Here is a 72,089-nt window from a genome sequence, read left to right on the forward strand (position 1 = left end):
TCACGACGCTCGGATAGGTTGAGCAGGGAGATATACATGGGAATCTACCGGTCACATTAAATAACCCGTATCTAGAATTGTGGATTCACTTTTCCTCGATGTGCGGATTTTGTCCTTAATTCCGGTTGGATGGGGCGATTGGTAAATTCCGATGAATTAGGTCTGTAGAAAATTATTTTCTTTCTCTCTGTCTTTCAGTCATATGTTGCCTCCTCTGCGTGATCGGGAGATCCGACCTGGACTGTAACATATGCAACTCTATTTCTCTGCAAATAATACCTATGAAATTCTTCTTATTTGTTAGCCATATGCTGTCTCCTTTGCGTGACTTCTAATCCGACCTGGTACACAACATATGCAACCTTCTACTTCTCAATTCCTCTAAAACTATAAGTAATAACAATTTGAATCTATCCTCTCTCCTAATGATTGTCTGCTCACCCGATGTAAGGAGTACTCTGGAAGTTCTTGATGGCTGGAGCATATCAGGAAGCGGGAAACACGTTCTAGTACATTTAAAATTGAACACATACAAGTTGTCTGTACTCGATTTAGGTGGACAACAATATCCATGGTTGTAGTCAGTTAAATGGTCAAAAGCAAAATCTATTTAAGAATTAGGGCCAATCATGAAAATAAAGTTATAATTAGATATATGTATGTATCATGTCATTGGTAAATTGTCCAAATTTTGTCACAAATGTTTCGTGTTTAAGTGGACCACAATATTGGCGATCGATTAAACGAAGATATGAAGATAAGGGTACCGACAAGTGGAATAAGGTTGTCCAACAACTTTGATCTCAGCGTCACAAATTCAGTTCATTGGTTAAATTCTTGAAATTATGTTTTTAGTTTATCTCGTTCTATTTTCATTTTTGTTCTTTTATTTTTGTTTTTATTTTTATTTTCATTTAATTTTATTTCAATTTTTAGTTGTTAAAATTAATAAGTTTTATTTTTATTTAATTTTATTTTTATTAATTTTTATTTTATTTTTATTATTTTTTTTCGAACATAATTAAATTTTTTATTTTTATTTTATTTTAATTTTTTTTACCTTAGTGAAAATCCTCAAAAAGAATTGGTTTTAAAAGTTTTGACTGTGTAGGACTTTGCTCAATACTGTGTAGTTATCAGGTAAATGGTAAAAAGTGTATAAAAAGGAGTTTACTGTCGGAATCTCCTTCATTCTCAAGATTCCGGCCGCAAACCTCTCAAATACTCTCTCTATCTCCTAAAAAAATCGTCAAATCTTGCAAATCTAAGTTGTAGATCATAAATATGCATTTTGTTGTCAGATTCACCGTGTCATTTAAACATAAATCAAGGAAAATAGATGCGACGGAGTTTACGGCCGCAAGCTTGGGCCGTAAACATCTGTATGACCGCAAATTGCTTGCGACCGCAAACCATGATTGTTTACTGTGATGATTTGCAACCATACACTCTTTAATTAAATGCATTTTTCATGTTTTGATTGAAATTTGTGTTCATCGGCAGTAAAGACAGTTCTACGACCGCAAACCCTGTTCTTGGGTTGTAAACTTGTGTTTGCTGTTGACCGAGAACTTGCGTTTGCGGTTGACCGTGAACTTGTGTTTGCGGTTGATCGTGAACTTATGTTAACTGCCAAATTCAGATTTAATTTAAATGAATATTTTTTATTTTTGACCCAAGTTTTTAAATAAAATTAATATTATTTTTTTGGATCAAAATTAAAATTAAATATTTTGGTTGCTCGTTTGGCATGTTTTCGTGTCTTACTTAGTATGGTTGAGTGCAGGAAAATGGCAAACCTGAAATTTGCGGATATGCACAATCTTGCTATTGTCCTTGCGGATCCTCCAGTTGTTCATTCTGATCTTCTATCAATGATTCATAGACTTCGGGAGTGCTGTTTGGCGTCTGCTATTACAGCAAATCCTGTTGTCTATCAGAACTTAATTAGAGAATTATGGGCGACTGTAAGCATGAATATGAGTGATGCCGGTCATTTTACTGTTAAAGCTACTGTTCAAGGTCGTGAAATTGTGGTTAATGAAAGCTTTATCAGAGAGACATTGTTGATCGATGATCAACCTAATTACCCCACAGAGATTGGAATTGAAGACACTCAAAGAATTCCGAGGAGAATGAGTTATGAAGGCACTTCACCTCCAACGTTAAAGAAACTTTTGCATCCGTATTGGAGATTGTTAGCACACGTATTTGTGAGCTGCATTTCAGGGAGGAGATCGGGAGCAGATGAGATTTCTCAAAGGAATACGTTGCCATTGTTTCTCTCGCCGCAGGAATAAAGTTCAATTTTTCGAAATTCATTTTGGATGAGTTTGTTGTCAACATTCGAGCTTCGACTCGAGATTCTTTCTTGTTGTATCCTAGATTCATTCAACTGTTCATCGAGGCTCAATTTCCGAATGTGAGAAAGGAAGGTGATGTCCTGGATATCAAATCATTGGGTCCCCATACTATAGGACTCATTAAACATAATAGAAGAGGAAAGTTTATATTTAAAGGAAAATACCCGCTTGAAAAGTTTGGAAAGTTCACCTAATTAAATGAGCCTACAGAATCCTTTGGTTCATCTGACCAGGCCTTTTCTGAGCCTGCATCTTCTGAGAAGTCATCTCCAAACAACATTGTTATCGATGTATCTGAGGATGAAAGTACTGAGAAGGTAGATACTCCTACCCCTGACGCTCATGTGGCTGAGGAACATGGCGATATGTCTAATCTTGCTCAAGGCGATGATTCAGGAATGCATGTGGAGTTTCCAGAAAATGTTGAAGGCGACAATAATGATTCCTTTGATGATCTTGATCTCACTGGTTTTGATCATGATGACATTACAACTTCTCTAGCTAGCAGTGCTAAATTAATGTCAAATGAGAATCTTGACACTATCTTTAACAATGTCGATAATGGTGTCCTTCCAACAACTGAGACAAGGAAGTCAAAAGAAGTTTTTGAAACTACAACCCCTACTTTAGATCAAATGGCAAGTATTTCCATTCCAATGGAGACGGTTATGGGATGTTCCCCTCCTATTTTTGTTCCTCCTACCTCAGAGCCATTTGTGAGTGATTTTGCAACGACACAGTCTGTTCAACCCCCATTGAAAAGACAAAGAAGGGATCAGAGGCAAAGTGATGTAATTTCAAGTCTCGTTAGCGGCCTCCCAGTACCACCTACTACTACTACTACCAGTCTCACCACAACCAAACTGTTTTCTATGGGTCTAGACACTACCTTTGAGGTTGGTGGTTCCTCTATTCCACCAGGGTTTACCCCTCCTCGGTCTGATCATGATGAAGCATCTGTGAGATTAGCCATGCATTTGGCTGAGGAGCAATTTTTGATGCCTTCTCCTCGCGGTAAAGGTGTTTCTATAGGAGATGGTGGTTATGGAGGAGACAACTTAACTATCTCAGGGCTACAGAAGGAGATATCGATGCTGAGCCAGAAAAATATTGAGCTTGATATTCAAGTGTCAGAACTTAGAGCTGAAAATCCAAAGCTTACTATTCAAGTGTCTGAGCTTCAGTCTCAAAATTCGAAGCTTGGTGTGCAAGTTGCTGATCTTGCTAAAGACAAAGATTTAAAGTCAAAACAGATCTCCGATCTTCAAGACCACTTCAATCTCTTGACTTCAAGCTATTTTAAGTTAAAGAAGAAGCTTGAGGAAGACTTTGGTGATAAATACCAGACATCTACTGATGAATACAAGATCAATCTTCATGTTCAAGCCTTTCTAGTCACTTTGCCAACTGGTCAAACTTCAGGAGAGGTTAATCGTGTTAAAGATGAGCCTCCTCAAGCCCCCCATATTTCAGCATCCATTCGTGACGCCCAAGAGGAAGCAGCTAAGAAAGGGCAACTGTTGTTCAAAAGAAACCCTACTCAGAATATTTCTTGGGATGAACCTGCGATTACAGTGACTGGTCTTGAGGTCGTTTGTTTCAGAGATACTTTTGGTGATAGGTTAGGAATTTCTTCGTGGGGATTTCATGATCCTCTCAAGGTGTGGATAGTGTTAAGGAAAAGTGGCAATTCTGAACTTTATAGAGATAGTCATGACTTCAGTTCGTGGACTAGAGTCGATTTGACTGAATTGTCTCGAGCTCCATTCTCCAATTTAACAAACAATCCTCACGCGACTCAGTTTAAGCACTTCCTTGAAGATCAAGTCAAGAAAGGGTTTCCAGCCATGAATACTGTTGAGTCTGTTATAGAAGAGCACTCTGATATCCTTGATCCTAAAACTGATAAGCCTTTGCAAGTCGTGATGTGGCCTACAACCAAGCAGGTCAAACAACTCCATGTTCTTCAACATTATCAAGATGGATCTCTAAGTTCTATGGAGTGTTGGGTCTTTGATGAAGTTACTTCTGCTGCGGTCATCAAGCTCAAGAATAGGTGCATTCGACTCTACGGTCGAAGAGATTTGTTACAGTTTCGAAAATGGGATATTCATCACCTAAGCAACTTCCAGATTTTGGTTGCAGAAGATACTTTTGAAGATGCTGCGAAGGTATATACAACTATGGTTGCTGAGATTATCAACAAATGGATGTGGAATGGGGCAATGGGGCAAGCGGATGTCATGGTAGTTACTAAGGGTTAACTTCGAGCTAGTCCAAACCAAGGGGGAGATTGAAGGGCCCGATTTAGTGGTTTGGTCTAGGCTTTACAATGTAATGGTAGGAAGTGTATTAGTAATGAGTTTTGGATTGGTTTACAGTTGTAATGAGTTTACGGCCGTAAACACCTTACGGCTGTAAACTCCTTTCGGTCGTAGTCCCTATAAATAAAGGGTTGGTTAGACGTTTAGTTGTTGTTGATGCTTTTTAGTTCACGGTCTTTCATCGAGTTGTACCAGATGTTTATTGATATAAAACGTGTGCAAGCTTGGTTTATTCTCTATTCGTCTCTATTTTTGCTTTATGTGATTGTGTTTGCTGTTGATCTCTGGTAAAATCTTTTATTTGGACTTTACATATCTTTTTTATGTTTTCTTAGTCTCATATTAATAGTTTATGTCTTTCTATTATATGTTTGACTAAGCTCGTATTGATATTTGATTAATCCTTCGATGATATGTGGTTGTCATCGCAACGGATTAATTAATGTATAGGAAATTAATAAAAATTATGATCTTAATCATCTGGACGGGGTCTGATGTTTTATCTTTTGTAATTATTAAAGCCAAACAAAAACTTATTAAAAAACACAATTACAACTATTTTTTACTAAATACATCTACAATAAATAAAAATTAAAGTTTTTATATGCTATCGTTGAATTGTTTGTGTTCATTTGTTTTTCATTTAAAGATAAAAAATTAGATATGAACAAACCTCCATTAATATTCGTTAGTTTTGTATACAATCATATTGATAACGTTAATGTTAATAAAACAAAAAGAAATTTTTAAAATTGAGATATTATACACAAAATAAAATTGATCATATATATATATATATATATATATATATATATATATATATATATATATATATATATATATATATATATATATATATATATATATATATATATATATATATATATATATATATATATATATATTGGAAGTGTTCGAAAAAAATTGAAAGAAGTTAGTACCTGATATAACTAATTTTTCCAACTTTTATAAAGAGAGGTTCGGTCTAACAATGATGATGCAACAAAAATATTTTGTATTTTGTCTTAATTTGATCGTAAATATAATAATATTTTAATTTTATTATAAAGACGCTTATATATAATATTAGGATGTATTTCTTTGTTTTAACAAAAACTTGAATTTTTTTTAGTAAGTTATTTTTTGTATACATACTTAAAGCTTACTGGTTTTGTCTAATATAGTTATGTAGTTACGAAAAACACGATACTATGTTTGTTTATACTCAAAACATGATATATATATATATATATATATATATATATATATATATATATATATATATATATATATATATATATATATATATATATATATATATATATATATATATATATATTATGGAAAACAAAAAACCATAAAATTCATAAAAATGCGTAAAAAAATACTTAGATATCACAAAAAAAATTTTGATTTATAAATGAAAAAATCGCAACTTTCTGTTCAAATTCGTTGAAATTATTTTTGGAAAAACCAAAAAAGAAATTGATTTTTTATTCTTTTCAGAGATTTTTATAAAAAACCTGCGATTTTTTCATATGTAAACTCAATTTTTTTTTTTTTTGTGATTTCTAAGTATTTTTATGATTTTTAGGGTTTTTTTTGTTTTCTATATTAACACATCCCTATATATATATATATATATATATATATATATATATATATATATATATATATATATATATATATATATATATATATATATATATAGTTTAAATAAAAACAGTAAATAATATGAGAATGCAAAAATACTATATTATTATTCTTCAAATGAATTTTATATCCACAAATTTATATCAGAAATAAATGAATAGTTACAACTTAAAACAAAAATTAAAATTTACTAAAAAATACATTTAAATATAGTTATAATAGAAAAATTGAACTAACAAGGATTGAAACTAATATTCTAAAATACTAAAGGATATAAATTGAAAATAAACTTTAACTACAAGGAGTAAAGTTGTAAAAACTATTTAATGTTTTATAAAGTGATCGCCATTCAAATAACAATATTGTAAATAATAATTTAATAATATAATAATATGACATGTAATTATTATCTCAAGTCCAATCACGGTTATTTAACTGAAGTCCAAAAGAAGTTTTGACATTTAAAAGTGGTTTTTGACATATAAATTTGGTGCCAATACTATTATAAGGTTTACCCTCCTAAGCCCAAGCTAAAATGTTTGGTTTTAAAGGGGCCCAATTCCTAAACTAAATGAATACTTTATAGATCATAATTCATAAGTCCTTGTATGTAGTTTATCTTTCCATGGACAATCTTTTAAGGATTTTTTACATAGATTTTTTAAAAAGTTAATCTCATAAAAATCCATAAGTTTTTTCAGGAATTTACGGTTTTTACCTTTTTATAGGTTCAGCCGGTCACCTGAATAGGTGCCAAGCCATATGGGCGTTGAGTGGAGCAAATTTGCTGATGTGACAGCTACATATATGCTTACGGATTATTTCCTTTTTTTTATTATAAAAAAGTAGTATTTAAACGAACTCCTAAGCTAAATGCGTGTTTTTTTTATTATACAAAAACTAGCATTATCTGGTGGAAATCAATTGAAATACTAATAAAATATGGTTCCTCTCTTGATGCAGGAAGGGAATTTCGTGGCAATATAAGGTATAACATAAAAATTCCAATCAAACGTGTTATATTGTAATTATAAATCGTGTTTTTCCAATAATCACTTAAAGATTAGTCAATTCTTTAGAGTCATGATTATAAAGGTCCCACTAAGTTTATATATATATATATATATATATATATATATATATATATATATATATATATATATATATATATATATATATATATATATATATATATATATATATATATATATATATATATATATATATCTTTACTACTTATAAAAGAAATCTAACTATTTCTATAAATAGATTGAATATAATAATATTATTTTTTAAGACAATATATAGAGGATCTTTTTTCTCACATTGGTAACAAGCCATCTCATAATATTTATCTTCGTAATCCCTTCAAAGTAAGAAATATACGCACACTCTCTCGAAGAACCCTAACCAGTAACCAAGACAGTATAACCACCACCACCACAGTCGCTCTGCCTCCTTCCGCCTTCAACCAACCACTATCACGACTACCGCCATTTCTCTCACCCACGGCATGAACTTTCTTTTGGAACATAACATTTTTATTTAAAAAAATATCGTTGAAAGAAGCTATTTGTCCCCGCTGTTGTGCGCGGGTAACGGCTAGTATATATATATATATATATATATATATATATATATATATATATATATATATATATATATATATATATATTATAAGGTTTATCCTCCCATGCCCAACCTAAAATGTTTGCTTTTAAAGGAGCCCAACTCCTAAGCTAAATGCCAGTTTTAATAGATCATAATTCATAAGGACGTGTGTATTGTAATTTATCTTTTTCATGGATAATTTTTAAGGACTTTTTTTTATATATTTTTTAAAGGGATAATGTCATAAATTTTTTTAAGTTTTTTAGAAATTTACGGATTTTTCTTTTTAAAGGTTTAGCCGGTCACTTAAATAGGTTGGAAGCCATGTAGATGTTGAGTGAGGTGGATTTGTGGACGTGTTAGCCACATATACGCTAACGGATCATTTCCTCTTTTTTATTATTATAAAAAACTAGCATTTAGATGAAAGTGGCGTAGGCAGAAGTTGAATCTGTGACCCCCCACCCCCCACCCCCAAAACAACAACAATATCACTAAGGTGCTGTTTGTTTTTTCTGAGGTAAAATGTCTGCAGTCTGCGGACCACATCTGTAGACCTCTGCAGTAGAAGAGGTGGATCAAACGTCTGCAGTCTGAAAAAAGAAGACTGTTTGTTTTTTTAACATCTGCAGACTATTAAAATAAACTGAAATCTAAATAAACTGATTTTTTAAAACTTCAAAGCGAATTTTTTATATATTTTTACGACTTTATTATAAATATATAACGAATCTAGATCAACTTTTATGTATTATTATATAAAAAATAAAAATAAAAATGGTATTAATTCATATACATATTTGATAAAAACCAACAACTTTGATTGCAAAGTTATAACTAAACATTATAATTAGTGATTAAAGAATTTGTATATAAATAGATGGAAATAAACTTCGATTTTTTCAAATAAATCTATTAAAAACGTACGATAAATATTTTCTCGAGAAATGGATTATACTCTATTAAATAAAGTTTTACAAAATTTTGGCAAAAAAATATAAGAATATATTTTGATTTTTTTTTCATATTTATATAAACAATTTCAACGATTATTATTATAATAAATTTTTATTTATAAATTTGTTAAAAATATCATGTTTGTATCGTCAAATCTTTTTTTTTTTTAAGTTTTGTAATTTTTTTTTCATACTGTTTATTATTAATAAAGTTGGAAAAAATATAAATTAAAAAAAAAACTTAAAAAAAATAAAGATATATATGTTTTTTTAAGCTAGAAGATATCTGAAGATGTTAGAAGACTCTGGTCCACATCTGCGCCAAGAAGAGGGCGCGCAGACATTTTTAGGTCTGCAGTCTTCAAAAAAACAAACAGTCTGCGAAGACTAATGTCTGCGCGGCGCAGACAGAAGACGTCTCGCAGATCTGCAGACAAAAAACAAATACTACCTAAGCTACAACGCTTCTTTAAAGTCGTTTTCTAAACATCTAATATATAATATGTAATAATTAATCAATTTAAGTGCGATTATTATTATTATTGTTATTATTATTATTATTATTATTATTATTATTATTATTATTATTATTAAAGTTATGAAAGATTTTAACAGTAACTGTATCATTTTTTTTCAATTTTGCTCCTTCATTGAATTAACGTTACTCCTTCACCTTTATGCTTTTGTTCATAAACAACCCTTTTATTTTCGTTTGAATTTTTCATAACCCTCGTCTTTTATTACATATAATTAGTATTTACTCATATTAATATTTTTTTTGGCAGAAATGATCCCTCAACCATATTTGGATCATTTTAAAGTTGCTTCATTTTTGTATTTTTTTGTCCCTCTACTTCGGTTAGTTATTTGTGACATTTTAGGTTCTTATATTTTCGTTTAATTGTTGTTGTTGTTGTTGTTGTTGTTGTTAGACAAAATTACACGATTGATCCCTGTAGTTTACCAGATTTAACACATCGAGGACATAGATGGAAAACGAAATCACTCTTTTACTTCTAATCCGATTTTTTTATTAATTTATATTTCTTTTTTTGGTTTTAAATTAATGTTTTATTTATTAGAAAATATCCACTCAATACCATAAAGCCACCCACCATTTGCCATCACCACCACCACCATCGCCAAAATTACATATGGTTTACCTGTGGTCACAAATTCAGTCCCTACTACCTGAAAATACTAAATTACCCTCACATTAACGGACAAAAACCAACGGTCTATATTTTCCAGATTGGTTTTCCGGTCGCTGACATACATGACAATAAAGTTCAATTTGTGAGACCAATTATTTATTTTCCTCATTTATTGCAAGAAATAATGATTTAGATTTCTTTACTTATGTAATTAGATGACATTTTTTTATCTTCCTTTACTAGATTATCTCAATCAATTCAACATGTTACTTTACGTTACAAAGCAATACCTTCCGACCCCGGCAACACCGAGGAATCCTTTCTAGTTATTATTATTATTATTATTATTATTATTATTATTATTATTATTATTATTGTTATTATTAGTGTATACATACATTTTAAATTACTTTTTTTAAATGTAATTTAAAATGTATGTATACACTAATAATAAACCAAATATTTCAAAAAATATACGTTTTTAAGTCTATAAATACGATTTTGATGTAAAACTACATTTTTAAAGGTCTAAATATGCTTTCAAAGATATAACAACCTTTAAAAATGGTTTTTAAAGGTGTTTACATTTTTTAAAGTGCATTTAGACCTTCAAAACGGCTTTTAATGTTTTAAAAAATATAAAGACCTTTAAATATGGTTTTTAATCTTTACAAATGTATTTTATATCTTTATAAATATAATTATACCCTTAAAAATATAATTAAAAATATATGTATACACTTACAAAAAAAAAAAAAATAATAATAATAATAGTAATAATATATATATATATATATATATATATATATATATATATATATATATATATATATATATATATATATATATATATATATATATAATAAAGAAATGAAAGTTAAGAACAATTTAGTGGCTGATGGGTTGGCAAAATGGGTCCATAAGTTTCAATATTTTTAAAAGTGGTCATTTGTTTATGTCAGCGTCTTCATTTTCGTCTATTTTTTTTGTTTGTGTTTGCAGTGGTCATTTTATGTCAATATGTATATTTTTAGTGTCCGCGTGCTATTTCATTCAATTACTGCTTTGTTGCCCAATAATATTCGGATTAGTGTTCTTCTTCACCGTTTTTGTTACCATACAGTACCATAAACCCAACGCCTTTGTGAGTATTTCTCTGGAAGCGATTGAAGACCGCCATTACCACTGTCTTTATGAAAGCACCACCACCAGGCTTTTTTTTTTTCTTTATGTTGGTTTAACATGACCAGGTAATACGTGGTAAGCTCATCCTCTTCCACCGCTTCCATATCTCTTAGTCGATCGACTTATTTTTGTTATTTAACATTGACTTCTCTCAGTTAGCGTCATCGTGACCACCAGACTCAGCCACCGCGACGACGGATTCCTTTGTGATTTTGCTTCACCGATTCTGCTTTATCACATACAACCATCGATCTGAAGCAATCCAGGTTTGATTCCATTGCCGGCTCCATTTCTTCTCTTCCTTTTTCACTCTGTTCAACCTTCGAATTTCCTAGCCCCTGGGTATTTTAGAGCATCTTTTTCTCGTATTTTTACCATTACGGAAGTAGGAAGACGCAATATCACCGCTTATACTTTCCATCGATGGTTTAAATTGAAGTCCATTTTGTTGCGATGGTTAATCGATTCAAGGTTAGTGCTTAACTAGTTCTACCCTAGAAAGTGAGTTTAAGAATTGCCAGCACCTACAAGCCCTAAAAGCACCCCACCGATCGATTTTGCTCCTTCTACTACTATGTTCTTCAATTTCATGTCCATCTTCCTCCTATATCTTCTATTTCAGATGCGTACTCGATTCCCAAGTTTGACAACAAATGGTTTTCTACCGTAACTATGTCAGCTTCAAGGTATGCTCTCTGTACTCTACTTTGTCTCTTCAGATCTTTCTCATATATGTTGTCCTGAAGTACAAATCATCTGATAAAATCGATCAACTGAGGGTAAACGAGTACTCACATTTGGCAGATACAATCTCAAAGATATGTCTCCATTACTGTAGATTTCGGTTGTTTTTGTTTCTTCAAACTGTTAACTACCGAGAATTTTAACTCTAGGGTTTACATTTTAGTTGATCATATTATCTTTGCTTTAAATTTTGAAAATTTTAGAATTTCTCATCATTTATCTTCCTATTTTTTGTTATTATATTGCTAACGTATTTATGTTTTGACCTTTCAGTTTGTATGTTTGACCGAAAGAATTTGCTTTATGATGGAGTTGGATCTCCTGTTCATAAATTTGAAGAACACAAACCTCATGTTCTTTTTATGTTCAGGTAGTATTCACTATTCAATTGTTTCTTGGTGTTGTGTAAATTTAGTTTTTCCTTTTCTTTTTAAATTATAACTTTGGTGTGTTGTATTTACATGTCTTTGTATGTTGTAGTGGTGTCCAAACAGACCTTCTATGTTTGGAAGTTCAAAAGAGGATGGTTGTCTTAATATTTGGGATTATGAACATGTAAAAAAAGTGAAAGAACGTTGCTTTTTCTTTCATGAAACCCTTTTTTTGTTTAGTTTTAGTTTATGTTGACTTTATACATATTTTGCATTATATTATGATTCTTGAAGGTTGGTAAAAAGATAGAACGTGGGACAAGATCGCAAACTATGCTCCAGGTTTGTTTTTAAACACTGTGGATAGATGTTTCTATTTTTCATGTTCTTTTGGTAAAATTATAAAAATATAATTAATATGTTAACATAATATGATTACAAAAACTAATTATTATATGTAATTCAGGGGCAAAGTGGTGGACTTTCATGGGAATGCTTATGAAGTTATGATCCATGGATTGTTGTGAGTGTTATTATCCTAATACTTTTTTTTAATCAGTTTGATTTGTTAGCTATGTGTACGACCTCTTAACAAGTAATACTTATAAATTCATGCTATATTTGTTTATTTATTGGTTATCATTTATGGAGCACAATAAAATTAGTCAATGATCACAACAAGTTGAATTTAGCCTCAATAAATGCCATAAGTTGATTATTCGGTCATGTTTGTGATGATTTCTTATAAGTAAACAATTTTGTGGTAACAACAATACCCTAACAATAATTGTGAGATTGTTATAGTTCTTTGGTATAGTTAACGATTTTGACATGTTTACTCTTCAAATATGCATTTTGATGTATTTAGTCTTTCCTACCTGAACATGTTGATTTCAGTGGTACAGGTAACTCGATTAGTAGTCAACTTAATGAAATTGTTGCCCGAGTTTGTATTGTTGCTCACCAGCTTTAATAAGATTTTTCAGAATTGTGTATATAGGTTGGTTTTGGTTGAAATTCTTCGGGAGGAGTCCATGAGTTGATCTTTTGAAAATTAAACGCTAGCAAAATCTTACGTTTTGGATCAATGTTTATAGCATTTTTATGGCAAATTACACAAAATAGCAACATACTTTAATGTTGATACCAACTTATGCAATGTACTTCATTATTTTTTTCACAAAACGACACGTTCCGCCCCGCGTAACGCGCGGAAAACCCCTCTAGTTGTTATTATATTTTAGATTGTTTGAGAAATATAAAATATATATATTAATCTTTCAAGTAATTGAACACAGAAAGTCATTCATCATAGTTGTGTGTCCCTTTCTTTTTGATTTGGAGGAGGTGGGTTCGAACCCCTCTTTCCTATTTTCCTTAAAATCCTTTAAATTTTATAATAAACGAATAAAGCAACAGTCGACACACATGCGGTGGACATATGAGCAAGCTAGTCCCACATGGCTTGCCATCTATACAGTTGGCCGGCTGGCTGAACCTGTAAAAAAGACAAAACCGATTTATTTTTTACAAGTTTATGACATAAATGAACCAGAATTTTGTAGGGTAAAATTGTAAATTCTTGAAAAACTTAAGTTTTATGACATTATCTCTTCTTTAAATATTGTTGGGAAAATGTGTTTACCCATTTTAGGAAAATAGTTGGTTCAACTAATATTAGGAAAATGGGATTTTGCATGCCCATTTAGAGCACAAAACATGTGTTTTATTCAAATTCAAAATGGAAAGATAGTTGACACACATGTTCTCCTCGGTTATACCTTTCATTTTGTATATAAATGTCCAAAATGGAAATCATATAAAGGATAAAGTTGGTGGTTGAAAGGTAGTTTGAGAAGTCGAATGACTAGTTGATCTGAATTATTTTTATTTTTATTTTTCGTAACAACAGTTAATGCAAATTTGTTTTTTTAGGTGTACTTGTTTCTACTATCATATAAACTAGGTAAATGTCCGCGTGTTGCGCAGAAATAACTATATAATTGAAGTCTTTATAAATATATGTTTTTTTTTAAAATATAAAAATAACGTTGTTGTTAAATTTGATATAATAATTTATATACTAAATTGATATAATATATTGATTAGTTTGAATATATGATAATATATACATCTATTATAACTTCATAATCTCAATCGTTTGAATGATTTTTACTTGCGAGTTACACATGAATAAAATTAAATATAATATATAGTTTAATGTTATTTATAGTTGTTGTTAATGTTAATTAATTTTTAAAAATTTATTTGCTTAATATTTTAATTTCTGTCATTATAATTATTTAGAAAAATCAAACATTATTTTTGATTTTAAAGGTAACAATATAATCATTTATATAGAGTTATTTTTAACTATGGTTATTGTAAGTTATTTTAAGCTACTTATTTGAAAACTTTTAATGATTATAAAAATATCTTTAGGAAATATTTTAGTTAACTTAAGATTACTATTTAGTTTTTTTATTTATCACTACAATTTATTATTTTTAAATATTTACAAAATATTCTTTAGTTTTTTAAGTGGAACTAAAATTTATATTTATGTCGACATTATAATGTTAAATTTAAGTTAACTTTAAGTATTTTGTCTAAATTGTTCAAAAGTTGTAACTTTAAAATGATAATAGTTTACATATACCAACATATTAAATCTAATAAATTAAGTATAATATGTTAAACGTTAAAGGCATAACTTTATACGTAGAAATAAATATATTATTTTAAAATTAAAATTTAGTTTATTTATGATGACACTTTAGGTTTGATATTTATTTAACATTATTAACTAACTTATAATCATTATTAGAAAAACACTACAACTTATCACTTTTAACTATTTACAAAATATTCCTTGGGTTGTTTAAGTTAAACTAAAATTTGTATTTAAGTTTATACTGTAATGTTATATATTTAAATTAATAATTTAAGTATTTTATACAAATTGTTCAAAAATTGTATTTTTAAAATGATAATGGTTTACATCCGACAATATATTAAACTAATAAATTAAATATTATATGTTAAAAGTTAAAAAAACATAACTTTATAAGTAGAAGTAAAGATATGATTTTAATATTGAAATTTAGTTCATGTCTGATTATACTTTAGACAATTAACTAAATTATAATCATTATTAGAAGGAAATTGAAAAGTGGAGTTTTAAATGAATGTGATGAAAGGAAAAATCTATGGTAACAAATTTCTGGAATTATGTGACATATTTGTTTTAGGGGGACTACATTCCTACAAATAGCACATGAATGACATTTTTTAGTTTGTTCAAAAGTTTATTACTCTTTTGGCTTTATGACAAAAAAAGAAACTCTAATTACTTAATTCTTTTGTTAAAACTACAAGAAGAAATCAAAACATATAATTCACGGTTAAAATAATATGCGTTGGACGTTAATTCTTCTACTAGATTTATTTGTTCAAATCCGGTCATTAATCATAAAGTGATGTATGTAGGAGCGGAGCTAAGGTTTTAGAATAATGGAGCATTAATTATAATAAGATGTTAAAGTGTATTTTTATATCAAGAAGATGTAAAATGTATTTTATATTTCAATAACTTAATAGAGACAATGAATTTGACAAGGAAAAATCGTCTAAGGAGCATTTTCAAGCAGAAGATCATTAATATTCTTGCTATAAAAAACAATTAAATTTATCAATTTAAGAAAATTTTCTTTGTTTTCTTGAGTTAAGCCGCTAATCATTATCTTTTACTGCACATGCTTGAAAAATGAGCCATTTAATAGCTTCAACATAAGCTTTATGTTGAAATAATTAATAAGAATTTATCTCTCTTAAAAGCGTTTTTTTTTTCAAATTCAACATTAACTGGTTATTCAATATTACTATTTATTTCATGTTGTGGTGTGTATTATGAGCATCTTCCATATTACTCCATTATTACTAATAAGTAGTTATGAGATTCATGTATTATATGAGTTACTTTAAAATAAAGTTAAATATGAATGTTTAAATATTTAAGAACTTTGAATTTATAAGAAAATAAGAAAAATAATAACTTATTATAATTAACATGTTTTTTTTTATTCTTTTAAATTTAATCAAAATTTTTAAATAAATAAACAAAAGAAACTAATGGATTTTAATTTGGAAAGTTTGAAATTAGAATGTGAGCTTATTAATTAAATTGATATCCATTTGTTACTACATTTATTGCAATTATTATATTAAAATATTATATGAAATTTAATAAAATAGGAAAACATATAAAATAACATGTAAAACAAATTAATTCAAAATAACCACAAATAATATTTTGCAAAATGAATGAGAATGTAACATGTGATAAAAAAAACTTTATTTATTAGGGTAGATATACAAATTTTGGTCATAAATATCTTATTTTCATTTGACAAAATGAATTAATGATTATTTTTTGTTCATGTTTTATATACTTTATGATTTTATTATTTACCTTAAGATTATAAGAAACTAATCATAATACATCATTTACAAATTATACTTCTAAAGAAAATAACTAACTTAAGTGTGCAATAATTAATAAGAATTTAATTGACTTGTTATTGAAATTGATGTTTGTAAAGTAGAGGATAAAAGTGTTCCCGTTTGTGTGTGCCGATAAATATTATAAAAAATATTATGTTTATGTGATTGCCGAATTTCTTGAAGCATTAGACAAATTGAACAATTGGACCATGGGGTGGCAGGTGGGCTAAATGATGAAAAATCCATCGGTTTAAGTGATAGAAATTCAATGCTACGAAAAAAAAAAAACAATTTTTTTGGCTAATCAAAATAAAAAGGTTGGGGGAGACAAAGCACCTCCTAGCCTGCCCACTGCCTCCGCCCTTGGATGTACCATTTTCATTTCATGGTGTACAAATTACGATGTTTTGATAATTGTTGTAATTACCTTAAAACATGGTCGGGTTTGCCTTTAGATGATCCAATATTGAACATGTCATTGCTGACGCACATTGCAACTAACAAACAAGATCTTCATGTAACTTCTGATTTACTCCCAACACAATCTTATTAATTATGAAGATATGGCACATGATACATCCCAACATCGAGAGATTATACTTAACGTCTTAACCATTAACATTAAAATGATCACGAATTCATCCTCCAATAAGAATTGCAATTTGGCGGTGGAAATGATAAAGAGGATTTGAGTGATGGTCTAATCGAGATAAGGCGTGATGATTTATTTGGTTCGTAGTGAAATGAGTTTGGAATGAAATATTTTAATCATGTTTAATAAATAGGAGCAGAAAAATCCCACGTGAATGGATTCAATGAATTATACAAAATCAGCAACCTATTTTCATGCCTACGCAATATTCAAGTCATTCAAGCAAAGTTTAACTGTATGTGGCACCTTCTAGCTATATCCTGCAATGGTGATAGCGATCTTCAATCCTTGTCCTCTAAAACATGATTCATTCCACTCATCGTGGACTCCTTTGCTTCTGCTACCTTTTCCTTGGACAAAGTTTGTTCCTACTTTTTTTATTTTTTACTTGTTATTTATTTATTTCAGATTTCTTGTATGGATACATGCGATCATAAGGTTTTAATGAGAAGAATTATATTCTTCTGTTTGTAGCTCATGGTATTGTAGAGAGCTCAAAGTTCTACCTGAAGATCGGATTGATAAATCTATAATTGCTCAATCCCAGAAACAATAGACTCAAACTTTCCATTGATGCTTATTTAACAACCTTTTAATTAATGTTTATTTGATGTAATTTGGTTGTTAAGAAAAATGACAATTGTATATATCTTCTATCGACTCGAAGTCCATGGTTTAGTTATCAAACATATTCAATAGTGTTAGCAATGATCATGTGACTTTGGTTATCTTCTGTCTTGACCATTTTATGTAAATTATCACATTCTTCTTTCCTTTGGATAAGGTTGATCATGATACGGTCATCTGATCGTATATTACTTTTTTTAGTGGGTCTTGTCTGTCCTCAGTTTTCTCCTTCAATTTAGTAGGTCCATGTAGAGTGAGAAGGATTCATTAATGATGATACTTTTACTTTTTTTAGGAAGTTTTGTTTCTTTCTTAATTAACTGTTTAAAGTATTGCATATTTCCTATCTACATGCTGGCTAAATTACTAAACTGAAGCAGCCACATGCACCCATGTCCCTATCTCTAGACACATCAACTTATATTTATATATTGAAGATATTGATTTCATTTTAGAGAGATAAGGACAGAAAAAAGGACAAAGAAGTGTTGTGAATGGTAATATGTTCATCAGAATAATTATTATTGTCTCACTAGGGAAAATGGATTAAACTATCAGTCATATTAATTACCTATAATGACAGAAAACTAATCATCGAAGCATGTCAATTAAGCCAATGAAAGATAGCAAAACTTTTGAAAACAAATCAACACACAGTGAACGGCGCCTGGCCTGTCTTTTTTTTTTTTTTTTTTCTCCATCCATGCATGATCTCTATCTGCTGAAAGTGTATCTGGGTCAACAGTGAGATTATGGGGGCGAAATTCACTTGTTTGGATCATGCTATAATTCGTTTTCATTTTCATGGATTTCTTTGTAAAATTCAAGACTTACGTACTTATGATAGTTAAATTGGTATAGAACATGTGGAGTAATATTTTATCTCCAAAAAAGCTTAAGGGGAGAAGGTAGATTCCAATGTGGGACACTAACAATTTCATAATTAGGATAGGAAGCACAATTATTGTTTGCCTTCCCCATCCCCAGAATCACACACTCGGTTTTTGAAGCAATTGTTGGGCAAGGTTTGACAAATGTGATGGACCCTAGGCTCATGTAACACAAACCCGACATGTAGTAGAGAGTATAAGACAAGATATGCCCATATCAATTAAGTTGTCAATCTTGTTCCCACATAATTGCATTCATTTAGAATGATATTGAAGCTATTCAACACTTACCATATTAAATTACTGTTTGCTATTTATATATATATTTGATCTTTACACACGCTGACCGGTCTTGGGTCAACAAAAAGTTATTGACAAGTACTTTGGCACTAAGGAACATTGAATGAGATGATGGCTCCCATGGTTGTATATCAACACTTACCGTTTACGGATGGAGACTTGAATGGCATGATTCATTGGTGGCTTTTGTATAATAGAAGTTGAACTTGTGCACTTCATTTAAGTGATCATGAAGAAAAAATGATTTCTCTTCGATAAGCAGATTTGGGCACAGGATCATTCGTGTTTTAATAATAATAATAATAATAATAATAAGGGTTAAGAAGGATTAACGTTATAAAAGAACACCTCGTTTTCACTACTAGAAAAAAGGTGTTTTCCTACGGATAATAGCTACGGAAAAATTCCATAGCTAATTAGCTACGGAATGGCTACGGATTAGCTACAGAAATGGACGCCCTAATTTAGTAACGGAATAGCTACGGAATAGCTACGGCATAACTACGGATTCAATTCCGTAGGTATTCCGTAGCTAATTAGCTACGGGATAGCTACGACATCACTACGGATTCCACTCCGTAGCCATTCTGTAGCTAATTAGCTTCGGAATAGCTACGAAATAGTTACGGATGTTAACCTGTAGCTATTCCGTAGCTACTTAGCTACAAAATGGCTACGGAATAGCTACGCATATAATATTAAACCATTAAATGAATAAAGGATCTCGAAGGTGCAAACGACTGTATCAACACTATTAATGACTATAAGTTGTTGAAACCAAAGATAATCGTGTATAATAGAGGTGGGAAAAAAACGAAGAGAAAAAAACGATGTTTAATGCCCGGAAAATCAAAAATAATAAAATCCGTAGCAACTCCGTAGCTAATTAGCTACGGATTAGCTACGGATTTTTTTTATTTTCTATTTTTTGGGCACCAAACGTTGTTTTTTTCGCTTCGTTTTTTTTACACTTCTACTATACATCATTATCTATACTTTCACCAACTTATAGATATTAATAACATTCATAAAGTCGTGTGGGCCTTCGTGATCAAGTATTCGTTTCATAGTTTTAACAATGTAATTATACTTTTCACCAAATTGTGATGAATTTATTTTTGTATATGTATATTTACATACATGAAAGAGTTGTGGTATATGTGTACGTGTATGTGTATACGTGTTTGTGCATATTTATATGTGAACGTAGATCATAAGCGTGTTAAACCATTAAACGAGTAATGGATCTCATATGTGCACACAACTTTATGAATGATATTAATAGCTATAAATTGGTGAAAATAGAGATAATCATGTATAATAGAGGTGTGAAAAAAACGAAGCGGAAAAAACGACGTTTGGTGCCCGAAAAACTGAAAATAAGAATTATCCGTAGCTAATCCGTAGCGAATTAGCTACGGACTAGCTACCTACGGATTAGCTACGGAATGTGCTTTCCGTTAGAAATCCGTAGCTAGTCCGTAGCTAATTCGCTACGGATTAGCTACGGATAATTCTTATTTTCAGTTTTTCGGGCACCAAACGTCGTTTTTTCCGCTTCGTTTTTTTCACACCTCTATTATACATGATTATATCTAGTTTCACCAACTTTTAGCTATTAATATCATTCATAAAGTCTTGCGCACCTTCGGGATCAAGTACTCGTTTAATAAGTACTCGTTTAATGATTTAACAATATAATGACTATATTTTTCACCAACTTGTGATGGATTTATGTTTGTAGACATGAATGAGTTGTGGTATATATGTATGTGTATATGTGTATGTATACGTTTTTGTGAGTATTTATATGTGAACGTAGATGATAAGCATTAGAGTTTAAAACCATTAAACGTGTAATGGATCCCGTATGGGCACACGACTTTATGAATGACATTAATAGCTAAAAGTTTTAGAAAATATAGATAATCATGTATAATAGAGGTGTGAAAAAAACGAAGCGGAAAAAACGACTTTTGGTGCCCGAAATGTCGAAAATAAGAATTATCCGTAGCTAATCCGTAGCTAATTAGCTACGGACTAGCTACGGAATTCTAACGGAAATAATAATAATAATAATAGAAATAATAATAATAATAATAATAATAATAATAGAAATAATAATAATAATAATAATAATAATAATAAGAAGAAGAAGAAGAAGATGTTTAAATAGAATAGTCAAGCATGTTAGTATGGATCTGGCATGCCCGGTCGGTTGGTAAGTTCGTGGTATTGTACGTAGGTAACCCGAGTTCGAATCCCACCCGCGTTTTTTTTTTGCAGGCTGTAGCTAATCGGTAGCTAAACTGTCGCTAAACGTGTCCGTAGCTAAGCCGTAGCAGATTCCGAACCTGTGCCGTAGCAAATCGGTAGCTTTTTTTTAATTAAAATCCATTTTATTTCCTTGTTATATTCATCACACGACAATAATAATAATAATAATAATAATAATAATAATAATAATAATAATAATAATAATAATAATAATAATAAAAATAAAAATAATAATAATGATAATAATAATAATAATAAAAATAATAATAATAATAATAATAATAATAATAATAATAATAAGATGTTTAAATAAAATAGGCAAGCATATTAGTATGGATGTGGCATGCCCGGCCGGTTGGTAAGTTTGTGGTATTGTACGTTGGAAACCCGAGTTCGAATCCCACCCACGTTTTTTTTGCAGGCCGTAGCTAATCGGTAGCTAAACCGTCGCGAAAACGGTCCGTAGCTAATCCGTAGCAACTTCCGAAGCTGGTCCGTAGCAAATCGGTAGCTATTGTTTTTAATTAAAATCCATTCTATTTCCTTATATCCCACGAATTCCCCCCACCCCTTCACCCCTTCTGTTCAGCGAACAGATCCAGAAAAGAAAGAACCAAACTTCTCCCCCCCCCCCCCCCCCCCCTCTCGTTCCAACAATCGCCGGCGATTCCTCCGATCTCACCGTTGCCGTCGCCGTCGCCGAGCTGTGCTGCCGTCGCCGGCTTTCTTCTCCGGCGCAGTTCCTTCTCTCTCTCGGCCTTTTGCTCGATTCTTCCCTAAAAGGTAAAACCCTAGTGTTTTTTTTTTTTTTTTTTTTTTTTTTTTTTTTTGAAATTACTTGATGTATACAATTTAGATGCTTTATTCATTGATAATGCTAATAAGTTTTGTTGAATGTGATGTCGAATTTAAAGATTTAGATTTAATTTGGTTGAATATTTGGTTAATTTCATAGCTTGGTTGAATATATGGTTAATTTCAATTTGTTAAAAATGTTAATTTTGTTGAAATGTGATATATAAAAAATGTTGTGAACTTTAATTTGTTAAAAATTTTAATTTTGTTGAAATGTGATATATAAAAAATGTTGTGAAATTTAATTTGTTAAAAATGTTAATTTTGTTGAAATGTGATATATAAAAAATGTTGTGAACTTTAATTTGTTAAAAATGTTAATTTTGTTGAAATGTGATATATAAAAAATGTTGTAAACTTTAATTTGTTAAAAATGTTAATTTTGTTGAAATGTTAGGCTAATTTTATAAATTTGTTAAAAATGTTTGATTAAATGGGATGTTATATATGTATCATTAGTTATATATGTGTATTATGTATGTGTATTATGTTAATAATTTTTATGGGCTTTTTATGTATCATTAGTTATATATATTAGATTAAATGAGATGTTACACTATTACTTTTTGTTTAGTTTAAAGTTTTAACATTTTTTATATCTAAATGTAGTTTTAGATCGAAATGTTGTCTAATAGAGAATGGATGTACACAAAGAGACTCGATAATCGTCGTTTGTTTAATCCACAATGGCCACATTATGTTAATTTGTTTTTGGATTTTGCTTATGTGAACGCAACAAACATCCAACATATCATTAGGGAAGGGGTGGAAGTTTTTGAAATTAGATGTCCGTGTGCGAAATGAAAAAATATTTATTACCTTCCGAGAGAATTAGTTTTTAGCCATCTTGTTAACCGAGGCTTCATGATTGGTTATACACAATGGTATTTACATGGAGAAAAATATCCAACACTAGAGATAGGTCAATGTTCAAACCCAATTTCACCTCAACACGTGGGTCCAAGTTCGAATATTGAAACAGTTCAACACATTAATAACGATTTTAGTGATTATCATAGATATGAGGAGATGGTTATCGATAGCATGCACCAACCTGAGGCTTCGTATTATCAACAAACACCACAACACCCAAATCTTGAAGCCCAAAATTTTTATAAAGTTTTGAAACAAGCGAGTGAGCCTTTATGGGACGGGTGCACAAAAACTTCCACACTCTCTGCCACCACTAGATTATTGGATTGGAAATCCCAATCTAATGTTTCAGACACGTCATTTGATACACTTCTTTCGATTGTTAAAGACATTCTACCAACTGGCGAGAAGCTTCCTAATAACTTCTACGAGACCAAGAAAATGTTGAAGCCACTAAAATTGCCTTCAGAACGGATTCATGTATGTATAAACCATTGCATGCTATTCAGGGGCCAGTTTGCTGATTTGGATCATTGTGCAGTATGTGGAGAAAATAGATACAAAGCCAAAGGGAGAAAGGTTCCTAATTTGGTCATGACTTACATGCCGATTGGACCGAGACTCCAAAGGCTCTTCTATTCAAGGAAGACGGCCAAACATTTAACTTGGCATGCAGATCATTTAGTAGATCCAGAAAAGATGATACATCCCAGTGAAGGTGAAGCATGGAATCATTTTGACAGAAAATTTCCTAATTTTGCAAATGAGAAGCGCAACATACGTCTCGGGTTGTGCACTGATGGGTTTAGTCCTAATAATTCAAACACGACTCCCTATTCGTGTTGTCCAGTGTTTCTCACTGTTTACAACCTACCCCCTTGGTTGGCTTTTAAACATCAATACATACAACTTCCATTGATTATTCCTGGGAAGAAGAGTCCCGGACAGAATTTGGATGTTTTTTTACAACCTTTGGTGGACGAGTTGAAGATGTTGTTCACAGATGGCATTGAAACTTATGACGCTCATCGAAAGACCAATTTTCAAATGAAGGTTGTACTTCTATGGACAGTTAGTGACTTCCCTGCTTATGCAATGTTGTCCGGATGGAGCACTCATGGTAATTTAGTCTGTCCGTATTGCATGCACCAAACAGAATCATTTCGACTTTCCAACGGACAAAAACCGTGTTGGTTTGACTGTCATAGAAAACATCTACCCGAAAGACACGTATTCCGAAATGATACAGTTAATTTCTTAAAAGGCAAGAAAGTGAAGGGTCATGAAGTGCCTGTTCCATATCCAACCGGAGAATATATTTGGGAGAAAATCCAACATTTTCCCACTGTATACAACGGTACTCCCTATGGTCCAAATTATATAAAACCAAAAGGTTTTGGTATTACACATAACTGGGTAAAGAAGAGCATCTTTTGGGAGCTTCCATATTGGCGTCACCTGTTGATCCGACACAACCTCGATTTGATGCATGTTGAGAAGAATTTTTTTGAAAATATGTTTCATATTTCGATGGGTACCCCAAAGTCCAAAGACAATATGAAGGCAAGAGAGGATATTGAGATGCTATGTGACCGACCTATACTAAACCCCATTAGGGACAACAATAGGAAGCCTAGGAAGAACCCTGGAAAGTACACATTAACAAAGGAACAAGTTAAAAAAGTATGTGATTGGTTGAAAGAACTAAAATTTCCTGACGGATATGCATCAAATATAGGTAATTGTGTAAACACCAAAGATTACAGTTTTTATGGTTTCAAAAGCCATGACTGTCATGTGTTTATGCAACGGTTGCTTCCCCTAGCTATAAGAGGTTTTGTTCCAACAAAGATATATGAGGCCGTATCAGAGATATCCATGTACTTTCGAGTATTGTGCTAAAAAACGTTGCATCTTCAGGACTTGTTCGATATGAAACGTTGTATTGTTCAGACCATGTGCAAGTTGGAGCAAATATACCCTCCTAGCTTCTTTGATTCCATGGAAAACCTGGTCATATACTTAGCTGATGAAGCTATTGTTGGTGGTCCGGTACATTACAGATGGATGTACCAATACAAGAGGTAATATCCCTATTTTAATAATATATATAGTATTTTTAAAGTCATTTCTGGTATTCCTAACACATCGTCCATACATTATAATATAGGAAACTGGGCATAATTAAAAGAAGAATCAGGAACAAAGCACGAGTTGAGGGTTCAATAGTCAATGAACATCTAGTGAATGAACTCGCTACCTATTGTTCATTATATTTTGACCCGACGATTGAGACACGCCATAATCGAGAAGCGCGGAATTTTGCACCACAAAGTCACAGGTTTTCAATGTGTGTATGTTTTCAATCGTATTGATTATTATTAATGCATCGTTAACCAACACAATGTGTGTATGTTTTCAATGTAGATAATGTATAAGACACCCGATGGAAGTGCTAGACACTTAGAAGTTATAGCTACGAAACCATCGAGACATGCTTATTTTCATAATGGGTATTTTGTAAATGGTTATAAGTTCCACACTCAACAATACGGCGAGGGTCGTGCGACAAAAAACTTTGGAGTATGTGTTAGAGGGGAGACGTATAATGCTGAACAAGAGTCAGACTACTACGGCATATTGCAAGAGATCTTAGAGATTGAGTATTATAGCAGTGGACCTTCGACTGTTCTACTGTTTAATTGTATTTGGTTTGATAACAAAGACGGTGTAATAGTCAACAAAAACAAGTTGGTCGATGTCAAACCCAAATCTCGACTTCAAACTGACGATCCTTTTTGTTTGGCATCACAAGCTGAACAAGTATTTTATACACCATACCCTTCAATGTCAAATGAGACGAAAGACAAATGGGCGGTTATCAAAACAAAACCAAGAGGGGTATTTGAAGTCACCGAAGCTGAAATGGAAGCAGATGAAGTCTTTCAGGTTGAAGAACGGTTTGAGTCACCCCTTACTGTAACTCGTGTGGAACCGTTATGCCTAGCCTCAACTATAAATACATATGAGCAAATATCTGATGAAGCGAATGAGAGAATTGTGGAGGAAGACGAAGAAGTGGAAGATTTTGAAGACGGAGGTGATGAAAACGAGTTTTATTATTCAGAAGAAGAATTTGAAGACGAAGATGATGGGGATGAATGTTAGGAGTATTGTCTTTTGTTGATGTTAGGAGCATTGTATTTTGTTTATGTTAGGAGCATTGTCATTTTGAAGACTGTTGTACTGTTTAAACGTTGTTTTGTTAATGATTTGGATTTGGATATCCGGTTGTTTTAAACATTTGTTTTGTCATGACTTATCAATCTTATATTATATATCTGACCATTCTTGTTCTATTAAATGCAGCATGTCAGGTAATCGACGCAAGGATAAAGGCCACAGTACCAACACTTCTTCTAGCAGTGTGGGGTATAGGAGGGGGGAGGGTTATCCCCTAATTCTACCGACGAGCCACGTTATAGGACATCACTCATACCGATTGATATGCCGATAGTGACAGGAGTCGCAGGCTCCAACAGTCAGGGTGCCATCAATGAACAAACCGACATGGCTGATCCTTTAGCAGATTTGGCTGGGATTCTTCGCCATCAGGCTCGAGGGCTGGGTCATATGTCCCAACTCATACAGACAGATTATAGGCTCCAATCCCCACAAATGGGTTATACGCCTCAGTTTCCAAATACAGGTGCTGAGTTGCCGACCCCACAAACGGTTTTGAGGCCGGGTGGTCGTGATGGATTTGAGGAGTACTATTTTGAGGGTGCAGATGCACAGACAAACTTTCGGTCGCCACAGACCCCGCACACGCCACGGCCTCCGAACACGCCACCGACACCACATGGCTCCACCTCTAGAGGTGTTACGGGCGGCCACGACTCGAATGCGAGTGATTTTCAGGAGTCTTCGTTGCCCCTCATCAGCCGAAAAGGGAGAAAGTTAGTGTTTTCATATTTTAAAACTTTAATTTTTGATGTTAAAATTCTACTTATATAGTTCTTTTCAATGTAGGTTTGGGTCTAGGAAAATCCACAGCACGTGTATTAGTCTCTATTGGGAGAATATGGATCATCCGTGGCCCCGATTGAGGCCCTTTTGCAGATGTTTTCGCGTTTCAAGGCAATATATTAAATATAAATTATTGTATCTTATACTCATTTGTTTTTACTTTGTATTTTTAGATTTACTTTTTATTTTTTTACAGACCATGTACAGGTGGAATTCACTAGAGAATAGTAACATATTTGATGCCTTCAAGTGTGTCCTCAAGGATAGATACAGGGATCGGATGAAGCGTATCAGGATTAAATCTGGGGAAATGGCACGAAATGATGGGAAACCCGTCCCCTTAGGTCATTGTACCTACTACGAAGGGATGCATGACTACCGCCCTGAGCGCGTACCGGAGAATGTGTGGCGACGTTTGTGTGATGTAATGGATATGATACTTTATTATCTATTTTGTTGAATTTTAATCTCTTATTGTATTAGTATCCTTATATTTTTTTTTCTTTTCATAGCATTGGTCGACAGATAAGTGGAGAAAGAATTCAAAAATTGCTCAGCAGAACCGCAAAGTCGCAGATGCTAATGGGTCGACAGCTAGGCACACCGCGGGTAGTATAGGATTTGACGAGCACCGTAACAACTTAGTAAGTATCATAATTATAAATTTTATTATCTTATTTTTTTAACACTAACTACATCAACTATACTTTGTATTTTTATGTAGGAAAAGGTATTGGGTAAACCACCCACACAATTTGATGTTTTCATGAAGACGCATGGTACAGCTGAGGCGAAAAAAAGGTATTTTGCGGGAGATCATGAAAATCTCGAATATTGCTCACTAACTGCCAAAGAAGCACAAGTAACTTATCTTTTATCATTTATTATCTATTTTGATGTCTTAGTATTTTTGTACATGACAATGATACTTTTTTGGTAATTTGTAGGAGATGTATCTACAGGAGATGGCCAAAAAACACAGTGAAGACTCTTCAAACCATAAAGATGATGCGAGGGTATGGGAGGAAATTCAACTTAGGAGAAAAGGAAAGAAGAAGGGTGATATCTATGGCATAGGAGCATCAGATATACATTTTGTGATTACTGGGACACTGTCTTCCCAATCCACCCAATCGGATAGTACACAACAAGAGGTATGTTGTTATGGTTTAAACGTTAATTAGTATGTTGATAATATTGATATAATAAACTAAAGTACATTGCTAATATTGTTTAACTATTGTATTGTGTTGACATTTTTTTAGGTTGATAGGTTGCGTGCACAAGTTTCTACCATGGAACAACAACAACAAATGAAAGAACAAATGGAAATGGTTATGAGGATGATGAATATGTCTGGAAATCAACCCCGTGCTCCCCCTGATAATCCACCTGAGGACAATTGATAAGTATTTTGGAACAATTTAGTTTGTAAACATTTGATATTGTTTGTTTTGTTTAGTGCTTACTTTTGTAAGATATTTTGGACAATGGATTGGAATGTGTCAAACTTGGTATGACGGACGTTTTTTGGTGTATTTTATATGGTATTTGGGACAAATGTGAATTTAATGTGGTATTTGACAAAAAATTGGAAATTTATAATTTTTTTTTTTAAATAAAACGAAGTTAGCTACGGATTTCCGTAGCTATTTACTTGCGTAGCGATTCCGTAGTTGTTTTGTTCCGTAGCTATTCCGTAGCTATATAGTGCCGTAACTATTCCGTAGGAAATCCGTAGCTATTTAATTCCGTAGCTATAGTAGCTACGGAATATTCCGTAGCGATTTTGTAGCTAATCCGTAGCTATAATTTAGCCACGGGCTATTATGCTACAGTCAATTTTCCGTAGCAATTCCGTAGCTATCCGCTTATAGCTACGGAATAGCTACGGATTGTGCCGTAGCTATTGCACCCATTTTCTAGTAGTGTTTTTATTTAGCCAGTTTAGATTACCCAATTACTTTTGGTTTGTGCCAAGTCATTTTACTTGATGTCACTCATGTTATTAATCGGATTAAGCAAAAAAAAAATTGACATTGACTCAACTTGACATGCATTTGTCACATCATTAAAATGTCCAATTCGCATAATAACAATATACTTTTATTTGTCTCACCTAGATTACCAACTCTGGCATATACGTACTAAGTCATTGTATGTTGAGTTGCGCAGTCTGATTTAAATGCGAATACAAAGTTATTGTTAAAACTTAGGCCAATGGCAAAACTTTTAATTAATAAAGCAATCTCGTTTTGGTAAAGAGCACAGTCGCTACTTGGTCAAGAGACAATCTCATCTTTAGTGAATGGTGAAGGTATTAGGAGGAAGTGAAGTCTCGATTGATGATTAAGAAGAAAATGTTAAGCTACAAATAAAAAAGCAAAGTTGATGACATGTGTGAAGTGGAGTCTCAATTAACTGATCCAAAGCGCAATCTTGGTTGATGGCTGTAGAAACAAATTCTTCTCTTCAGTGTTCTATAACCTCAGTGCTCTCCAGACTTTGATTGCTTGAGTGATAGAGAAGCAGTTCCTGACATTAGGCTTCAATATTATCCTTTCTACTTGGAGAATAAGTTTGTTAATAATCTAACTTATGCCCTAGGCCCAAAATCAAGGTAAAATTTTCATTTTTTATAACCAAACCAAAAACCATAAATGTTTACAAAACATGGTCTCCAAGAGTTAAAATCACAAATCAGAGTTTTCTAAAATCAAATCTCCATGTTCAAATCCTGGCAACACTCAGCCCTTGTGGCCATGGAGGTTCGCCTGCAGTGACTCCAGGGCATGAGGCAAAGCTTTATGTTTACAGCGGGGGATTAGTCGGTGCGTGAAAACTGGCTCGGAAACTCTCGTTAGGGAAGTTCCCTTTCCAAAAAAAAAAAAATCAAATCTCATAAATCTAAAGGATATGCACGATCAAGCCTTCACCTTTCCCCGATCATCTAAAGTACCTGAAACATAAAACTTAATTTGTAAGCCAAAGCTTAGTGAGTTCCCCCAAATACAACACACAGCCAAACAAATATACATATTGCATGTTGGGTTTACAACCTCCCTGTTAGATTACCTTGGTATACAACCTCTCGGTTGGATTGCCATACATATTGCATGCTGGGTCCATAACCTCCCAATTGGATTACCCTAGCCCACAACCTCCGGGTTGGATTGCCAGTCTGGCCCACAATCTCACAAGAGTCTCAAGAATCAACCACACTTTAGATCTAACACCTATTTTATCAAAGGGACGTTGGAGATCCATAAAGTTGGCAAATTTATAGATTCCAAACACTAAATCCATGAAATAAAATGCATAAAAAGCTAGATGCTCTTCTTCTTCTTCTTCTTCTTCTTCTTCTTCTTCTTCTCCCTTTTTGCTAGAAATTACCACAAATAAGCTCAAAATCAACTATGGAGGGCTAGGGTTCAAAGGGATGTGTTGAGAGGTGATGAAGGCTAGGGGTGGTATAATTGTAGCCCTAAGTTTCTTTAAATACGGAAACAAGCCTAAAAAAAATTAGGGTTTTCCTCTTAGACTATCCTCACGTCGTGAGCGATACATAATCATGTCGTGAGTCCAAAGATGATGCACATTTTCAAATATTCTCTTCACGACGTGACATACATTCCTTAGATTGTGAGACAAGTGAAACTTCTAAATTCTACTTAATGAAATGATTACCTAAAATGGGTGTTACAATTCTCCCACACTTAAATTAGACTTTGTCCTTAAAGTCTGATTCCGCGAATAACTCAAGATAGTGCTCCCATTACTCTGCCTCAGGTTCCCAAGTCTATTCAAAACCTTTCTGATGTTGCCACTGAACTTTAACCAATGATACTACCTTGTTGTGCAAGGCCTTCATCTTCCTATCCATAACCGCCACTGGCCTCTCAACATAATTCAGGTGATCATCAACTTGAATATCATCCAAAGTAACAACTGCTAAATCATCAACCACACACTTCCAAAGCTGAGAAATATGGAAGGTGTTGTGAATTTGACTGAGCTCCTTAGGTAGATCCAAACGATAGGCTACCCTTCCCACTCTGGCTAATACTCGAAAAGGACCGATGAATTAAAGCCCCAACTTTCCCCTCTTCCTGAAATGTATTACATTCTTCCATGGTTATATGTTCAGTAAAACAATATCACCAACTTGGAACTCCAACTCAGATTGATGTCTGTCTGCATAACTCTTCTATCAACTCTGAGTTATTTGTAACCTTTGACTAATCTGTTGAATATTTGTCATTTAGAGGACTACCTCGGTCTTTTGCATCACCATGATCTTGACCTCTTCCTAACAGATTGGGGTACGACACTTCCTCCCATAAAGAAGCTCAAATGACAACGCATCGATACTGGAGTGATATTTGTTGTTGTACAAAAACATAGCCAGAGGATGGTAAGAATCCCAACTCCCACCAAAATCTATAACACAGACTCTCAACATATCATCAAGCATCTAGCTGGCCCTCTCGCTCTGAGCGTCAGTCTGTGAATGATAAGAAGTGCTACAGTGCAACCCCATACCCAATTCCTCTTAGAACCTCTTCCATAATTGATAAGTGAACTGAAAATCTCTATCATATACAATGGAAACTAGAACACCATACCAAGCCACAATCTCGCACACATAGACGTTGGCCAATTTCTCAGTCGAGGAGCTCTCTCGAACAGTTTGAAAGTGGGCACTCTTGGTCAGATGGTCCACTATAACCCAGATCGCATCAAATCCCTTAGGCATTTGATGTAAATTAGTGATGAAATCTGTGGTGATTTGTTCCCATTTCTACATTGGAACCTCCAAAGGCTGAATCTTTCCATGCATCCTATAGTGCTTGGCCTTGACCATCCGACAAGTCTAGCGCCTCTCAACATACCAAGTTATCTCTGTCTTCATGCATAACCACCAATAACCAAGTATCAAACCCCAATACATCTTGGTGGCTCTAGGGTGTATCAAAAATCTAGATTTATGTGACTCCTCCAACACAGTCTGTTTGATCCCACCAAAATCTATACCCAAACTCAACCTCATCGGGTAAACAATTCGTGGCTATCGGTAGAAAACCTGTCAATCTCACTCCTGATTTGCTACTGCTTCTAATTCTCCTTCTTGAATCCCTCGTCCTGAGCCTCTCTAATCAAATCCAGAAGTGGCGAATCAATCGAAATCGTCATACATAAGTTCCCAATAGAAGAACTAGCCGACTTGCGACTCAAGGCATCAACTACCTCATTCTCTTTTCTCGGGTGGTATAGAAATGTCGCAATCATAATCCTTTACCACATTAAGCCATCTACGCTATCTCTTATTCAGATTTGGCTGATCCATGATATATCTCAAACTCTTGTGATCAATGTAGATAATATACAGGACCCCATATAAATAATGCCACCAAATCTTGAGGGAAAATACCACTGCTCCCAACTTTTGGTCATGCGTCGGATATCGAACCTTGTACGACTTCAGCTTTCTAGAAGCATACACAATAACTCTCCCTTGCTGCATGATTACTATCCCTAACATGGTGATAGAAGCATCACAATAAACAACAAAATCATCCACACCCTCCGGAATGGTCAACAACAGGGCCTCACATAACTTCTATCTCAGTGCCTCGAATGTACCCTGCTGCTCTGGACCCCAACAAAAATCCATGCCCTTCCTCGTCAGGCGAATGAGGGGTACAATAACGTTGGAGAAATCCTGAATAAATCTTTGATAATACCCTTCTAATCTTACAAAACTCCCGATCTTCGAAGGAGACTTTGGGACCTCCCACTGCATGACAATCTCAACCTTGGAGAAATCCTAAATAAATATTTGATAATACGCTCTCTCTCTCTCTCTCTCTCTCTATATATATATATATATATATATATATATATATATATATATATATATATATATATATATATATATATATATATAGATAGATAGATAGATAGATAGATAGATGGATAGATAGATAGATAGATATGTGAACTGCTTGAAATGCACGATAGTGGATAGGCTAAGGATCTTTCAGGAACTGCATGCTAGAATTGTCTGATATTTAAGATGCTTTATAGCCTAGGAATTGCTTGTTATGTGCTAATTGAAGTTTGACTTCTTAACTTGTAACTCCCGCAAGATAGGGCTAGATGATTAAAGAAGACCAAGATAAATTATTGGTCATAACAATAATTAGATATTATCAAAAAGGATTATTTAGGGAAAATAATCTAAAAAAAAGTCGTAGTAGTCGTTAAACTTAGATTGTACATATAGAGAACCTCAAAATCTAACTTCGTAAGGGGAAGTTATGATTTTTCAGCCCAACAGTATATGACTCAAAAACCAAAGTAGAGATTAGTTGATTGTAGGGGAAAACAATCCAAATGAGAGTTGAAGATCTAGTCCATTTGATTAGGTCGATATAAAGATAGTCTAGAAAGGATATCGTATGAGAAAGTTAACTTTTTTTTAATAGACTTTAACAATCTAAGCCTATAAAAAATACAACTTTAAAAATAAATCTAAATTTGCCCACGGAGTGTAAATGGAAGTTGTAGATCTCGACGAGAGCTATCCATTGATATAAAGAACATTGAAATGGAGTTCATATGATGAAGATACAATTTTATGATGTTTTACAAGAAGCGTCATGCACAGGTCGGTTGCACGACACACACCTTCTAGAAGTAGGGTGTGGACCACCATAGTTGCGACACATGGTAGAAAATGGGAGAATTGACATTGTTGGAGTGTGCGACGAGCACCTCATGCGCAACACACAAGTGTTCTATAAATAGAAGTCTTTGGCCTCAATCATTCCAAACACATCCCACACTTTTGTTGGGTTTTGGGTCATAAGACATCCTATGTGCTCATACAAACCCTAATGCTTGGATCTAGGTTTCTCTATTGTACATGCTTTGAATCCAAGACTATAAACCCTAATTCTAGCATACATATAATCATATTAACATGAGAATAAGTTTATAGTGTTACCTTGATTGTTATGTAGCAATAACAATCCCAAATCTCCTTGTATTGACTTTGGAAGGCTTAGAGTCACAAGTGTCACTCCTCTAATGGCTCACAAACACCATAAGCAAGTGGAGAAGGTATAAAGAGAGAGGTGAGAGGTTAGAATTCGTATCTAGGACCTCTTGGGAAGGGATCCACGAATTCATGGCCCTAGGGGTGTTTATATAGGTGTAGAGATAGGGTTTCAGTCATTATCCTTATCTAGTTGATTATCCATTAAGCAACCAATAAGATAATCCTTGAATCCTTATCATACTCGAATTCTAAGGGATTTACACCTCATATTCGTTCACCATATATATAAGATAATCCTTACCTTATTTTGTAACTATCACATAATTACAATTCAGCCCCTCTAGTTTAATTAATTACATTTGATCACAAAACTAATTCTTAATTAATTATTGACCAATATTAATTAAACAAATATGATTTCTCCTTTAATATATTATTCCTATAACATATTAATAAATCATATTATCCTTTCTCTCTTTATTCATTTCTCCAATCAAGTTGCTTTGGTGAAGGCAACCCAAAAGGACCATGCACCATCGGGTCAAGTACATACCAAAATAGTTATGGACTTAGACACTAATCCAACAGTCTCCCACTTGGATAAGTCTAACAACTATTCTGCGTATGACTTCAGATCCTGATCTGCAATCGTAGCTTTCCAAAGCCGCTGTCAACTCTGATCATATCAGATATGCGTGTCCTTAGATAAGGGATCATATATTCCTCCATTCTAGATATCGTATGAGATATGATTTCATATCATTCTCTTTGTACTATATCTCGATTTCCGATTTATGACAACAGACTAATTGAACAAATCAAATTAGCCCTAGCCCGGCCGAGCATTTACGTATGTCATCACTAAACCATCGAGGGGCCCAAAGATATCGCTTTTATCCTACTTTGGATAAAAGGAACGGATAAACTTTGATACAATGTTCGCTTGCACTCACTAACCAAATCACACACAACAATATGTTTTATAACACCAAGTTACTAGTGCGTTTACATATTATCAATGTGCAACCGATTCGCAAGATACAACTCACACATCTCGGTTTCAAGAATATAAGATGTTATCGTCTCACCAATCACTCGTAATACAATTCATGGAGTGATCCAAGTGAGCGTGGGTTTAATCCAATGCTCAAATCATATTCATAAGCACTCATGAACGTTGCAGCAAACATTTGCTTATGTCTAATACTCTTCTAGACAATCCACACACCAATTCACGACAGTCTTCATTCATATCTACTTCCAACATATGAACGACTGTGGCCCGTTTGAATAATTCGATTATTCTTAATAAACTCAATTATTCTGGAAGTCAAAACATGCAAGGTGAAACAAAAGAATAATACTAATCCCATATGGCCTCAACCTTTGAGTATAAACAAAACACGTTTTATTTATCACCATATCGATTACTCATTATTTGTCGTTTCGGGTAATCAACTTCGCTTTTGAATTCCAACACTTGTCCCATGCTTCTAGCATGCACACAATGTTTACCTATGGTTCTTACTTTTGCGAAATAGACAAATTGAACACATTTCCAATCATTCTCATTTTACAACACTAAATCCATTTTCTTAAGTGTAAGAATGTCAAATTCTTGTTACTTATAGAATATACTAGATTCTAACACTTTATGCAACGATCCTTTTGTAATGTCACTGCACCAAAGTCTCAAAGACTATTGCCAATGATATTACAAATTCCTCTGTCGGAGATTGTTACAAGACAATTCCTTAGATATGATGTCTCTCACTCAAAGTACATTCCTTTGAACATCCTTTCGCATAAAGTTTCTAATCTAGACCTAGATTTTACTTCCCAACATGGACACACTTCCATATTTTCTAATACTATACTTCCAACTACTCGCAAGCGACCAATCCTCGTCGAACTTTGGATTGTCCTTTGATAGTTGTTTAATTATTTTAGTCAAAACCAATTCTAGTCCCTTTTCCCTCTAAATGCACTATACATTTGGAAAATTTTAGAATGGTCAAACATTAAAGCATTCGCAATCGATCCTATACCCGAAGCGTATGGGACACGACGCATAATGTTTTATTTGCTATGTTCACAAAACTCGAATTGCGAAGAGGAATGCCGTAATCACAATCGAAATTTTAAGAACACACTATGTACCTTTGACTAAATTTATCAATATTTCGCAACCTAATCCTTTAGATTTGAAATGAAGCATAATATTCTCTCCCTTAATTATAGCAAAACAACCTTTCAACTCTTACAACTTTGCAAAGTATGACTCTTGTTTTCTATAATTAATATTGCCAACTATGCAATACGTGCCTTAATAATCATACAATCATAACATTTATGCTCCCACTATCATGATGATTATTATAAAACATAACACTTATGCTCCCACTAGCTTCGACATGTATTCATAAACATCTTAATTTTCAGAAAAACAATACTTATTGAATTTCTTAAGTTCATGTTTCTAATACTTAGTGCTTTGATAATCTTTTATCAAGGCTTCTTGAACTTATACACTTTTGCCTTAGATAGTTCATATGTGTGTCTTAACAATTAAGACTAATTGCCAAACCTCACAATTCAAATTATGGAAAGGGATGCCGTAACCATGATCGAATTTGAGAATGCAATTTTACAATCACTATCTTTTAAAATCTTTCTTAGTGAAAGCATTTTCTCACAATCATTTTCATGAAGGAGGAAATCTTATGACTCTTAGATTTAAACGGTGTATGTGTTCCTATCCATGCGAATTTGTTAAAACCAAAGTTTACGACAAATTCAAACTCATATGGATCGAACTTTCTTAATCTTGATTTCTTGCCTTATGGTAGCACAGCTGCCCACCACGTCTTCCAAGTAGTTAAGCATCTTACCTTTTTCCTATCAATGTACCTTTCATTGATCAAGGTCCTTGCCTTTTACGCATTCAAATGAGAACTCATAGGACTCACATGCATAATTAACTCGATTGGATTGGCACAGAAACAAAATAATGTCTTCACGATAGGTTGTAAACCTCAACTCGTGTGCTAGTGATGATCGATAAGGTTTATTTGATTTGTTCTTGAAACTTTTCGAGACCATTAAGACTCCCACTGACTCCTTGACATATAAGATTCTTTTGTCAATAAACATTTCTTGACAAACAAATTTTCAAGAGTTAGTGTAGCTTGTATCAAAACACTTCATAAATTGGTCATAGTTGGTCTTTGTCTTATCCAAGACATCACAACTTTCCACATTTGATGAATGTTATAAACCTTTAATACTTTTTACTCATTGTCACAATCTTAACTTTAAGACTTGTTATTGGAACAAAGTATGATTGTCTTCTTGATTTGACCATTTCATCAATCTTTGATTCCTCTTCTTGGACATACAATTGTACCAAGACTCACTTAGAGGATCAATTGAGATATGGTTCTTAATCATTAAGACCTATCATAAAGCATAAAAGCTACTCTCCCTTCTTCTTAGAATGGAGAAACTCTTATCTTTCTGCCTACTTGATTCTTCTTATTCGTTTTGCTATTGATCTAAACCCTTTAATCAATTCAAAATTACACTTAATCTTATAAGTATAATCACATTTACTAAACCTTTAGTAAATCATGACGAATATCTTTGTTACTCTTATGGTGAACTTGATCAACACACAACTTTGTGCACTCGATCTCCTAGTCCTTCACTCGACACTTTGTCAACGAATTAGTCTAATTATCAAATATGAAATTTCTCATTCATCATGCAACCAAGTTGCATGATTCCAAGTTTCTGTCCAATTGAAACTTAGGCGATGAGAAACTCTCCTTATTTGGTAAATTCTTGACTTTCCATAACACAATAAGAAACAAATCCATTATTGCTAATAATTTTAACATCAATTTTTCATACACGCCATTGTAAGGATAAATAAATAAAATTTAAAATCAAAATTTATTTTATTGCGGAAAAATTTGTCCTTCACAATGCAACTCATTGAAAAACTTATGCGAATACATCTTTCTTAGCAATCTAATTCTAACTCTAAGTAGTAGCTCAAGAATCTAATCTTCGAGAAACGCAATCGAAATCCATTCCTTCACGGTTAGATTCTGCTCACTTCTTCCCTTAAGCTTCTTTTCTTTTCTTTGATCCTTCTAAACATCAATTGTAATCTTATCACATTATGTATTCAGAATCTAGAATGAAGCTTAAAAGAGTTAGTCAATGGATTTTACCTAAATTAGAGCCATACGTTTCGACTCTCCCATCTCTTAGATCTCTTAGGTAAATAGGGCAGCTTCGTCTCCAATGCCCCTTCTCTTGGCAATAAAAGCAAATTGACTCTTTTTGGAACAACACATGGAACTATTTCAGACATCGCCTTTCTCTTATGATCAAACTTTTCGATCATTGCTTGTCTTTCATTGCCATTGTCTATATCCACAGATGTCTCAAAGGCAGATTCACCAATCAACTTTGATTTTCTATTGCGCCAAACCATTGCTGATTCAGCAGCAATAAGCATATAGGTGAGATCTATAAGGGTCAGGTCGCGGTTCATCATATAGTACTCTCTTACGAACTCACTATATGAGTTAGGAAGTGATTGAAGAACCCAATCAACAGCCATCTCTTCACCGACAATGGATCCTATCATTCTTAGTCTATCAATGTGCGACTTCATCCCTAGGACGTGTGCACACACCGACTTTCCTTCTTTATGTTTACTTGCCAAAAGGGCTTGAGTGATATTGAACTTTTCAATTTTACAATCTTGTGGGTTAGGGAGAATAATTGGAGGAGGAGGAGGAAGTGAAGCATGATTTCTTGTTCCTCGATCGAATCGTGGAATATCATCATCATGTGGAATGCTTGTTCCACGGGATTTGAGAAGACCATAGTTGTCGAACTTTGACATCGGGAGAAAAAACGAATTCAAGTTAGTTGATTGATTGAGTCCTTGGTAAATCACCCAAATGAAATTCCAAGGCTAGGACCCAACACAATATCCTACAACTCGGGAGAGGGATGCCGTAACCCAAATGCAGAACATTTGAAGGTAAGTGAATGACGATTCACTAATTTCCACCATGAAAAACGAAAAAGAAATTTAAGTTTTAAATCTATGAAAACTCCTAGATCCTTTGAGATTCATTGAACTTTCAATGGCATGTTTAAATCTCGATATGCCCCTCTTGTTTGTGACTGGGATGCCGAGGATCACAAAGCGGGTGTGAATAACCATGTAAACTACATGGTGCCCTCACATGTTACAATCACCTATTCGATGTGCCGGTAAACCACACACGCTCCACCGAACTATGACAAACATTGAGTCACCCTTTGCTACCTTTGCTTAGAACCATTTAGTGTGCCGGTAAACCACACACGCTCCACTAACGTCTTCGCAAGGGCACAAAGTGTAATTTCATGGAATTGCATCAATTCACTTTTGCCTAAGTAACTAAGATTGGGAATTTGCGAAACATTTAGTTACTCTGTATTTCATTATACTTATAATGGAAGGTTTCGTCCTATCCTACCCGTTCGGCTAACGACCCTCCACTAGTCAAGAGTGCGGTGGGTAAGAGTGGATACCCATTCAATCGCCATTTTATAGGCAATTTCCTTAAACACCCCTTATAGACCAGCTTCGTGAATGAGGCCTACTAACGGTAAGACTGACTTTTACTCATACATATATAATGTTAGACTTTTAATGTTATATATAGTATAGGGTGTATTTTATACTTTTAAAATACTATATGGTTAACTTTAACAATTACACTTTTAATTCAATTAAAGGTTAACCTAAACTTTTATTAAACCTCTTTTAATTATACTCCTTAACTAATTAATAAAACCATAAGGGTGTGATTTGAACTTTTCAAAACATTACTAGAGTTTTAGAATTTAACATTTCTAATTAAACCTTTAATCAACTTTTAAATTCCAAAACTTGAGGGCAAGTTTTGAAACATTTCAAAACATTAGGGTTTTAACTATTTAAATTTCAAAACAACAAAACTTTTGGGGTTCAAATTTAAACTATAAAACCTAAAGGGATAAATTGAAACTATTTCACAAGATAATTCAAATCTAAATTACAAATAATCAAACTTTATCTAATAAAACAAGTGATTATCTAAATTTTGACAATTATCTTCTATTTTGGTAAGGATAATCACATAATAATGAAAAAATTCGGATTTTATCACAAATGCAAGTTTATGGTAATTATCCAAAACCAAAACAGGAAGAAAATCGCGAATCTGAGCTGTCAGACCCTTTGACTCGTCGAGTCTGGACCTGGACTCGTCGAGTACAGCTGACTCGGCGAGTTCACCAAGTGACTCGGCGAGTCAAACATTTAGAAACTCAAAAAATCGATTTTCAGTGCTTATTTCGATCAAATATGCATCAATACAATTGAAACCAATCTAGGCTCTGATACCACTGTTGGGTTTTGGGTCATAAGACATCCTATGTGCTCATACAAACCCTAATGCTTGGATCTAGGTTTCTCTATTGTACATGCTTTGAATCCAAGACTATAAACCCTAATTCTAGCATACATATAATCATATTAACATGAGAATAAGTTTATAGTGTTACCTTGATTGTTATGTAGCAATAACAATCCCAAATCTCCTTGTATTGACTTTGGAAGGCTTAGAGTCACAAGTGTCACTCCTCTAATGGCTCACAAACACCATAAGCAAGTGGAGAAGGTATAAAGAGAGAGGTGAGAGGTTAGAATTCGTATCTAGGACCTCTTGGGAAGGGATCCACGAATTCATGGCCCTAGGGGTGTTTATATAGGTGTAGAGATAGGGTTTCAGTCATTATCCTTATCTAGTTGATTATCCATTAAGCAACCAATAAGATAATCCTTGAATCCTTATCATACTCGAATTCTAAGGGATTTACACCTCAAATTCGTTCACCATATATATAAGATAATCCTTACCTTATTTTGTAACTATCACATAATTACAATTCAGCCCCTCTAGTTTAATTAATTACATTTGATCACAAAACTAATTCTTAATTAATTATTGACCAATATTAATTAAACAAATATGATTTCTCCTTTAATATATTATTCCTATAACATATTAATAAATCATATTATCCTTTCTCTCTTTATTCATTTCTCCAATCAAGTTGCTTTGGTGAAGGCAACCCAAAAGGACCATGCACCATCGGGTCAAGTACATACCAAAATAGTTATGGACTTAGACACTAATCCAACAACTTTATCTCTTAATTGTCTCTGCATCTTGCCTTATTTCCCCTTAGTTTTAGTCGGTGGTGGATCCCTCAAGTGCAATTTTGTAACTTTTGTTAGGAAGAACCTCTATAAGTGAAGCTACAATGTAGTCTTTTCAGTGACTTATATTTATAGTCAGAAGTTGTTATTATGAACCCATAAATAAGATTTATTAGTGATTCCCATCTATTTACGGGATAGGTGTCTAGAATGGTTAGGTTGGCCTGGTTATTGGATTTCAAAAGGATATATGCTAAAATGGCCCTGCCTCCCAACTATCATGTGTGGCTAATCATTTCTTGATAGATCTTGATGTAGATATTGGGTTCAATGAGGAGTCTTTACTATCATGGTATATGTATGGTTGGGTTGAGACGGACTAATGTAAAATGAAGGCCAAGAGACCTAGGGTGTCCCGGATAGACTGTAGGTCTGGGGGGGGGGGGGTACCAGTCAGGCCGAAGGCCCGAAAAATGTTCCAGATAGGCTGAAGGCACGATGAAGCGCCCCAGTCATGCTGAAAGTTCTGTGAGCGTACTAGATAGTCTGTAGGCCAGTGTGATGTTCCAGTCAGGACGAAGGCTCTGTATGGATGTTGTTTCTTATTATGCTTATGTTATGTGATGGTATTTTGGGGGAACTCACTAAGCGTTGGCTTACAGTTTTGGGCTATGTTTCACATATTTCAAATGACCGGGAAGGCGAAGGAGTGATCGTGCACATCCTCTTCTTATGACTTGTGATTTTAGGAGACTCTAATGTTCGAAAATGTTTTGAAAACTATGTTTAACAATTTGTGAATTTGGGTTGGCTTTAAAAAGTTTAAAATTTTTGTGATTTTTATGGGTGTTACATTGGGACTTCCGACAAAGCATATTTCCTCAGAAATGCCTCAGAATTTTCCTCGGAAATCCCTCTCAAATAGTTGCCTAGGAGGGTTTTTCCTACGCACAACTTTTCCATGGTATTTCCTCGGAAACACCGGTTTCCTAGAATTTCCAAGGAAATTGTTCCTTGGAAAAGGCATGTTTTTTTAGTACTAACACTTTATGATTTGATGAGTCAAACACTTTATACGTTGACTGCCAACGCTAATGTCAGCAACTGCGCCAACGCCATAAGATTGTATCAATGTCAGCATGAATTTTATGATTTTATGAAATACTTGTATATTAGACAACTATACGGATATGTATAGAATAGATAACAGATCCGATATTTTGGTGATAAAGGTCAATTATTATTGTAGATTACATACAATCTCTTGATTGAAGGGATTCACTAGAATAATCTTTTTATATAATCAATATTACGGTGAAACTTTAATGTAATGTCTTTGTAACCGTCTTTATTATATTCATTCTCTCTGTGAGAACACTCATTTATTGGTGAAAGATATCTATGTGATTACTTGTATTCTTTATTTTTAAGTTTGATATTTGCTTAGTTAGTTTGTTCTTTGTTAATTATACTTAAAGTGTATCCGATCAGGGGTGGAGCTTCAACATATTATTTGGGGGGCCGAAAATATAATGCCTATAAAAATTGGAGAACAGAGGGGGCCACTGTCAAAATTTTATATGTTTTGGTCTAATATGTAGTAAATGAAAGTACTGAGGACTATTTGTAACAAAAATATCACCCCCTTGGCCCTAATAAAGCTTTGCCCATGAATGATACAAACCATCAATATTTGAACCAAATAAATATTAATTAGATTTTATCAACAAATAAACATCCAAATTTTAGTATTTATATATTTAATTTGCGTATTTTAATTTATTATTTATTTGTTTTCTTTATAAAATATTATTTTAGCCTAATTTAATTATGTTACGTTATAATATTAAAACAACAAAAATGCATAAAAAATTGTAACATTTTTAATGAAAAATTGGATTTATTTAAGTTAGTAGTAAACTAAGAAACAATTGTAATTGTTTAGTTATATAAGTGATGGAGAGAATAATTTTCTAATAAAAAAATTGAATTGGTTTGTGGTGAGAGCAACCAACAAAAAAACAAATTGTCCGATTTAAACAGGCCAAATATAAGTGTTTTATTTTATAAAAACACCCAAACAGTTAAATGGGATCTTACGGTGGGGAGAGAGATAGAGGGTTAAAGAGAGCGCGATTACACTCCCAAAGCAAACGCCAAAATTCCATTGGGAACAGCGTTCCTGGCAACATTCCAAAAGACGAATAGACTTTGAATATATTCCTAATTGGCTATACTAATTTTAATCTGTTTTCTGATGTGTGCCTACAAAATCCCAAAACTCTGGGGTCACCGAATGCCCCTATAAATTGTCTTGGCTTTTCTTTTATCATATCCCGCAAACTTATATGAGCTCCAACTGCTAGCTAGCTCGCTCTCTTTCTCTCTCTCTCTCTCTCTCTCTCTCTCTCTCTCTCTCTCTCTCTCTCTCTCTCTCTCTCTCTCTCTCTCTCTCTCTCTCTCTCTCTCTCTCTCTCTCTCTCTCTCATTGTCTCTATATAAAAGAAAGAGTATACAAGATTACTAGATATTGCATGATCAAAGATCAATATGCCTTCTTTGCATAAAGAACAAATAAACGCCCAACCGAAACCACTGGTTTTTGATTCTTTGATCCTGCAACATGAAACCAACATACCCGAACAGTTTATATGGCCTGATCATGAGAAACCCAACTCACAAAAAGCCAAGGAATTAGCAGTTCCTTTAGTTGACCTACGAGGCTTTCTTTCTGGACGTGCTAGTTCAGCCAAGGAAGCCTCCGTGATTGTTGGTGAGGCTTGCAAGAAACATGGTTTCTTCCTAGTGACCAATCATGGTGTTGATGCAAGCCTCATAGTAGATGCTCATAGGTACATGGACCTATTCTTTGAGCTTCCTTTTTTGGACAAACAAAGAGTTGAAAGAAAAATAGGTGAGAGCTGTGGGTATGCAAGCAGCTTCACCGGTAGGTTCTCCTCTAAACTACCATGGAAAGAAACACTTTCTTTTCAATTCTCAGGTGAAAAAAAATCATCCAAAATAGTGGAGGAGTATTTTGAGAAGACAATGGGAAAAGAATTTGCTCGACTCGGGTATATAATTTTATATATGTTTTCGTTTTCTGATCAAAAACTTTTCAAACTTGCTTTAGACTAACTCTAGTTTTCCTTCTTGTCATCATTATAGGAAAGTCTACCAAAAATATTGCAATGCCATGAGTAGACTTTCACTAGGAATCATGGAATTACTGGGGATGAGCCTTGGTGTAGAGCAATCGCACTTTAAGGAATTCTTCAAAGAAAACGATTCGATAATGAGGCTAAACTACTACCCACCATGCCAAAAACCAGACCTCACCTTAGGAACAGGTCCTCATTGTGATCCAACATCATTAACAATTCTTCACCAAGATTCCGTTGGTGGACTAGAAGTGTTCATAGACAATGAATGGCGTTCAATTGCTCCAAATCTTAATACTTTTGTAGTAAACATCGGTGATACATTCATGGTTCGTAACTAAGCTTATCCTAAAATTAATCTCCATGACTAGGTTTTTTGTAGTTATAGTTTTTGTTTGTTTGTTTTTTTTTTCTTAAAATCTTGATTTGTCTTCTTCAGGCACTTTCAAATGGACAATACAGAAGCTGCTTACATAGAGCTGTGGTTAACAACAAGATTCATAGGAAATCACTTGCTTTCTTTCTATGTCCAAAAAAGGATAAGGTGGTGAGCCCACCAGATGAACTAGTGGACGAAAAGAACCCCAGAATTTATCCAGATTTTACATGGTCTACGTTTCTTGAATTCACTCAGAAGCATTACCGAGCAGACATGAACACCCTCCAAGCTTTCTCCAACTGGATTCAGCAGAAAAACAGCTGAATTCGAATTCTTTTTTTCCTTTCTGTACCACTATCCTTCACATGAAACGAAATGAGGAAGCAGAGATTCTTAAGTCAAAAGATTCCCATAACCTATAAGTTGATTTTCAATCTTATTTGTTATTACCGAGTACCTTATCCAGCTATATGAAAGCGGATGTACAACAGAAGTTTCGTACTCTGAAGGAGAATGCATGAAACCAGTATCTTGGTTAATACTGTAGTTGCATGAAAAAAGTAATGTTGAGGTCGATGGACAAGGATTTAGTTTCTATCGAGGTCATATTCGGGATGCGTATACATATGCCAAAATTTGTGATTTTCTATTTTAGTAAATATGTAGGAAATAATTTTTAATAACCACTAGTTAGTAGCATTACCAGCCATCAAGTTTAGTGAAGAAGAAACAAAAAAGACATTAATAAATACTAGTAAGGGGAATCCTATGCTAGATTAATTCGTTTTAATTTGTATTTCAAATTATTTTCATTGTTTTACATGATTATATATCATTGTATAAGCTTTAGATCCATTAATCAACGTTTTCTTTATCTTCATGTTCCAACTTTCATTGAATCTCGACATTTGAGTTACCTATATATTTTGATTCAATCGTCATGGCTTTCTCTATATCAATTGGAAAGTACTTGATGTCTAACCAACAACTGTAACTTTGATGTACATAATTAATAATAAGTGCATATAGATTTAAAATTGAATCATTAAAGATTTAGTAAAGACTTATTTATTAAAGTGACCATTATTCACTATAGTGACCATAGTTGAATTTTAGCATATAACCACTTTTACAACAATTAACTTTCAAGATTTAAAATTAAATCATTAAAGACTTATTCACTAAATGGACTAAATTAACTATAGTTTTAACATAGGAAAAACTACAATAAAATTGTTACATATTAGTTTCATAATCGATTTAGTTTTTTTATTTTTTTATTCAATTAAATCTTAAAAACCGATAATCATATTCAATTAAATCATTTTACCCGGTCAATAGATAATCCAACTTTCAAAAATTATATTTTTAGTCTAGATTTTAAAATTTATTATAAATTTGGTCCACAATTTATACTTTTAGCCTAGATTTTAAATTTTATTACAAATTTAATCCAAAATTTACCTTTTTGGTCTAAGTTTTAGAATTATGTTATGAATTCATCCTAACTTTAACTTTTTTACAACTGTTTTCGCAAAACAAAAATTCAAATATTTTATTTCTTTATAAAATCATATTTATACAAAAAAAAACATATTTTCCCATAAAAAATCTTATATTTTCTATATAAAACCTTTTTTTTGTTTAATATATATATATATATATATATATATATATATATATATATATATATATATATATATATATATATATATAGTAATTTATAATAGACAGCAAAAACACAATAAAGTCCTACATATATATTTTTAAATATTTATTTTCGAACTTAAACAATAAAAATAGATACAAATGAAACATTTTTACGTTGTATTTGTTATCATTGGAATAATTCAACTTGCAAATGAAACATAAATGATTAAAACAATTAGCAATTTTCCCACTAATCACTTAATTAGTAAAACAATGATTCTTTCAAATAATAAGTCATATGTTTAGGAGATGTATATGATATTTAACATTAAATTAGAAATATGATGGTTTGACGACTTTGTTTGGATAACAACCAATCCAGTATAACGCGGACTTGCAAGAATGCTTGGTCTAACATAAAGCAAATTAAACAATCTAATCGAGTAAACTGTATACTTTTTTTCTAAAGAAAGTATTTATCAATGTTTCACCGTTCTCATCTAATAAGGTTTTATAATGCTTCAGAAGCCACATATATTCCCCAGTGAGTATCAATGATTTTTGCCCAATTATACCATTCAACCATGCACACACAATAATAATTTATTATTAACAAAGAGTCATAGGGGACCTATTTTCGCTAAAGGTTTGGAGAACATATTTTTAAATATTTGTCTAATATTTGTAATGTGTTTTTTGGTCGACTTCAAAATTTTGGTCATGCATAATTACAATTTTGATTGTGTTTTTGCATAGCAACACATGAAAATGTCGTTCCCAAGTCGATACTTATCGATGGTGTTTTGTTTGTTTATAAGTTGGCAAATAACATCCCTCTTGTGAGTAGTTAGATTTGTTTCCTTTGTCTATGACGCATTTCATTCCCTAATTCACTCTTGTATATATTCACTATTTGCACTCATTTAATTCATATTATTGTTATTTATAATTTATATGTGAATACATTGTAACACTTGTTTTCCTAGATGAATCGAATTAAGGTTTCAATGAGTTAAAATGTTGGATTTTAGAAGGAAAGAAGCCTCACGACGATAGACATAGATGCTTACAATGTGAGATGGGATAATGTAAAACTTTTATCGGGATTGGTCTCACAATGTGCGACATATAGGCTCATGATGTGAGAACTGATGCAACCTAGACTCATGATCTTTTAAGGTTTCCTCTGTAGTTAAGTACCTCTAAGCCCATTTTAGGGTTCATTATCTGCCTCTAAACCCTCTATCACCTCAGAAAACCCTAGTCTTCATCATTTGATTCATTCTTGGCCATTGTGGAGCAATTCTTGGTTTGAAGAAGAAGAGAAGAAGAAGAAGGTGATATTTTGAAGAGGCTTGCAAGGAATCATCATCATCATCACCTTACATTGTTTCTGGACCTTTTTAAGTCTCAAAGCTTCATCATTTAAAGTTATTTGTGGCTAGATCTAAGTTTTGTCCCACCTTCCTTCTTGGTTAAGAAAGTTTGAATAAATGGAAACCATAAAGTTGGCAACTTTATGGGTTATAAGGGCCTTAAGAGTGTCATGAAGTTCAGATCTAGTGAATGGTTGGGTTTTGCAACCTTGCATGAGTTTGTTCCAATGTTCTCTCCGACTAAACATATAAGCAATCATCTCAAATCAATAACGGATCTCCAGGCTACATTAGTTTGTTCCAATGTTCTCTCAGAAGGATAAAAGACCATTTTACCCTTCTAATGGTCCAAAAGTCCAAGTGTTGACCCAACCCTAAAAGTCAACAAAAGTCAACGGTCAACTTTGACCAGACTCGTCGAGTACACATAGGTGACTCAGAGAGTCCAAGTGTGTCCTCTGGATCTTTCTAAACCTCACTCGACTGGTTGAGTGAACCTTCCACTCGACGGGCTACAACCGGTCACGAGTTGCGCGGCAACCCGACTCGACTCGTTGAGTCCCCTTATAGACTCGATGAGTTTCTTCCATGATAATCACCCAAACGACCTTCTGAGGTCGAATCTGCTTCTCTAACCTACATATCTGACTTCCCCATGTCCTAAATAATGTAAAGGTCAAATCTTGACACTCATGCAACGCATCCAAAACTTCTTTTGGTGACATGGCTTTTAAAATGGCACCCTAGGTTCATTTCCTCCATGGAACAACATAAAGCTGGATAGATAATGCTCTCTGGACCTCTAAAGGTCTAGATCCAGAGTCTAACACTAAGATGGACATCATATGCATCAATTCAAGCCAATAATGGGGTATAGAAAACCCTAGATTCAAGGATTTATACAAAATAAAAGGAGGGATCGATTTTCTACCACAACAATGAAGACCCAAGCTTGAAAACCACAGAATCACAATCCCCTTGACCTTCTCTTGCTGGAAACACCTTCTTCTTTGCAAAACCATAACAAAAAGGGATCAAAATAGCTTTCTCTCTCTCTCTCTCTCTCTCTCTCACAACTTGCTCAAGCTCTCTATGGTTTCTCTCTCTAGACTGGTAGCCGCAAATGAGGGCTATAAGGTCCCTTAAATAGCACACATGCCTGGAGATTTAGGGTTTCTGACCTCATCGCGAACTCGTTGAGTCCACCCATCGACTCGTCGAGTCCGTTTATTAATCCAGTCAGCAATTGCGATCCTACTCGGCAAGTTTAAGCGTCAACTCGCCGAGTCCCTCCTCAAAACTCAAAATAAAGAAGTAAAATATGATACATGGAAATCCGGATGTTACAATTCTCCCCCACTAGAATCAGACTTCGCCCTCGAAGTCTCATTTTGCAAACAACTCTAGGTGTTGCTCCTGCATCTCTGCCTCCGACTCCCCAGTCAGCTTGGACCCTCTCCGATGTTGCCACTGGACCTGAACCAGGGGCACCTCCTTGTTCCTCAGAACCTTGATCTTCCGATCCACCACTGCGATTCGCCTCTCAACATAATTTAGGCTCGCATCCACCTGAATATCCTCTAATGGTACCACTGCCGACTCTTCAGCTATACACTTCCTCAACTGAGACACGTGGAAAGTATCATGTTTCTGGTCCTACTCTACAGGTAGCTCTAAACGATACGCTACCCTGCCCACCCTTGCGATCACCTTGAAAGGGTCAATGTACCGGGGCCCCAACTTGCCCCTCTTCCTGAATCGAATCACTCCTTTCCAAGGAGACACCTTCAGGAGTACGAAGTCTCCAACCTGAAACTCAAGCTCGGATCGTCGCCTATCCGCATAACTCTTTTGGCGACTCTGGGCTATAAGCAATCTGTACCTGACCTGCTGAATCTGTTTAGTTGTTTGAAGCACTATCTGAGTGCTACCCATCACCCGCTACCCTATCTCTCCCCAGCAGATAGGAGTGTGACACCTCCTCCCATACAACAACTCGAAGGGAGGCATACCAATGCTCGAATGGTGGCTATTGTTATAGGTAAACTCAACCAATGGTAGGTACATATCCCAATTTCCTCCGAAGTCCAACACACATGCTCGAAGTATGTCCTCGAGCGTCTGAATCGTCTGCTCACTCTGTCTGTCTGTCTATGGGTGGTATGCGGTACTGAAATGCAATCTCGTACCCAACTCCTCATGGAACTTCTTCCACAACCTGGAAGTGAAACGTACATCTCGATTTGACACAATCGAGATTGGTATACCATGTCGCGATACCACCTATCTCACATACATCTCTGCCAGCCTCTCTGTGGAAGAGCTCTCACTAATAGCTAGGAAGTGAGCGCTCTTCGTCATCCAATCAACGATCACCCAAATTGCATCAACACCCCTCGCAGTTCTCGGCAATTTGGTGATGAAATCCATAGAAATCTACTCCCACTTCCACTGGGGAACCTCAAGTATCTGCAACTTGCCATGCAGACCCTGGTGCTCAGCCTTAACCCTGCGACAGATCAAGCACCTCTCGACGAACCATGCAACATCCCTCTTCATACAGGGCCATAAGTAGTCTCTCTTCAAGTCCAAATACATCTTAGTGGCCCCCGGATGGATTGAGAACCTTGATCTGTGCACCTCCTCCATCAGAATGGTACGTGCCCCTCCCCCAAACAACACCCAAATCCGACCTTGAAAGGTCATAAGCCCTCGACTATTGGTAACGAACTCAGATATCTGCCCGATCAACCGCTCTCTCTTGCGGTTCTCCAGTCACACGGCCTCTAGCTGGGCCTCTTAAATGGTATCCAACACCAGAGTCATCACCGCCATCCTCATACAAATATCTCGTATCGGGGCACTCTCCGCCCTCCGGCTCATGGCATCGACTACAACTTTAGCCTTGCCCGGGTGGTATATAATCTCGCAGTCATAATCCTTTACTACATCCACCCATCTCCTCTAGCGCATGTTCAGGTTGGGCTGATCCATCAAGTACTTTAAACTCTTGTGGCCCATGTATATGGTACACCGAACCCCATACAAATAGTGACGCCAAATCTTGAGGGCGAACACCACTGCCCCCAACTCTAGATCATGGGTAGGATACGTCGTCTCGTGAGGCTTTAGCTGCCTTGATGCATATGCTATCACGTGCCCTCCCTGCATCAGCACCGCACCCAACCCTGATATCGATGCGTCACAGTAAACCACAAAATGTTCCATCCCCTCCGGAAGGGCTAACACCGGGGCTTCACATAATCTCTGGCGAAGTGTCTCGAATGAGGCCTGCTACTCAGGACCCCAACTAAAAGCCACGTCCTTCTGGTTCAACCTGGTGAGAGGAACAACAATTTTGGTGAAATCCCTAATAAATCTTCGGTAATAGTCGACCAACCCTAGAAAACTTCTGATCTCGGTGGGGGATCTTGGCACCTCCCAACTCATCACAACCTCAATCTTGGCCGGGTCGACCAATATCCCATTCTGGTTGATGAGATTCCCTAAGAACTAGACCTCTCATAACTAGAAATCGCACTTAGAGAATTTGGCGTAAAGCCTCTCCGATCTCAGAACTCCGAGGATCTCCCTCAAATGCTCCTCATGCTACTCTATGGATCACGAATACACCAATATATAATCGATGAACACGATCACCGAACGATCCAACATCGGCTTGCACACCCTGTTCATGAGATCCATGAACCCTGCTGGTGTATTGGTGAGCCCAAAAGGCATCACGACGAACTCGTAATGCCCTTAACAAGTCATGAACGCCATCTTTTGGATATCCACGTCACGTACTCTCATCTGATGATATCCAGACCTCAAATCAATCTTGGAGAACCAAGACCCTCCCTGCAACTGATCGAACAGATTATCGATCCTCGGTAAGGGGTAACGGTTCTTGACCATTAACTTGTTCAACTCCCGGTAATCAATGCACATCCGGTGTGAACCATCCTTCTTCTTGACAAAAAGGATTGGCGCTCCGCACGACGAGCTACTCGGTTTAATAAACCCCTTTCCCAGTAGCTCCTGAAGCTGCGAGGATAACTCCTGCATCTCTAGCGGCGCAAGGAGATAAGGTGCCTTGGCAATAGGCGCCGCTCCCAGGACTAAATCGATATGAAACTCCACCTACCTCTCGGGAAGCACACCCTACAACTCCTCGGTGAACACATCCGGGAACTCTCACACTATTGGTACTTCACCAAACGAACTCGGCCACTCCGCGGCCACTTGTGTGTCCATCATATAGTCCACAAACCCACTACAGCCCTGCTGTATATTCTGTCTCGCTCTAGCAGCCAAACAAAACGCTGACCCAGACCGGGTACCCTCGCCGTACACTGTAAGTACTCCCCTACTAGGGTCTCGTATGGTTACCAGCTATTGTTCGTAGTCGATAACCGCTCCGAATCTGCTCAACCAGTCCATGCCTACGATGACACAGACATCCCCCATTATAATTAGGACCAGATGTATCGTGAACTCAACACCAAAGATCTCGAGTACACATCCCCGAATCACCTCAATAGCATATACCGCTCGCTTGTCAGCTAAGGAAACTCGAAGAGGCTGACTCAACGCCTCTCGACAGATATTGATGTGCTAACTAAATGCTAAATACACGAAAGATCTACTCTCAACCAAGTCAAATAACACCAAAGCAGGTACATAAATCATAAGAAAAGTACCTACGCATACCATAATATAAGCAAAATATCTCAAAATCAAAATAAATAGATGAAAGAATACATACCAGCCACGACATCGGGCGCTGCGCAGACCTCCTCCGTTGTCAACTGGAACGCTCTCCCGCGAGCCTTCGGTGCCTCTGCCTTTGGTGGCCGGATCTCAGTAGCTTGGGCAGCAGGTGCAGATCCTTGTGCCGATCCCTACCACAGCTATGGGCACTCGGCCTTCCGATGGCCGGTCTGGTTGCAATGAAAGCAAATCAAGAATCCCTTGGGGCAATCCCTCACATAATGCCCCTCCTTCCCACACTTTTAAGACACCCCAACTCTACACATCACCTCATGATTCTTGCCGCACTTCCTACAAGTACGGCCCTTCAGACCTCCAGATCTCGAATGAGCGGGCTTTGCCCGCTTGGCGGCCGGCTGAGCCTGTATCGGTCATCTGTCCCTCTTCTGAGGCTCGGCCTCCTCCTTGACCTATGTCTCCAGCTCGATCTCCCTCTTCCGGGTGTATGCCCGGAGCTCAATAAATGTCCGGTATGACGAGTTTGCCACGAACTCACAAATATCCCTCTTCAGAATGCTCAAGTACCGACTCATATATGCCTGCTCAGAAGACACGTGCTCAGAGCAAAACAACGCCCTCTCGTGAAACATCTTCGTAATCGCTATCACAGACTCAGTTTCCTGTTTGAGGGACAAGAACTCCTGGGCTAAACGTTCCCTCTCCATAGGGGGAACATACTCATCTCGAAACATCATAGTGAACCTCTCCCAGGTCATCGCGGTAAGCTCTACCATAGTGAAATCCGCCGTCACAAACTTCCACCAGTCTTTCCCCCCCAAGCAAAGCTGGTTTAGATCAAACCGAATCCTCAGATGCTCTGGACACAAGTAGGTATAGAAGCATCCCTCGATATCAAAAATCCACCTCATCGCAGCAATTGGATCCTGCATCCCATCAAACTCCGGTGGCTTTGTGTTGCTGAACTCCCGGTACAGTAACAAGTCACCCCCGTGAGGTCTAGTAGTAGCCACAACCGCAGTAGCAGTAGCAGCCGCAACCTAAGTAACTGCTGTGTATCTCTCATCGAACATCTCAATCAGGGTGGTCTTGATAGAACCAAACATCTCTAATATCTCTATGCGAATAGTCGCAGCCACCTAATCGTGGATCATCTGACGAACGTCCTCGTCACTCACGCTACTGGTCTCTGGTCGGTGGCGTGTCGCAACCATGATTTCTCTAAAATACAACATAAAAATATCAGAGACTCGCTCGAGTATACTCACACTCGATAACTCAACCCTACTTGCTCCTTAGTACCCTAAGGATGCTTACTTAGACTATGCACTGATTCGGTGTCTTCAGTAGTACGGGCCCTATACTACCGTCCACACCGCATCAATATTCACCCCAAGTCCTCCTCCTAGGATCCTAGATCACAAGTACTCTAATCTCGCTATCCATAGGATACTCTCCAGCAGACCTCTCGTAAGCTCCTCACTTCTACCTACTCACTCCTAAGCATCTCATAGTAGCAATAATCTCCTAGGATAAGGTATCACAAATCAAGCCACTCTAGTCTTAATATTAATACCTAGCCTACTCTAACATGCATAACACATCATATCATATCTCATAACACACAATGTAAGGGTATTTTGGGAAATCACCGTTCGGGCACTGACTGGTCGTACACACTTACTCTGTTCTACTTGTTTCAAAACCTTTTACTCTTTTAGAAAAATTGTTTTATTGTGAAAAATTTCTCAAATCCTCAGTTTGAGTTCAGATACGCCCGAACGTGCATCCGAATCCCTCAAACCAAGGCTCTGATACTAACTTGAAACAACGTGAACTTTCAAAAAAAAAAAATTTCATTTTAAACACATAATTCATTCATAAAGAAATCCCAAAATTCAATGTTTACATATCATCCGATAAAAACAAATCCCAAGATCTCAATACATAAAATCCCTCAGTGTGTACAACTCATGTTGGCGTCTTCCCGCGATCCTCGCTGGTACCTGAAACCCATATCACATAACACAGTAAGCATAAATGCTTAGTGAGTTCCCTAGAATACCACATGCAGCACATACGCCACTCGAGGCTATAGTATGACCCTTCAGTCGATGTGTCTCAATGGGACCCTCCAGTCCCATAGCTCGTTGGACCCTCTGGCCCGGTCTGTATCGTTGGATCCTTCGGTCCGGTCTATATCGTTGGACCCTCTGTTCCGGTCTGTACAAAACATAGCATACATATATTACAATGCACATAATCTCATACTTACACATAGCACACAAGACCCTTCGGTCTACACATAGTTACCACTCTAGGTAATGTATAGTGAGAAGACTCACCTCGGATGCTGTCTAGTAACTTATGGACTCAGTATCCCTGAACCTCGTAACAATGACCTAGCCCCGCCTAGACATATAAGCAATCATCTGAAATCAATAACAACTCTCAAGGCTAAACTAGTTCGTTCTAATGTTCTCTCACGTCTTGAGGTCAGATCCTGTGACTTTTCATGTCTGAGTTGGATGAGTTGAGTCGAGATGAGTTGGAATCAGACTGAGTGATCTCTCACGACGTGACCAAGGGTTAGTATTTTATGCTGGGCTAGGACCATTATATAATGGACTAGGCCTTTTTGTATGTTGGGTTGGGCCCATAGATTAGGAAGGGATAGGCATAATGTATGATATGTAGGATGTTAGCTGTCTTTGTGACTCTTGCATTGTATGTTGGGCTAGGCCCAATGGTTAGGAAGGCTAGGCCTATTATGTAACGACCTGGTTTTCAAAAGAAAATTTTCATTTCTAAATAGTCAAAAACATTTCCAATAAACCATAAAATATGGAGTATATTTGTTTTGAAGTTCATAACATTAACAATATTATTCCAAACATCATAGTGTCCCATAAAAACACCTGAGAGAGAGCGCATGTCGTGACATCAGACCTTGCCCATGCCCTTAGGCTTACAAGTACCTGAAACAATCAACAAACTGTAAGCTAATTCTTAGTGAGTTCCCCAAATCAAACCCTACATAATCCACATAATCACATAATCATATTAGTTATAAAAGCTACATAAACCACATAAGCCATGCATATAAACATATAGGGATGTCGTGCAAACCATCCAAGGTCTTACACCAAGTGCCACGGGAAACCCCCACATGGTCTTTACTAGCCTCCACTGGAACCCCCACGTGGTCTTGGCTCACTACCGTGGGAGCCTCCACACAGTCTTCCCTAATCATAAAATTATCATACGAACTAAATGTGTAAACATACTAGGAAGTCATGGAAACCCACCAAGGACTTATAGCAAATGCCATAGGAACCTCATTATGGTCTTAACATATTGCCACGGGAACCCCCGGGGAATTCCATACAAGTTGTTGGATTAGTGTCTAAGTCCATAACTATTTTGGTATGTACTTGACCCGATTGTGCATGGTCCTTTTGGGTTGCCTTCACCAAAGCAACTTGATAGGATGATTTATGGAGAAAGAGGATTAATTATGATTTATTAATATATTATATGAATAATATATTAAAAGAGAAATCATATTGTTTAATTAATAATAGTCAAGAATTAATAAGAATTAATTTTGTGGCTAAAAGACATTAATTAAATATAGGGGACTAGAATTGTCAATTGTGTGATAGTTGAATATTGGGCTAATGGACTGCATATTAGAGGGGTGGACTAATTTTATGGGGAAACCCATTAGAAATCATCCAAGGCCTCTAATGAGGGAGTCCATGGGCTGCTTAGGGCCTAAGCAGTCAAATTAGGGTTTCCTTGTTTGATAACCCTAATAGCCTCACTATTTAAGGACCCCTATAGCACCAAAAACGTGGCCAAGAGTTTCCTTAGGGTTTCTAGACATTTTTGGGTGCCTCTCCTCTTATCATAAGTCATCCTCTTGCTCTTGGTGTTTGTGAGCCATTAGAGGTACTACACTTGTGGTACTTGCTTTCAAAGCTAAGGAGATTCAAGGAACTAGTTGTTATTACTATATAATAACAAAAAGGTATATATTCTATTCTTCTATGTGTATTTCGAAAATAGTAGTAGCATGCCAGGTTTCTTTTTGTGTTCATAAAGTTGTATAACTAATAGTGAAAACAAAGATCCAACTCTAGGGTTGCAGGCACACATAAGATTGTTTGTATAAAACCCATAAGTGGGTATCAGAGCCATTGGTTTTTGTTTTCAGTTAGAATTATTCAAATGTATGAACTTGACATATTAGGGTTTATGGCCAATAAACCCTAGGAGGCATGAATTTTCAAAAATTAGGGTTCTTGAACCATGATTTTCGAAATTTGACTAGGGTTTCCCAAACCCTTTCCTTAGCCTCCAAGATTTCGAAATCTAGGGTTATCCAACCCTTGGATTTCAAAATTGACTCCTTCCCCAAGATTAGATCCTAAATTTTAGGGATTTGGATAATGTCATATCTTGTAATTATCCTTTAAATATTTAAATTTGGTAATTAAAGATTTTGAATTATCCCATCCCATAATTTCGAATCTAGGGGATTTAAGGAATTAGGTTAAATTAATTGTTTAATTTAAAAGATATCCTTACCAAAATAGAAGATAATTGTCAAATTAATTAGATAATCATTTCCTTATGTGATCAACTTGATTTATTTGAATTATTTGATAGATTATCTTGCAAGAAATTGAATTAGGTCATATTTAGATAATTACTAATTAATTGGTTAATTATTATTATTTGTAATTTGATCTAGAATGTTGTTACTTATGTTTTGAAAAGTTTCAAAACTTGCCCTCAAGTTTTGGAATTTAAATTTTGATTAAAATTTTAATTTTGAAAGTCTAAATTCTAAAACCCTAATTTTGAAAGGTTCAAATTTACACCCTTGTGGTTTACTGATTTAATTACAAGTTTAATTAAAAGAAAGAATTAATAAGCCATAAATTAAAAGGTTTAAGACTAATTAAATTAAAGGTATAATTAATAGTTTAAACCACCTAGTATTTTAAAAAAATGTAAAATACACCTTATACTATATATAACATTAAAAGTCTAATATCATATATGTATAACTTAAACTGCTAGTCTTACCGTTAGTAGGCCTCATTCACGAAGCCGATCTATAAGGGGGGGTATACGGTTATGGCCTATAAAATGGCCGTTTAATGGGTGTCCACTCTTACCCACCGCTTCCTTGATTGGTGGAGGGTCGTTAGCTGAACGGGTAGGATAGGGCAAACCCTCTCCTCATTAAAAGTATAATGAATAATAAAGTAACTAAATGTTTACAAAATTCCCAATCTTAGTTACTTTAGGAAAAAATGAATTGATGCAATTCCATGAAATTACACTTTGTACCCTTGCTAAGACGTTAGTGAAGCGTGTGTGTTTAACCGGCACACTAATTGAGTTCTAAGCAAAAGTGGAAAAGGGTGACTCGATGTTTGTCATAGTTCGGTGGAGCGTGTGTGGTTAACCGGCACATCGAATAGGCTACTGTAACATTGGGGGCACCATGTACATTTGCATGGTTATTCACACTCTGTTTTGTGATCCTCGGCATCCCAGTCACAAATCGAGGGGCATATCGAGATTTAAACATGTCATTGAAAAGTTCAATGAATCTCAAAAGATCTAGGAGTTTTCAATACATTTGAAACTTAAATTTCCTTTTCGTTTTTCATGGTGGAAATTGGTAAATCGTCATTTATCTACCTTCAAATATTCTGCAACTAAATTACAGGATCCCTCTTCTAGGTTGTAGAGTATTGTGTTGGATCCTAGCCTCGATGTTTCATTTGGGTGTCACATCAAGGATTCTAATCAACTTAACTTGAATTTTCTCCCGTTTGTAAATGTCTAGTTATGACAATCATGGTCTTCCCAAATTCCATGAAACAAGCTTTCCAAATGGAGATGATGTTCCTCGATATGATCGAGGAACATGAAATCATGCTTCACTTCCTCCACCTCCTCCAATTATTCTCCCTAACCCACAAGTTCGAAGGCTTGAAAAGTTCAAGATCACTCAAGCCTTTTTGGCAAGTAAACACGAAGATGGGAAACCTGTGTGTGCACACGTCTTAGAGATGAAGTCACACATTGATAGGTTAAGGATGTTGGGTGTCAAGATTTTAGGTGAGTTGGTTGTTGACTGGGTTCTTCAGTTGCTTCCTGAATCATATAGTGAGTTCGTTAGAGAGTACTATATGATGGATCATGACGTGACCCTCATTGATCTCACCTATTTACTTATAGCTGCTGAATCAGAAATGATTTGGCGTACTAGTCAAGCAAATTTGTCTGGTGAATCAAAATCCCAAACTTCAATGGACATTGAAAATGGTGACATTGGAAATACAGAAAAGGTAAAATCTGAGATAGTTCCTTGTGCCATTCCAAAGGGGTCCATTTTCTTTTATTTCCAAAAGAAGGGGCATTAGAGATGAAGCTACCCTATTTACCTGAGAGGTCTAAGAGATGGGAGAGTCAAGACGTATGGCTCTACTTCAGGTAAAATCCATTAACTAACTCTTTTAAGTTCCTATTCTATATTCTTAATACATGATGTGATAAGATTACATTTTGATGTTTTGTAGAATCGTAGAAAAGAGAGGAACATTAAGGGAAGAAGTGAGCTGAATTTAATCGTGAAGAAATGGATTTCAATCGCATTGCTTGAAGATTAGATTTTTGAGCTACTACTTGGAGTTAGAATAGATTCCTAAGAAATATCTAATAACATGGTTTTTCAATTGAATTGCATTGTAAGGACAAATTTTTCCGCAATAAAATAAATTTTGATTTTATCTTATTTATTTACCATTGCAATGGCATGTATGAAAATTTGATGTTTGAAGGTTTCTAGTATTAGCAATAATGGATTTGATTCTTAATTATGTTATTTGTGAGGATGTCAAGAATTTACCAAATAGGGAGAGTTTCTTATCGCCCAAGTTTCAATCGGATAGAAACTTGGAATCATACAACTTGGTTGCGTGATAAATGAAAACTTTTATATTTGGAAATTAAACTAATTCTTTGTCAATGTGTCAAGTGAAGTACTAGGAGATCGAGTACACTAGGTTATACGTTGATCAAATCCAACACAAAGAGAGATAAGATATTTGTCATGACTTACTAAAAGTTTAGTAAATATGATTATACTTATAAGATTAAGTGTAATTCTGAGTTGATTGAAAGAGTTTCAATGAATAGCAGAACGAATAAAGAAGATTCAAGTAGGCAGAAAAATAAAAGTTTCTCTACTCTATGAAGAAGGGAGAGTACCTTTGATTATGTTTTATGATAAGTGTTAATGATTAAGAACCATATCTCAATTAATCCTCTAAGTGAGTCTTAGTGCATTTGTATGTCTAATGAAACGACCCAAAAATTTCGTTTTTCAATATAATCAAAACCATAATATGAGTATCATAACATAAAAAAACATACGCGATGTATCCCAAATCATAATAAAATACTGTGCGGAAAACTGTATCATACTATATCAAATCCAAAACAACTAAAACCATCCCCAGGATAAAAGCTAAGTTGTGGTGTGTGCGATGCTATCACCCCGAGCTCTTCCCTTTGCTTGCGGAAGTACCTGAAACCAAAACTGAAACTGTAAGCACGAAGCTTAGTGAGCTCCCCCCAAACTACCACATACCATACAATAACATATAAACAAATATTGGGCCTCGCCCACTGCATCGGGCCGAAGCCCGGAAACTGCATCGGACCGAAGTCCGGAACTGACTGGGACCTTGTCCCCTGCATCGGACCGAAGTCCGGAACTAACTGCATCGGACCAAAGTCCGGAACTAACTGGGACCTTGTCCCCTGCATCGGACCGAAGTCCGGAACTGACTGACTGAACATGGCATAGCATAACACATCAACTAGCATGAACACATATACGGCATACTACATCGGGCCGTAGCCCGGAACACATAAGACTTAACGCATAAAACATAGCACACAATCCTGTTCGAGCCACGAAGGCATCAAACGTACTAGCTACTGCATCGGACCTAAATCCGGAAACTACTGCTAACTGAACGGGCCGGCATTGTGGCCTTAGACCCGTTCCTACTGGAAGGAAACTCACCTCGTAAGCTGGCTGCTGAGTGTGTGGCTCGGGAAGCTAACGGCTGCTGCTCCTGAATCTCCTCGGCTACAAGTCCATAAACACACTCAATCAAATACTAAACACTGCGCTTGGGGTAAAATGACTCTTTTACCCTTGGTCAAAGTCAACTCTCTTTTGGGCTGACTCGCCGAGTTGGGCCGCCCAACTCGCCGAGTTGGGCCGCCCAACTTGCCGAGTCCTACTCTCACTTCTCAATTCTACACGCTGCTACTCGTCGAGTGTGGCATCGACTCGACGAGTACCCACTTGATCCAAGAACTCAGACAATCTTCATCCGACTCGCCGAGCCGTATGAACAAACTCGACGAGTTGTTCTTGATCTTAAGAAGATTGCCTTGGACTCGCCGAGTTGTATGAACAACTCGCCGAGTCCCTCCATCACTGAGTCTACTCTCAACTTGCTGAGTCCACTCTCTAACTCATTGGATCCACTCGACACTGATAAAAATGAAGGAATCGGGAACTCGTGACCCAACTCGCCGAGTCGTTCTTCCCGACTCGCCGAGTTGCCGCCATGCAACTGATTTTTACTCGATTTTGCTTGAATCCAACACATACCATTGATAGATCTGAGTCCAATAAGCTGATTTACCACGTAAAGTTTCCAACTTTACGTGTACAACCTCATGAATAAGGGAAATAAGGCTAAAAGATGCATAAAATGGGTAGATCTATGGTTAATATGCAAAGTAACTCCAAAAAGGTAGTAGATCTGGGCTCTACAACACCCAATCATTCAGATCTAAAGATATCTCGACTTATTAAGGCATTCATGCAAACATAAGGCTTGGAACAAGCATCAACTAGATCCTAGGAGAGCTCTAATGGAGGTTTAAAGCATATAACAAGAGGGGAAATCCGAAAATACCTCAAATAACTCAGATTTGCCCTTGGATCTTTGCACTACACCTCTTCTCCTTGCTCCTTTCTTCTTCTCCTTCTTCAAACCTTCACAAAATGGCACAAAACACTTAGCTCACACAAGGGTGGATTAGGGTTCTTTCTCACAGTGTTCTCAGGGTGAGGGAGGCGAGAATGGGGCTATAAGGTGACTTAAATAGTGGGCAACCCGGGGATTTAGGGTTTCACCCAGACGGATGGACTCGCCGAGTATGGGATATGGACTCGCCGAGTCCCCGGCTCACGCGTGCTCGAAGTCGCGACCCTACTCGGCGAGTCAGGCTATGAACTCGCCGAGTCCCTCTTGCAAAACTTACAACAATTACCAATGAATTAACATACCGGGAACGGGTCGTTACAATTCTCCCCCACTTGTCTCAGACTTCGTCCTCGAAGTCTGCTTCGGCTGGATCTGCAAATATCTCCGGGTAATGCGCTCTCATCTCCTCCTCAGCCTCCCACGTCCATTCAGACCCCTTCCAGTGCTGCCACTGCACCTTCACTAGCTGAATTACCTTGTTCCTCAAGGTCTTGATCTTCCGTTCCAGAATCGCGACCGGCCTCTCAATATAATTCAGGCCGCTATCAACCTGAATGTCCTCTAGGGGAACGACTGCTGTCTCATCCACCAACACTTCCTTAACTGCGACACGTGGAAGGTGTTGTGTATCTGACTAAGCTCCTCAGGAAGATCCAATCGATAAGCAACCCGACCCACCCGGGCCAAAACCCTGAAAGGACCAATAAATCTGGGGCCCAACTTGCCCCTCTTCCGAAACCTGATGACACCTTTCCAAGGTGAGACTTTCAGAAGAACCATATCTCCCACCTGGAACTCCAAGTCCGAACGCCTCCTGTCGGCATAGCTCTTCTGCCGACTCTGCGCAGTCTGCAGCCTACTACGGACCTGCTGGATCAACTCAGTCGTCTTGAGCACCACTTCGGTGCTCCCTATGACTCGCTGACCGACCTCGCCCCAACAAATCGGGGTCCTGCACTTCCTGCCATATAACATCTCAAAAGGAGGTCGATCAATGCTCGCATGATAACTGTTGTTATACGAGAATTCCGCTAACGGAAGATACATATCCCAACTGCCCCCAAAATCTAGAACACATGCCCTAAGCATGTCCTCAAGAGTCTGAATCGTCCTCTCGCTCTGCCCGTCAGTCTGAGGGTGGAAAGCGGTGCTTAAATGGAGACGAGTACCCATCTCGTCGTGGAACCGCTTCCAGAATCTGGACGTGAAACGAACATCTCGGTCCGACACCACCGATACCGGCACTCCATGACGTGCCAAAATCTCCCGCACATAGATATCGGCTAACTTTTCCACCGATATACTCTCCTGAATCGGAATAAAATGAGCACTCTTCGTCAACCGATCCACTACTACCCATATCGAGTCCACTCCACGTGCGGTCCTGGGGAGTTTGGTGACAAAATCCATGGTGATATCCTCCCATTTCCACACGGGAATGTCTAACGGCTGCATCTTGCCGTGAGGTCTCTGGTGCTCCGCCTTGACCTTCCGGCAGGTCAAACATCTCTCAACATACCAAGCGACGTCCCGCTGCATGCAGGGCCACCAATAATCATGTCGAAGATCTCGATACATCTTCGTCGCTCCTGGGTGGATAGAAAATCGAGACTTATGAGCCTCGTCCATCAATACTTGCCGTACCCCACCCCAGTACGGTACCCACACCCTATCATGAAGCGTCAACAAACCCCGACTGTCGTAATCAAATGAAGCTACTCGGCCCACTATCCTCTCACACTTCTGCCTCTCCTCCTTGAGGCCCTCCATCTGAGCCTCCTTGATCCGCTCCAACAACGGAGTGATCACTGTCATCCTCAAACACAGATCTCTGATAGGGGCCGTCGACACCTTGCGGCTCAGGGCGTCGGCCACCACATTGGCCTTCCCTGGATGATAAAGGATCTCACAGTCATAGTCTTTCAGCACGTCCAACCATCTCCTCTGCCTCATGTTCAAACTCGGCTGATCCATAAGATATCGCAAACTCTTGTGATCCGTGTATAAAGTACAGCGGACCCCATAAAGGTAATGTCTCCAAATCTTGAGGGTAAATACAACTGCCTCCAGCTCCAAGTCGTGGGTAGGATAATTAGCCTCGTGAGGCTTCAACTGTCTCGAGGCATAAGCTACCACATGGCCTCGCTGCATCAATACTGCTCCCATACCTGTGATCGAAGCATCACAATAAACTACGAAGTCCTCTACTCCCTCTGGCGAGGTAAGGATCGGAGCCTCGCACAATCTCTGTCTGAGAGTCTCGAACGCCGCCTGCTGCTCAGGCCCCCAACGAAAAACCGCCGACTTCTTGGTTAGTCGGGTGAGCAGCACTGCTATCTTGGAGAAGTCCTGAATAAATCTCCGATAATACCCTGCCAGCCCTAGGAAGCTCCGAATCTCAGATGGAGACCTCGAGATCTCCCACTGCATCACGGCCTCAATCTTGGCCGGATCTACCAAAATACCCTTCTGGTTGACGAGATGACCAAGAAACTGCACCTCGCGCAACCAGAACTCACACTTGGAGAACTTTTCGAAAAGTCTCTCCCTCCTCAAAGTCTCCAACACCTCCCGCAGGTGCTCCTCGTGCTGCCCCTGTGTCTTGGAATATACCAAGATGTCATCTATGAATACTATCACCGACCGATCCAGCATCGGTCTGCACACGCGGTTCATGAGATCCATGAACGCGGCTGGGGCATTGGTGAGCCCAAATGGCATCACCACGAACTCATAATGACCATACCGAGTCCTGAAAGCAGTCTTCTGTACATCCTCATCTCTAACCCTCATCTGATGATAACCGGAGCGTAGATCGATCTTGGAGAACCAAGACGCTCCCTGAAGCTGATCAAACAAGTCATCTATCCTTGGAAGTGGGTAACGGTTCTTCACCGTTACTTTGTTCAACTCCCGATAATCAATGCACATACGATGCGACCCATCCTTCTTCCTCACAAATAAGATCGGCGCTCCCCAAGGCGAACTGCTCGGCCGAATGAAACCCTTGTCTAACAGCTCCTGAAGCTGTGTAGACAACTCCTGCATCTCATGGGGAGCAAGTCGATACGGTGCTTTGGCTATCGGAGCCGCACCAGGAACTAGGTCGATCCTGAACTCAACCTGCCTCTCTGGAGGTATCCCCAGCAAATCCTCGGGAAACACATCCGGGTAGTCACGAACAATAGGAACATCATCAATCGTCGTCTTGCCCTTCTCCCGGGCATCCAAGACGTAAGCTACAAAACCGGCGCAACCCTGCTGAACATAGCGCCTCGCCCTTGCGGCGGAACAAAAGGTCGGTCCTCGCTGGGGCCTCTCGCCCTGAATCATTATCTCTCCCCCACTGGGAGTGCGAACCCTCACTAGCTGAAGCTCACAATGAATCACCGCCCCATTGGGGCTTAGCCAATCCATGCCCACAATAACTTTATTCCCACGCAGGGGAATAGGAACCAGGTCCACTGAAAACTGCTCATCAAATATCTGAAGGGAACACCCTCTATGTACTCTGCCGACCCTCACGGTCCTATCATCTGCTATCTCAACCTCTAATGGACAATCCAGCTCCCCTGGAGCTCTGCTAAATCTCTTGCTAAGCGCAAGCGATACAAATGATCGGGTAGCCCCGAATCGAACAATACCAAAGCAGAGATGCCGTTCACCGAGAACGACCCTAAATAAAACATATCATCAAGTAATATTCAAACGATATAATAACAATTAAATGATGAAGGAAAGATACATACCCGTCACCACATCAGGAGTCGCTCGCGCCTCCTCTGCTGTCATCTGAAATGCCCTGCTCTTCGCCACTGGCGCATCAGATCGGCCCTGCCGGCCATCCGTAATCCTCAAGGTGGCAGGGGCAGGTGCAACCACCTTCCCTGCTGCAGCTAAACTGGGACACTGGGATTTTTTATGTCCCCTCTGATTGCACTGAAAGCAAATTAGATCTGATGCTGTAACCGTAGTAGCAGGGGCCGTACAATCCCTACTCAAATGCCCAGTCCGACCGCACTTTTAGCAGCCGGAACTCCCTGCCTTGCACGCCCCCTCGTGCAATCTCCCACACTTGCCACACCGACCGTGGCTCTGCTGACCCCTGGACCTGTGATCTGAAACCTTGGGCTTTTTGCCCACACTGCCTGAACCCGAAACCGCCTCTGGTTTCCTCTTCTTCTCCATCTCGAGATCAATCTCCCTCTCCCTGGCTCTAGCAATCATGTCGTCTAGCGTTTTACAACTGGACCGGCTCACAAACATGCGGATGTCACTCCGCAACATCTCATGATAACGGGCCTTCTTCATTTCCTCATCGGTTGCATACTGAGGAACAAGAAGGGCCCTCTCCCTGAACTTAGCGGTGATCTCCGCCACTGTCTCGGTAGTCTGGGTAAGGTCCTGGAACTCCCTAGCTAACTGTTGCACCTCAATGACCGGTGCAAACTCTGCCCTGAACCTGGTAGAGAAATCAGCCCAGGTCATGGCATCCAATGCCGCATCATCCCCGATGGCATGTTCGACCTCCTCCCACCAATCCCGTGCCCTGTCCTTCAGAAGACAGGACGCCAATCTGACCTTGTCCCCCTCGGGACACCTGCTAGTGCGGAAAGCGTTGGCCACATCCGCCAACCATCTGGTACTCGCTATGGGGTCCCGCGCCCCATGATAGTCTGGAGCCCCGCATGCCCTGAACTCCCTGAATGTAAGTGTGCGTGACCCCATCACGGCCGCCATCTCATCACGGAAAGTACTCAATCTCTCATCCATCAGCTCTAAAATACCCTCCTTGATCGAACCGAAGATCACAGGAGTCTGCTCCAGTATGATGCGGGTAACCTCAGAAGAAAGGAACTCTCTAGTCTGCTCATCCATCTGCCCGACCTCCGGGCCTGATCCCGATCCTGATCCCCCTCCGGCATCTGAGCTGCCGACTGCTGGTCTCGGACGCAAAACTACCATTCTGAAACATATCATAACAACATCAGAACACTGAAATATCTCAAGGGATCATGACACTGCTACTAGCTTCCTGGTCTTGTCTTGGCCTTCCTTGATTCGAGTACGGATCCTCTGCTTTCAGTAGTACGGGCCCATACTACCTTCCACATCTATCCGTACTTTCCTCAAGAACTGCCTTGACTCCACCAAGTCACTTCTACTACTGCTATTCTCTGCTACTCTCATCCTAGGCTTGCCCTAGGGAAACCTCAAGCTCAACTCGACTGGTCCTCAGCTGCTGTAAGTCTCCTCATAATGCCAGTTAGCCACCACCTAAACACCATCACATGTGATGAGGATCAGATAATCCTTCAAGTAAAAGATCCGTCCCTACAACGGTTGGACTCAAACAAGAGCTGCGCAATAGGGCTAGTTCCAGCACTCTGGGATTATTCAAACCTGATCACATGTGGTGTGACGTGTTCACCTAATGGCTAACTCCCATTACTCAGAACCCCACCAAGCACGAAGCAAGCAGCATTCGGATAAGGGAAACAGACTCAGGCCAAACTATTCTCATAACAAGAAACTGCACTAGCATAGGATGCTAAGCTTCCACTAACAGGCATAACCTAATCAGGCTATCCTACTGCTGTCTACTCAGTACTAGCATGCAATACTCATAAAGCTGTAACACATAAGCAGGAACATAAGGCATTCTCCTAGATCCTTAGTCCTATACTAGCATGCTGTTCTACTGAAACCGAAACTGAACAATTAACTTGTATGGGTAATTTGGGAGTACTTACTTGAGCTCGGCTGACCGCATGCACACACCTCTATCTTGTTAAAAACAATTCTTTCTTTCTAAGTGCTTTCAAAATTCTTTTTGGTAAAACATTTTTATTTTACTAAAATCTTTTATTTCCCTTAGTTTGAGTTCAGATACACCCGGAAGTGTATCCGAATCCCTCAAACCAGGGCTCTGATACCAACTTGAAACGACCCAAAAATTTCGTTTTTCAATATAATCAAAACCATAATATGAGTATCATAACATAAAAAAACATACGCGATGTATCCCAAATCATAATATAATACTATGCGAAAAACTGTATCATACTATATCAAATCCAAAACAACTAAAACCATCCCCAGGATAAAAGCTAAGTTGTGGTGTGTGCGATGCTATCACCCCGAGCTCTTCCCTTTGCTTGCGGAAGTACCTGAAACCAAAACTGAAACTGTAAGCACGAAGCTTAGTGAGCTCCCCCCAAACTACCACATACCATACAATAACATATAAACACATATTAGGCCTCGCCCACTGCATCGGGCCGAAGCCCGGAAACTGCATCGGACCGAAGTCTGGAACTGACTGGGACCTTGTCCCCTGCATCGGACCGAAGTCCGGAACTAACTGTATCGGACCGAAGTCCGGAACTGACTGGGACCTTGTCCCCTGCATCGGACCGAAGTCCGGAACTAACTGCATCGGACCGAAGTTCGGAACTAACTGCATCGGACCAAAGTCCGGAACTAACTGGGACCTTGTCCCTTGCATCGGACCGAAGTCCGGAACTGACTGACTGAACATGGCATAGCATAACACATCAACTAGCATGAACACATATACGGCATACTACATCGGGCCGTAGCCCGGAACACATAAGACTTAACGCATAAAACATAGCACACAATCCTGTTCGAGCCACGAAGGCATCAAACGTACTAGCTACTGCATCGGACCTAAATCCGGAAACTACTGCTAACTGAACGGGCCGGCATTGTGGCCTTAGACCCGTTCCTACTGGAAGGAAACTCACCTCGTAAGCTGGCTGCTGAGTGTGTGGCTCGGGAAGCTAACGGCTGCTGCTCCTGAATCTCCTCGGCTACAAGTCCATAAACACACTCAATCAAATACTAAACACTGCGCTTGGGGTAAAATGACTCTTTTACCCTTGGTCAAAGTCAACTCTCTTTTGGGCTGACTCGCCGAGTTGGGCCGCCCAACTCGCCGAGTCCTACTCTCACTTCTCAATTCTACACGTTGCTACTCGTCGAGTGTGGCATCGACTCGACGAGTACCCACTTGATCCAAGAACTCAAACAATCTTCATCCAACTCGCCGAGCCATATGAACAAACTCGACGAGTTGTTCTTGATCTTAAGAAGATTGCCTTGGACTCGCCGAGTTGTATGAACAACTCGCCGAGTCCCTCCATCACTGAGTATACTCTCAACTCGCTGAGTCCACTCTCTAACTCATTGGATCCACTCGACACTGATAAAAATGAAGGAATCGGGAACTCGCGACCCAACTCGCCGAGTCGTTCTTCCCGACTCGCCGAGTTGCCGCCATGCAACTGATTTTTACTCGATTTTGCTTGAATCCAACACATGCCATTGATAGATCTAAGTCCAATAAGCTGATTTACCACGTAAAGTTTCCAACTTTACGTGTACAACCTCATGAATAAGGGAAATAAGGCTAAAAGATGCATAAAATGGGTAGATCTATGGTTAATATGCAAAGTAACTCCAAAAAGGCAGTAGATCTGGGCTCTACAACACCCAATCATTCAGATCTAAAGATATCTCGACTTATTAAGGCATTCATGCAAACATAAGGCTTGGAACAAGCATCAACTAGATCCTAGGAAAGCTCTAATGGAGGTTTAAAGCATATAACAAGAGGGGAAATCCGAAAATACCTCAAATAACTTACATTTGCCCTTGGATCTTTGCACTACACGTCTTCTCCTTGCTCCTTTCTTCTTCTCCTTCTTCAAACCTTCACAAAATGGCACAAAACACTTAGCTCACACAAGGGTGGATTAGGGTTCTTTCTCACAGTGTTCTCAGGGTGAGGGAGGCGAGAATGGGGCTATAAGGTGACTTAAATAGTGGGCAACCCGGGGATTTAGGGTTTCACCCAGACGGATGGACTCGCCGAGTAAGGGATATGGACTCGCCGAGTCCCCGGCTCACGCGTGCTCGAAGTCGCGACCCTACTCGGCGAGTCAGGCTATGAACTCGCCGAGTCCCTCTTGCAAAACTTACAACAATTACCAATGAATTAACATACCGGGAACGGGTCGTTACATCTAAGAAGAGGAATCAAGAATTGTGGAAATGGTTAAATCAAGAAGTCTATCATACTTCATGTCAATATCAAGTCTTAGAGTTATACTCCAAGATTGTGAATTGAGTGACAAGTGTTAAGAAGGTTTATAACACTCAATAAATGTGGAATTTGGAAAATTTTTCTTATTCTTGCACATTTGAAATTGGTAAGTTGTGCTGTCTTGGATAAGACAAAGATCAACTAGGACCAATTATGTGATGTGTTTTGTCTTGATAAGAACTACACTAACTCTTGAATATTTGTTTTGTCAAGAAAAGTTTTCTGACAAGAGAATCATATATGTCAACAGGTCAGTGGGAGTTTTAATGATCTTTCAAGAATAAATCGAGAATAAACTTTATCGATCATCACTAGCACACGACTTAAGGTTTACAACCTATCGTGTTGATTTGTTTTTGTGCCATTCCAATTGAGTTAATTATGCATGTGAGTTCTATGAGTTCTCATTTGAATGCATAAAGACAAAGTACCTTGATCGATGGAAGTACATTGATATGTAAGGATAGGTTGCTAAACTACTTGGCAGACATGGTGGGCACTCGTGTAACCATAAGGCAAGAAATCAAGATTAAGAAAGTTCAGTCCATATGAGTTTGGATTTGTCGCAAACGTGGTTTTGGCAAATTCACATGGATAGGAACACATATACACCATAAAATCTAAGTGTCATAAGACTCCCTCCTTCATGAAAATTACTATGAGGAAATGCTTTCACTGAGAGAGATCTCAAGAAGATAGCAATTGTGAAAATTAAATTCTCAAATTCGATTATGGTTACGACATCCCTTTCCATAGTTTGAATTGTGAGTTTGGCGATTAGTCTAACATTTGGGACTTATTGATATAAGTTCTGAATTGTTTAGACACACATATGAGCTATCTAAGGCAAATGTGTATAAGTTTAAGAAGCTTAGATAAAGGCTTATCGGAGCATCTGATATTAGAAATATGAACTTCAGAAATTCAATACGAAATGTTTTCTCGAAGTTCAGCTGTTTTCTGAATACATGTCAAAGCTAGTGGGAGCATAAGTGTTATGCTTATATGATAATAATCATCATGATAGTGGGAGCATGATAATTATGGTAGGTTTCAAGTTAGCAATATAAATTATAGAAAAAAAGTGTTTTAATTTGCAAAGTTGCAAGGGTTGAAAAGTTGTTTTACTATAATTAAGGGAGAGAATATTGTACTTCGTTTCGAAATCTAAGAGCTTAGATCGAGAAATTTTAATCAAATTTAGTCAAATATATGAATTGCATTCTCAAAAATGGATTATGATTACGACATCCATTTTCTTAATTCGAGTTTTGCGAACATGGCAAATAGAAATATTATGGCAAAAGACTGATAAAGTATCACATCTTTATGTAAGACATTATGCTTCGTGTTCCATACGCTTCGAGTATAGGATCGATCGCATATGCTGTACTAATTTACCGTTCTAAAATTTTCCAAATGCCTAGAGCATTAAGAGGGAAAAAGGACTAGAGCCAGACATGACTAAGTTTATTAAACAACTATCAAAGGATAGTCTAAGGTTCGCCAAGGATTGGTTGCTTGTGAATAGTTGGAAGTATAGTAGTGGATGGACCGTACTGACATTATTATTACAGGATTTGATAATGAGTTAAGAATCTATATGTCTAGATTAGAAACTTGTATGCAGAAGGATATTCAAAGGAATGTACCTTAAATATGAGACTTCGTATCGATGGAATTATCTTGCAACAATCTCCAATAGAGGACTTTGTAATTTCATTGGCAATAGTTTTTGTGACTTTAGTGCAGTGACATTACAAAAGGATCGTTGCATGAAATGTTAGAATATAGCATATTGTATAAGTGGCAAGAATATTATATTCTTATACTTGTGATAAGGATTGGGAGTTG

At 36.7% G+C, this 72,089-nt stretch overlaps 2 protein-coding genes across 2 annotated transcripts; both read left to right on the forward strand.

Annotated features, from left to right (window-relative positions):
• Positions 1 to 23,329: 23,329 nt before the first annotated feature.
• LOC145009375 (uncharacterized) lies at positions 23,330 to 26,506 on the forward strand. Its single transcript, XM_078968083.1, has 3 exons — positions 23,330 to 25,021; positions 25,259 to 25,390; positions 25,766 to 26,506. Exons 1-3 carry the CDS (start codon positions 23,330 to 23,332, stop codon positions 26,504 to 26,506), a joined length of 2,565 nt encoding a protein of 854 aa, XP_078824209.1.
• A 17,660-nt stretch (positions 26,507 to 44,166) lies between these two features.
• Positions 44,167 to 45,696, forward strand: LOC145011035 (gibberellin 20 oxidase 1-like). Its single transcript, XM_078969656.1, has 3 exons — positions 44,167 to 44,780; positions 44,875 to 45,196; positions 45,307 to 45,696. The coding sequence occupies exons 1-3, from the start codon at positions 44,257 to 44,259 to the stop codon at positions 45,568 to 45,570; spliced, it is 1,110 nt and encodes a 369-aa protein (XP_078825782.1). The 5' UTR covers positions 44,167 to 44,256; the 3' UTR covers positions 45,571 to 45,696.
• Positions 45,697 to 72,089: the final 26,393 nt, after the last annotated feature.

The sequence above is a fragment of the Lactuca saligna genome, chromosome 8 (assembly GCF_052625555.1).
Source record: "Lactuca saligna cultivar CGN05327 chromosome 8, ASM5262555v1, whole genome shotgun sequence".
In the NCBI taxonomy this organism is placed as follows: Eukaryota; Viridiplantae; Streptophyta; class Magnoliopsida; order Asterales; family Asteraceae; genus Lactuca; species Lactuca saligna.

Coding starts and splice junctions, on each gene's coding strand:
- LOC145009375 (XM_078968083.1), top strand. CDS start 23,330: ATGATTGGTTATACACAATGGTATTTACATGGAGAAAAATATCCAACA. Junction 25,022..25,258: donor CAAAGGAACAAGTTAAAAAA/GTATGTGATTGG, acceptor TTGCATCTTCAG/GACTTGTTCGATATGAAACG. Junction 25,391..25,765: donor AAGCTATTGTTGGTGGTCCG/GTACATTACAGA, acceptor TTTTCAATGTAG/ATAATGTATAAGACACCCGA.
- LOC145011035 (XM_078969656.1), top strand. CDS start 44,257: ATGCCTTCTTTGCATAAAGAACAAATAAACGCCCAACCGAAACCACTG. Junction 44,781..44,874: donor AAAGAATTTGCTCGACTCGG/GTATATAATTTT, acceptor TCATCATTATAG/GAAAGTCTACCAAAAATATT. Junction 45,197..45,306: donor ACATCGGTGATACATTCATG/GTTCGTAACTAA, acceptor TGTCTTCTTCAG/GCACTTTCAAATGGACAATA.